This window comes from Drosophila sechellia, chromosome 3R (assembly GCF_004382195.2).
Source record: "Drosophila sechellia strain sech25 chromosome 3R, ASM438219v1, whole genome shotgun sequence".
NCBI lineage: Eukaryota > Metazoa > Arthropoda > Insecta > Diptera > Drosophilidae > Drosophila > Drosophila sechellia.
In genome coordinates, this window is record NC_045952.1 from 1730537 (window position 1) to 1802625 (window position 72089).

Here is a 72089-nt window from a genome sequence, read left to right on the forward strand (position 1 = left end):
GACATTACATTGAGAAATAAATATTTCATAAAAATAATACGTAGTAGAAAATAAAAATTTATAAAATAAATGAAAATTTGAAACTGTTTATTGCAAAGGCAGGACGTCATATTACATATCTAAGGGCACGAAGTGCGGACACAAGCACTCAACAATCATTCCATATTTTGTCAAATTTGCAATGCATGAGCATGCGTGTGCACACCAAAGACACTAGAATAACTAGAATAATAATATTGTAGTGTCTTTGGCCAAACCAATGTATGGCCGTTACGCATCTTGTTATTTTAGTGTCTTTGGTCATTCCCTACAGCCCTGTGTGGCAAAATATATTTAAATAAAACTGAAATACTAATTTAAATATTAACTCAATGGAAAAGCTCATTGCCTAACATAGCTTGCCACACTATCACTATCATAAAATGTAAACTATTCGGCATAAGTATTTTGACAAAATTGCCTGTTTATTTTCAATCTCGCTTGCACGCAGACAATCAATTTTTTTGGCATCATTTAGCAAATAGTATCGTGCTTTTGAGCACTTGTATATTAACATATTTTAAAATGTTACGTTGTTGGATATTGAACGGAATTAAAATACAAAAAAATAATTAATGGCCATGGGTAAAAGGGCTGAGTTAAAGTAAAAAAAAACATTAATTAGTTAATTCATGAAATTGGCAAAGGAACATCAACAGGCAAGCCAAAATTGTTCTGGAGAAGTGTTTTATGGACAGATGGAAGCTCTTTCGAGTATAACTCTTTAAAACCAGAATTTTTTGTAAGACTGCCAACTGAGAAAAGTTAAATAATACGACGTGACTTGGTCCCTATCTCCGGTGAACCAAAGGCAATATCTGACAATATCTAAATATTATTAAGAACATCTGATCAAAAAACAAAACTGCTGCAGCTTCACTAAAATTTTTTTTTTGGTATTAAAGGCTTGTCAAAATACTAATGCCGATACAAAAAATCATTAAATCAATTCATCAAAAATAGTCAAGCGATTTTAAAGTTTCACAGAAAAAAAGTTGAGTGCTTATTTTGTCAAAATGCTTATGCTAACTACTGTAGTGTATATACTGCGAGCTACTGGTATGTGACAGATACTTGTCGTGACTAACTGTGACAAACAGATGGTTGAAGACGATGTGGATCACGGTTTCTTTCGAGCGTATTTGGTCTCGCACAAAATGGAAATGGCCACTGGAAAGCAAAAACGCTTGAAACAAACAACCACCCAAAATACCAAAATGAAATACATTTGGACTTGGAATATACTGAAATATTTATTTATTTGACATTTGTAAGCATGGTACTCATGCCCTTTTGCCGGACGACATGCAGATTCCAGAGACAAATATGCATTGTTTCCTAGCCCACCCTAATGCACACAAACCGTACAAAGATTTAACGCCAACACTTCTTTACAATCTAATAGTCGAGTTCCCCAACTATCAGATACCTATTACTCAGCTAGTATGTATGCGATCGCGAAATGTCATCATTTTTCAGGGATATCGCTTCAAAAGTAATCATCATGAGAGAATGCTATAGTCGAGTTTTCCGACTATCAGATACCCGTTACGCAGGTGGGGTAAATGCTATCACTATGCCATATTCTCGCTCTGCCTATAGCTTCTGACCTTGCTTCTCGCTCGCACTCTGCCGTCAGCCTAACTATAGAAAGTGTTCCTGCCTGCGAAACCGTTTTTTTTACATGAAGAATGTGTTCCATGCTTAAAACAAGGTTTAAAAGTAAACGATAATTATATAATTATTATTATTATTTAAAATATAGAATAACGTTAACATGGTCGGTTTCGGCTTGTTTCATATTTGTTCCTACTCTTTGTGCTCTCTTTTGATATGAGACATATCTGCTTATAGGTAAACAATTCGGGTAAATAATGAGTAGCGACTGCCGACCTTTCGATAGTTCTGATGTTGTCTTAGTAGGGGAAACCAAAATAGGGCCGAGGTCAACGTTGCCAATCGCTAAACTAATTTGGTTTTTGTTTGCACATTCACGACTATTATTCAATTACCCAATTTGTTTGTAAAGGTATACAAGCTCGAATTAGCATTACAAATTTATTGGTACGATTGGCCACCATAAAGCACGTTTTTTCATTTGCCTGACTAGATTAGTCTACCAAAGTTGAACGTGCAAGGCGAAAATGCTTATAGATCTGAGTTGGTCACTTGTCCTAAGTGCTATTAGTACGAAAACTAAAATACGTTTTAAATTTAATTCTAATCTTTAAACATTTTACTCAGTTGGGACATATTTAAACGAGAGTACTATCTGTATATTTTGGAATGATAAATTCGAGTTCCATCTTCTTCATAAATCGGATTATATAAGCTTTGTGGGAATAAATATTAAAAGCTTTGATGATAACAGAGGTCATTATATTGTTGATAAGAGATTGAAGGAAAAAGATATTCAAAACAAAAATTTGTTTCTGGATGACCTTGTGATAAAAATAATTATATCTATTGAAGTCACCCACTGTGAGGTAAATTTTATACTTACAAAAAGTATTTAGTGTATTTATTTATTCGAAATTTCCGTTTAACCAGACGTTTGTAGTTTTCGACAAAGATATCGATCGGTTTGTAAATGCGTTTACTAAGGCGTCAGTATATTCAATATGGAGGTCTTTACACAATAAATTTGTTTTTGCTCATATAGCTTACGAGTTGCCGGAGTCCCATCACCACTTCTTCGAAGGTATGTACAATGATTGAGTGTCAAGCAACCATTCTAAATAGTTTTAATGTTGAATTACCGATAGAAATAATGATGACGTGGTTGGTTTGCGAATATAAAAATATATTTTTTAAGGCGTTGGGTATACAAGGGTATACTACAAGGAGTAATGGTTATAAAAATTCGATTAAAAAAAAAAACAATGCTACAACACTTATCCATGCACATATGAATCTTTCTTACACTTAAATGTATAGATGATTGAGGGTCCAACTCAGAATGGTCAAGCTTTATTGAAAAATAATTATGTAAATTAATTTCCGTTTAATTAAAAACTGAGAAACTTTAAATCGTTGTGGTTTTATTCAACTCTAAATTGTGACTGAACAGAAAAAATCTTATGGTACCGTAAGCTAGCTGTGGGTGTTAGGCAGCGACGCGGCAAAGCTCTGCATTACAGTGTATTACAATGTTGCAGTTCTTCAGTTGGGTCGGCGGATGTTTAGTTTATTGAACTGAGCAATATTGCAATATTTTGTTATTCATTATTTTAGGCAATTCTTGTTAAATGTTGTTTTGTATTATTAGCTGTGTTAACTTGTATGCTTCTATGGTTACACGCTATAGCTTTTTATGCCGTTAGTCGATGCTCACAGAGTAAAGACGAAAGCTTTATTAGATTTTTATGTATATCACAATTGATATTCTTCGGTTGTTTTGATCCCCTTGGTTGAAATGCACAGAGTAGAGATGCGTTCGTGAAGACAAGTTTGTCGCTGTTATGGTAACTCGCACAGGGGCGTTGGATGGTGAATCCAATTGAAGATCTTGTATGATTATGTTGGAAAGATAACTGTCTTCCTTTGGCTTCTTGGTCTTCTTGGTCTTTGGTCTTCTAGAGTCATAGACGCAGCGCCAGTTGGCCCATGTTGCCACGCCCACCCTATCGCCCACAAACAGCCCAAAACTGCCACGCCCACCCTATCGCCCACAAACCGCCCAAAACTGCCACGCCCACACGTTTGAAAAATGTTAAAGTTTTCCTTAGTTTTTTTGTTTGTCTTGCCAATTTTTATCGGTATACCAAAAACACTACGGCCACGCCCCTCCTATCACCTTCTTAAAAAATTGTTAAACTTTTTCCCCCAATATCTATTGATAAAAAATGAGGTTATTTCGCGTTCGCATTCCCACTAGCTGAGTAAAGGGTATCTGATAGTCGGGGAACTTGACTATTGCATTCTCTCTTTTTTTATATATGAATTGGAGGAAAATTGACAATATACGGGAGCGAACTTAAGGTAAAGTGGTACGAGATTACAAAAATTTGATAAGCTATGGTAAAGGTTTTAACGTAGCCTAGGTATCTTAAGTAGTAATAATTCTAAAGATAAAAAAACGAAAGCAAGAAAATACGAAGAAATATATTGGTTCTAGTTAAGTTACACACAAGTAATTGATAGCCAAGTGTGAATCATGAAGATCCGGAATCTGGTAATGTCAAAATGGTTGAATTGTAGCATGATTTCTATATGTTAGGATTATTGTTATTGCTGTTTAGCACTTAAGCCTAAATAGAATGCTACAGTAATTGTGTGCTCTCTTGTACTGTACTTGATAAATAATAACTCAAAAACATTATCAAATTACGGACTTTACAGATACCTTTTAGCAGTTTATGACAGCCAGATATATAAATCATTGACCAAGGTTCATAGCTTGTAAACTAGCATTCTTTAAGACATTAAATCCAGCAAACTAGTCTGCAGGTTTCGGAGTTTCACACAAGATTCCGATAGTTGCGATTTTTCTTATTACTTTAGCGATGGTGGCCAAAGGAGAAGATGTCAAGGAGACAATCGATTTGGTTTAGCGTGATCATTTAGTCCCACCACTATATAGAACTTTTCTTAAATTCATTTTTAAGAAATGCTTATCAAATGCCAACCATGTGTTGGTGGTGGTATTGCAACAATATAGGTTATCAATTATTTGTCATGATGTCCACTGTGAACTTTCTTATATGTTTATCTCTTCACTCTCTCTTACTCGTGGAGTTTTTATTCATTATTATTGTTATTATTATTACTTTCTTCACTGCTGATATTGCTAGATATTTCTAATTTTCAGCGGTTTCATTTTTCAATACAATTTCTTAGCTTATGGTGTTGTTATTTTTAATTGTAATTGTAACTTTTCAATTATTTTTTTTGCTTTTACGTGTGCTAGTTGTTCTCAAGTCCCGAAGCCGCCAGATGTTACTTCATTGGTTATGTGTAAGCTAGCCAACTTTGGAGACGCAATAAAACTCAACGGCAACTCAGCGGACAAAAACAATATCCAAGTTGCATCGCCTGTAGGAAGTGGTAGTCCTGGTGCCGTCATCTAGGGTTGGGCTTTCCGTATAAAATGCGACGTGACCCCGACGTGATTTTAGCATAAACAATAAATAGTGAAAAACATGCAAAGCTGCTTTAATCTTTTACATTAATTATAAAGCCGATATTGTTCAGTTTGTTGTTGAACAACAATATTTGTCTGCAATATGCAAAACAGACTAAAGGCAGTGAGCAATAAAATAAATTCCGCTGTTGACGCTTGGGCGTATATAGCCAAATGACGGAAGCTGCCGCTAATTATAATCTTGCCGCTTAAGAAGAATTTCAGGCCCTATTTCGGTCGATGGAGCCAGTACAGCATCATGCCTGAAGGACACTGCGTCGGAAACCATTCGCTCACTGGCATTTTCGAATGGAAACTATGCTATAGCATTGGATTTATTACAACATTTACTTGCTAATCCCTAATTTATTTGAATCTGGAGCTAACGGCAGTTAGCATTTAGGCAGATCAGCAACCATTCACATTTTGGAGCCAATTTCCGTCGTAAAACAGGGCTTCAACATGTCATCGACACTGAATTTTGTTAATCATCATCACTTCTAGGAAACTTTTTTTTTGTTAGGTTTACCTGTTGATCTTCTCCTAATAAAATACTAAACTTAAATGGTCCCAAGTGTAAAGTGATGACCTTTTGACGTGTTAACCAAATATACGCGACTAACTCTAAGTTGGTGCTCTTTGGGCAGAATTACACATTTTGATGATCTTAGAGTGTCGTTTTGGACTTTAAACTTTAATTATTCTATTCTATCAATTATAAAAAAAAAAAATGATCAAAGGAATTTGATGATTCTCCCAACCAAAACCTGGTTCGCTGGTCCGTCCGATTCTTGAATATGTATGTTGTTATTTATGGTCTTAAAGACTTCACATTTAATTATATAGACTTATTACGCAATTTATTATTTAGATTTAGGAACATCTGCTCGTGGCAACAACTTCACTCGACTCCCTTTCACTCTACACTTCTCCCTTTCTATCGATAGCTTGCTCTTGTCTAGGGTTGCATTTTAATCAGGGCTGCAATGTAAAAGTATCGAAAGATCTAATCTAACCAATTCCCACAATCGGCCCACCTGACAGGACATTCGCCTCGAATAGTCCAGGCCATGGTTTCATATACTCTGCAACTGTAATTGTTTTTATATGACCTTCATTGTCTCCTATCTTTTCAACCTCATATCTCCCATGATCTGAGATCACCACCTTATATGGGCCTAAATATTTACCTTTCAGCTTTAGCCTCACTCTGTAATGAGTCCATTTTATGGCTACCAAATCATTAATATTAAACTGCTTCTGTTGCTTTCTTTTTAAATCAAATACTTTTTTATTTTCTTCCTGTAATCCCTAATGTTTTTACGAGCTTCTTGCCGCAAATTTTCACGCTCTTCTTCTAACTCTCTAATCATGAATTCGCTTACTAAATCCTTTAGATCCTTATTATCAGAAACATATCTACTCCAGTCATTAACTTAAAAGGTTCTATTCTCGTGCTTCTTGGCTCTGTATTATTTATTATTTGGTGAACTTGTCCTAAGTTCTTATACCATAATCCTGGATTGTCATCACTTAACTTAGACAACATTGGAACTACAAGCTTGTGCATCCGTTCCACCCGACCAGGGACTACTATGAGTTCTTTATTTGGGTCCTTAAATAGAACCTGATTTTGAATATAAAAATCTTCATATAAATCTTTTGCGACCAATTCTCTAACCCCTCCTATCCACTCATCTTGCAGCTGGGCCTCTCTCAATCGATGGATCAAAGTAGCATCGAAACCTATATTCTGATCTGGAACCACATGAAATTCTACTTGCATTGGAATATCATCTATTAGAACGGATATAATAATGCTTCCAAATGTTACATGTTACAAATACGACTTTCTCCAATTCCCGTCAGACTCTTTCGTTTACCAGATATTTCTCCTGCTACTAGTCTGCGCATTAAGCAAAAATCAGCGCCCGTGTCAACCAAACCTTTAAATATAATCTGTGTCTCAACAACGCTCTTCAATTCAAGACCTGAAAGAGTAAATTCACTGCCTACTTGTTCCTCTTGAACTACATTAGCATTTGTTTCTTTCTTGACATCTGTTTTTGCTGTACATTGTGCTGCTCGGTGTCCTGCCTGACCACAATTAAAGCAAACAAAATCAGTTTTTTTGCAGCCGCATTTGAAACATTTCCTGGATGTTCCTTTGACCTGACCTTTGCCTTGATCTTTCTTTTGCTCCTAACGTTCCTCAGCTGATTGATTGGATTTGCCAGATCTAGCTTTATGATATATCTCGATTTGATGTTTCAGCTCCTGTATATTTCTAGCTTGGTATAACATAATCTTATTCCCTTACGAATCTGGAATACCTTTTATGTAATAGTCAATTAAACTTGGCTTATCAATATTAACTGGCTTTTCGATTTCCTTTAGAGCATACAAATATTCAAATAATAATTCGTCTTTTCTCCTCTGACGCTGGTCCAATGTTATATGAACCTTAGCTGATGACACTATGATTGAAAACTCTTCTCTCAACTTAGCCTTCAAAACAGTCCAACTACGAATATTCGCCTCACTACGCACAAACAGTTTAGCCGCTCCTGTAAGCATCTGTTTCGAATAGATAAAAAGTTGCAAATCACTCTACTGGACAGTAGTTGAACAACTTTCAAATTCATCGATCCATTGTTCTACATCATGACTTCCTGTTCCAGAGAAACTAGATACGCTGCCTTCTACATCTTTGAGAGTGAACCATGACCTGCCATTGTATACTTTTTGATCTTCAGCTAAATTTCGCTCTGTAACCACTCTGTAACCATCTGCTATGCGAAGTGCCAAGATCTCGTCAAGATGCATTTTGAAACGGTTAGAAAAAGGCACCTCTAAACATTATCCAATCGGGCTAAAACTTTACAACTTTAAGTTTTACAACAAAACGAATAATTTGAGACCATCAGACCTTTAATTTTAGAATTTCTTTTCCTCCATACAAATTATAAGCCGACACGCAACCTTAATGTGTATTCTGATGTTTCCTAGCCCACCTTAACGCCGACAAACCATAAAATAATTTCACGCCCACACTTCTTAACAATCTGATAGTCGAGTTCACCGGCAAATCTTCGTTTCTGCACCCTATGCCTAGCGCGTTGCATATTAACACATGGCGAAACCAGTAATTTTTCATAGTCATTGCCAATTACTTCTGTGTCCTTTACACTCGAACACAAACTTATGCAGAGCAGCACTGTTCTCTTTCTTGCTTGAGCGTAAGCTAGCACTTATAAAATTATTTAAAACACACCATTATAGTAAAAAAAAAATTCAACTGTATTTCTTTGTTTGTTTTACACATACAACTTTTGTTTTATGTCATCGATCTTGTTCACATTTGCTAAATCCCGTTCACATTTGTCCAAACCCGTTCACATTTGCTCAATCCCGGACGAAATTATATATCGTCGTCGCATATTTGTCGCTGTGTAGCCACACGGGCAGAAGGCACAACTTATTTCTTTCATGCGCCGGCAATAACTCCTTAGCCACCGTCGTTCAGCACTTCGCTGTCGTAGAGTTGCTCCTCTCGTTAATCGTCGTCTTTGCGAAATCGCCACCTCGCTAATAATCTTCATCTGCAGTCGTTGCTCTTCTTGTTATCGTCGTCGTCGTTGTCTAGGGATCAGCTGCTTCATACTAGTGGGATTTTGGTAAACAGCCAATAGCCGAGTCGCTCTAGACATGTCCGTCTGTCTGACTATCCGTCTGTCCATCTATCCATATGAACGTCGAGATCTCTGGAACTATAAAAGCTAGAAGGTTGAGATTCATTTTAGAGATATAAACATAGACATGACCTAGAGACATAGATGTGTTTAAATTTTTTACATTTTAATTTGTCTTGTAAATTTCTATCGATTTGCAAAAAAAAAAAAACTTTTTACCGCGACCATTCTGTTGGGTCATGCAGCCGCCAAAACTGTGCAGTAGACTAATTTCATACTTGTTAATATTTAAGCCAAATTAGCAGTAGCATGCCCATAGTGCAAACCGCTGCTCTCGCGCGCATTTATCTGGACGGCGCTCATTCCTTTGTTGTTGTTAGCTACCTACGCTAAGCTTGGGCGCTGCATTTCGGCTGCCTGCCCACCAATTGCCTTTTCGTCGCGTTTCGGAAAAGACCAACCTTACCATTGTCGCTATCGTAGATTATCGCTATTTCGCAAAATAAAACTGTCGTAATAAAACAAACTTTTTCGGTTTTTTATTATTCTCAACAGCTATTGAAAAAGCTCAATAGCTCAACATTTGGTGACCCCGACGTGATCGTGTTAAGTTGCATGCAGTAATTAATGCACTTATCGCGTTTATAAATAAATATATATACATTAAAGCGCAATCGGTTGGACAAGTGAGTGGAGATTTCGGTGTGTTTAAGCGAGCTAGCATTGCGTACATACAAACATTGCTACACATATCGTTGCGTGCATTGACCCCGCTTGCATTTTCGGCATCTATTTTGTGCTCATCTTCCCGCTGAACCGAATCAAAGGCGATTTGTTGCGATGCCCGCTGAAGGTGAAAAAAACAGGGTGACCTTTTTGAAGCGCAAAGCCAATGCGCTGTTCAGCAGGTTGCAGAGGCTACAAACGTCGCTGTCTAATGAGACGCTAAGCGGATACGACGAATCCACTCTTACGGTGAGGCTGGAGCAGATTGATGAGCTGCAAAGTGCCTTCAATGTTCTGCATACAGAACTGGAGGAATTGGACTTCAACGAAATTGGCAGTGAAATGAGCGAGTCTTTCTATGAATTCATCGTTGAAGTCAAGGCTAGTTTGCGCGCGGAAATAGCCAAACGCAATGTGCATTTCGCGCCGCACTCAACGCTTGCGGAAGGTATTGTGCCCCACCAGTGTAGTGGTCCTCAAACGCAGCCGCGTCCGAGGCCGTTGCCGCCTGTGCAGCTGCCAACGTTTGGCGGCGGCTACGCAAACTGGGCGGATTTTTACTCCGTGTTCACGAGCATAATCGACAGCCATCCGGACCTCTCCAACGTTGAGAAATTCCAACATCTGCTGTTGGTGCAGCGCGCGCATTTATGGGAGGACCTGCAGTCCCTAAAAACGCTGGGAAGAGTTTCCTCGTCTAGTCCCATATCATCGCTCTCGCCGTTCCTGGATCAATTTGGACTTCTTAGAGTTGGCGGTCGCCTCCGGAATTCGTCGTTGGACTTTGATGGCCGCCACCCGAATAACTGCCACATCTCGGCAGTTATTAACTCCAGATTTTTAGTTCCCATTTCAGAGAACCCTGCCGATCTAGATGTCCTCACTCCGGCGCATTTTCTCAATGGTGGTCCGCCTTCGTCGTTTAACGAGCCAGATATAACGGGCCTAAACTATAATCGGCTTGACTCTTGGCAGCGCATCTCCTTTCTTCAGCATATATTTTGGTCGCGATGGAAGGAAGAGTACTTGACGTTGCTCCAGCAGCGTTCCAAGTGGCGCACCCCAAAGCCTGGCGCAGCCGTGGACAACGTCGTTCTTGTTAAGGACGAGAATCTACCCCCAATGAGATGGCCTTTGGCGAGAGTCATGCAGTTGATTCCTGGCAGAGACGGCGTCGCTCGAGTTGCAGAATTGAGGACCGCGTCTAGAGTAATAAGACGGGCAGTGAACAAGCTGTGTCTGCTCCCCCTTCAGGACTCTGTTGGAACACAAGCTTCCAACGGGGGGAGGATGTTGGGTCATGCAGCCGCCAAAACTGTGCAGTAGACTAATTTCATACTTGTTAATATTTAAGCCAAATTATCAGTAGCATGCCCATAGTGCAAACCGCTGCTCTCGCGCGCATTTATCTGGACGGCGCTCATTCCTTTGTTGTTGTTAGCTACCTACGCTAAGCTTGGGCGCTGCATTTCGGCTGCCTGCCCACCAATTGCCTTTTCGTCGCGTTTCGGAAAAGACCAACCTTACCATTGTCGCTATCGTAGATTATCGCTATTTCGCAAAATAAAACTGTCGTAATAAAACAAACTTTTTCGGTTTTTTATTATTCTCAACAGCTATTGAAAAAGCTCAATAGCTCAACACATTCTAATGCCCTAAAACCGCCACGCAACATTTTTAAAAAATTGCTGGATATTTTTTCATAATTTTATTAACTGTTAAAATGTGTATCGCTTTGTTTAAAATTTTTTCTCATTTTATTCTCCAGTATCGTATCTATCGATTTACCAGAAAAATAATTAAATTTTGAGTTCACATTTAGACTAGCTTAGTAACGGGTATCTGATAGTCGGGGATCTCGACTATAGCATTCTCTCTTTTTTCAGTTAGATTCCATGTAAGTATTATATTTGGTTCAACGTATTGGGTAATTTCCTTTGGGGGAGTCGGCATAGAACTTCAAATTGGATTCTTACGCTTAATAATATTTTTATGCATTCATTATTAACATATTTTTGTCTTGATTCTAAATTCTATTCTCATTTTCAAAATAAGTTTGTTGCTCTGAACAGTCTAAATGATATTGTTGTTTTTTTTTAATTTCGCATTAAAAAGCCCAGGACGTGAACGTTTCATGCTCATTTCTATGTCTTCTATGAATTCAATAAATTGCAAAAGTTTATAAACGAGTACTATTCCGGTATTTTCTTAGTTAGTAAGCTTCTGAAGTACTACATTCACAAAACTTATGCCATCATTTAGAATATGAAGTTGAATTACATTTTCTGCAATTAGATCTATTTATTTTGTTAAATCTTACCATATCATTTTCCTTAGGTGCCCCAAAAAGAAATTTAAAAGTCAAATAAACCACGTTCTGCCTGTTTTGCTGATGAACAGTTAAACCATTTAATTCTTTCAGTAGTTTATTTTATTAGTATTTCATTCTGGCCGAGTCTAAGGTTTTGATACCAATACCAATGATTTCCGTTAAATTAGTTGTGTTTTGTAGTATTTGGTTTCCCTATTTTGGTTAGTGGTTTTGTAATGGTATTTGTAACGATTCATAAGGCTAGGGTGGTGTTATGAGATATGCCAGGACGCACGCGTGAAGGTCAAGCAGCTCCTGGTCGGTTATGTAGGGTGGTAGTCTTGTCCTGAAATCTCAGCCTAATTTTATTCTACTGATTATCAATGTGATTGGGTGATACGACAATTAAGAAATGGGCGGCAAATCGCCATCCACGACACAGACAACGGACAGAAAGATTATTTTACTCTACAAGCTTCCGGCCGATCCTCAGGTGTGGCCTTGGCCATTCTTTACCAAAAATCACAAACAGTTGTTATCCTGAATGGTCCCTTTTGGTCGCAAACCGCGGCTCACAGGGAATACATCCTAGTCATAGGCAAACAAGTTAGGTTTTTAAAACATTATGAAAAAGGTATATTAGTTGTCAATAATAATATTTTCTATTCCCCTTAAAATAAATACTTAACTTAGATGAGATAATTCTAGAGCGAAGAGACAATTTTGGCACCTCAAGAATTAATTAAAATATACATACATTTCTTTCGGACATAGATCATCATATGTGCGTGTGAACAGCCGGCAGCCAAAGAGAAACAAAAAAATAAGCGGTCTTAATCCATAAATTGCAAACACCAATTTTAGAGAAAAATGCTGCCATTGAAAATCAATTCCACCATTTCGATCTGCTAGAGACGAGACCTTGGCCTTGAAAAAAATACTTTGGGCCGACTCCGGAAACAAATCAGTTCGATCGCCGTGTTCCCTTCCCGAACCGCTTGGAAACTTAGAACGCGAGTCTACATTACATTAAGGTTACGTTTAAGAGATAGCTGACCTGAATTTCACCTGCCACTCGTTTACCCTTAATTCTGAATCCAGCGCCTCGATGATAATTCGAATAATTTTATGGTTGTATGTGTAAAGGATTATCTATCTATCTATCTATTATCTATCTATCTTGCTTAATGGTATTCCTTCGCATATTCAGCTGAATTGATTGTACGGATTTTTTCATTTATTGTATTATATGGTTTTGCGACGTCAGTACTCTCTTTCGCACTTGCCCTTAGCGTTTTGCCGTTCGCTCTGCAATTAAGTCACTCATTATCGTTCGCTTTTCGTTACCTATACATTTCTCATCGATGCAGAATCTCGTTCGCTAAGCCCAATTAAACATATCGTTCAAAATTGATACATAAGCCTCGACTTTTCATTGCGTTAAATTAGCTAATTAATGAATGAAGATGCATAAAGAATATATAGTGCTAATCATACAAAGCTGTTAAAATTTTGTCCACAAAGAAGAAGCTTGGTAGAGGCATTCAAGAGTGCTCTACTATAATTAATGCATTTAGATATACTCTTTTGGATTTGTTAAGGAAAATAAGAACCCTATTGTTCTTATTTTTATTTCGGGTATAAGCCGAACACTGTGTTGTCTACACACAGTTTATGCAGAATTACTAGCATCTATTTCAGTGTACTATGACGACGCTGGTTCAGGCCCGTACAAATAAACCCAACCCGTCACCACCACAACCGATGCTGCTTAAATACCAAAATTCCAGACAAGATCATTCATTATTCCCATTATTATTAGTTTCTTATTGCCATTGCGTTAAGCACTATATTAAGAACACGGAGTCCACGAGAAGTATCATTTAAAATAGAATAAGCAGAATAAGCTCTTGAATGATATCAATGTTTATATATTTTCTCGTATTTTAGTGCAAATTGATTTGGTAAATCCAGTTTTATCTTTACTTAAAATACCATAGTTATTAAAAAGTTCGTTAGTAATTTTCCATCATTTTGTGAAATGGATCTGGCACAATAAATTTCGCATCTATTTGTTAATTCAGGGTATTTGACATAAATAATTAAGAGTTCTTTATGTGGTACAATTTTGATTACGGAGATATCAAAAAATCGATATCGACAGATATCGACAAAACGAGGAGCAGTTCGCTCTACTGGCGGAAGATGCTGATGACGAATGCATAAGCAGTTACAACCGCAGTCGGCATTATGAAGAGATGGAGTCAGTGAGGACACCGACTGGATTGACATACCAATCCTGAAAGAATTCTGTTGAAAGATACGCTTCCAACGGGGCGAGTATGTTGGGTTACGAAGCCGCCACCAGATTCCTAAATTTAAATTATTGCCTTCGCTAAAATGTACACGTCGCATCGAAGCAAAATCTCGTTGGCCAAACCCAATAAAAACATATCGTTCGAAATCGCTGCATAAACCACCGTCGTCTTTTTGGCTTGTTGCTTTAAATTAGCTAAGCAGAAAGTTTATTAGCTCAACAGTTCCTTGTTTTTAATTGAAATGTGATTGATTTTACAAAATGCAATTTCCCTATAACTATGGCTCTTATCGGTGACCGGGACGCGAGCAGCGAACACGGACTTTTGTCAGAAGATTTCGATTGGTTAAAACTGTCGCCTGATCTTTACGTCATCTTTTGTTTAATTAGATTAGATTGATCAAAGCTTTTATGCTGACAAAGGGGTTCAGAGGTTGAAACATTTGTTTAAAAAATTTAAAAATGTTTATATCTGCTGTCGACGGTAAAGGCTTGTTTAAAACTAGGGTGCCGCGATAGTGAGGAGGATTTCAAGACTTATGTCGCGTAAAAGTTAATGTCATATTGATTTGAATAACTCCCACTCCCACGGAAATCTATCTTCTTGTAGTCTTACACAAATGTATAAATAATATGTTTATTTTGTAAATTGTGTATAAGTATAAGAAATCGATAGAAATTTACAAGACTAATAAAACTATAAAAAAATATAACAATTATTCAAAAATGTGGGCGTCGCAAAAAGTTTTTATGCAAATTGATAAAAATTTACAAGAGTAATAAAAATATGAAAAATATCAACCAACATTCAAGCATTTATAATTCCGGAGATCTCGACGTTCATACGGACAGACGGACATGGTCAGATCGAATGCTATTGATCCTAATCAAGAATATAATACTTCATATGGTCGGAAACGACCATTAAATTAAATTCTGGCATCGCCTCACAGGAATTGCTTTCAAGGGCGTTTGTCAACCGTCGAAAAGATTTAAATTATGTCTTTCTTATTTCCAAATTCTCCAATCGCGTCACACATTTTCAATTGGATGGGAAAGGTTACTTATATGTTTTAGGTCTTTGTCCTGTTGGAATCACATTGACGCATCACGTTGCTAAAAATTAAAAAAACATATAGATATCGATCAGTGATGGTTTTCACCTAATGGGGTAATTCAACTTCATAATATGAAAATTTTTCCCACATCACAATTGATGAACTACCGCCAAATTTATATTTGTATATTACGATTAATAATATTTATTCCTAGTTTTTTGATACAATATTAATAAATTGATCTAATAATCAGACGCCTATAGCACTTAGCTGCCATAGAAAAAGTCGGAAAATTTTTAGAATATAATAGAAAAGAATATGAGTTTCGTTATTTTTATTTTTATTTTTTATTATTAATAATTTCGTGTTTAATTATTTTAGATCAACCAAACATTCTATTTGTTGTTAGAGATCATTCCTCCGCCAGTAGTTTTGATATAAAAACAAACAAATTTGTTGGACGCAAAGAAGAAAAACCTTCTCAGATGATACTGGTCGACAGATATTTGGCTTCGGAACAGCGATTTCAATTTGGAATATCGCTGTTCGCGGACAAACTTAATAACATGCAGGGTCGAGAAGTCATCATTGCTGGATTCGATTATCCACCTTATACAGTGATAAAACATGTAAGTGTAATAGGTAAGCTGATTAATCTTTTCAAATTTTCATTATATTCGCAATCCTTTGTATCACTATATTCATTTTGTAATAGATAATCATAAAAGTTCAGGGAACTTTTCAGGGAACGATTTACCTAATCGCGGTTATTGAAAATATAAAATAAAAAAGATAAAATCGATTGCGCATGTGAGATTGGGCGTGTCCAAATGTATTTGCAAAATTTATAGGAAAGAGGCAGCCCCTGCCCCAGATTTCCCGTGCGTCACAGAACTTGAAGTGGTCGAGGCAGTCAAGCGCATTAACCCAACCCAACAAAGCCCCTGGACTAGATGGTATTCCTGGAGCTGTTATTAAAGCAGTGGCGCTGGGTAGACCTGGCATCTTCAGGGCCACCTTCCAGCAATGCCTTCTGGACGGAATCTTCCCAACAAGGTAGAAAAGCTAGGAGCTAGACCTGTTGCCGAATGGCAAGGGACCACCACATGCTGAAAACAGCTACCGCCCTCTATGCCTACTGGATATAGTTGGAAAACTGTTCGAACGTATCCTTTATACACGAATAGAGGCAATCACCGAGAGCATCAACGGCCTAGGAAGCCATCAATATGGCTTCCGGAAAGGAAAGAGCACACTGGACGCTCTTTCGGCCGTTACTAACATCGCCAAGACCGCTATTTCTGGTGATAGATGGTTAGGGGGTAGGAAGGAATACAGCGCAATAGTCACTCTGGACGTAAAGAACGCTTTCAACACCGCCAGATGGCCCGAAATTCTCGCAGCCATGAACCGCATGGGGATCCCGGAGTACCTGAGGATAGTCGTTGGCAGCTACTTTAGGGACCGGGTCCTATGGTTCGATACGGAAGATGTCTCAAAAAGATACCGAGTTTCGGCAGGTGTTCCCCAAGGATCGGTACTTGGACCAATCCTGTGGAACATCATGTACGATGGGATCTTGGGCATCATCAGGCCCGTAGGTGTAGAGCTGCACTTTTTTGCTGACGATGTGGCAATCACAGCAGTCTCAAAATCAATCGCAGGGTTGGAAGATAAATGTAACTCTACGATTGGTGCTGCCATCCTCTGGCTCGAGAAAGCCGGGCTAATAATAGCGGCTCACAAGACCGAAGCAGTCCTACTAAGCAGCAGGAAAAAGGTGGCACCGTCAATGGCACACAGGTGACCTCCCAAGAGTCCCTAAAGTACCTGGGGGTAATGATAGACCACAGACTATGGTTCAAGGATCACGCGAGATACGCCAGCAGCAGTCACAGCCTCTTCATTATATAGGCTTATGCCCAACGTTCGCTGCTATACGCTGCACCAATCTGGAGCAATGCCACTTGCAGTGGCTCATACTTGAAAGGAGCTCGTTCGGTGCTACGGTCAATGGCTCTCAGGCTCATTAGAGGATTTTGGACCGTATCCGAAGGCGCGGCGCTAGCGCTGGTAGGCCTGCCGCCAATTGATCTGGAGATCAAGGCTCTTAGCCTAATGCGGGGCATGGGAGCTGGGACGCATCCTTATCATTAATATAATGAAGCGTGTCCGATCAGACGAGTCCAAACAGGTGTCCTGGGTGACGGCGGGCGAAGAATTCTACCTCAGCGTTCCCGGCTCGTCGTAAAAGGCGACTAAAGGGTGGAAGGAGGAGCCCTAAGGGACTACACTGAAGGGAGGGAGTGCTACCTGGCCTCACATCCTGCTTACCGAAGTCGTACCTTGACTGGCAGTCCCGGTGAGTGAGCATGGGCTGAAGAGCACGCGGAGGTTTTTGTTTTAGTACGTATGCCTACGTAGGGCCAATAGGGCTTATGAATCGTGCATGCCACCTACGGACGGTAGGTGGTATCCTAACGTGAGTCGAATAATAAAAAAAAAAATAGCAACAGCCATACACAAAATTATAGAATTATCTTGATGCTGTTCGTTGCATCTTATATTAGCTGTTGTATTCCGAAACAGTCTAAATAGCCAACGGTTGGATCCACTTATCTCTTTGATGAACGAATTGCCTTGGAATTCCATCATTTCGCATTAGTGTGCCTTGCTTGGTTTCAATGGTGATATTTCGCAAGAGTGATCATCCGCGTTTTTCCATGCACAATTATTTTCGCAAAGCCATGTTGTCGAATCCTCTTGTCTGCATTGGTTAATTTCCATTTCAGACATTAGGTGATATGCGTTTATGTCTGTATTGAACGCAAAAAATGTAGAATTCAATTTCGGAATAAGCTTTGTTCCGGTTGTCCACAGTGCTATTGGGATTACTTCAAAGAGATCCGTTTCCTGATTGTTGTATATCGGCAATTTTGCGTCAATGAATAGGAGATCATTGAGATAGCTGTTGCTTGTAGGCTTTCTGCATCTTCAATCCAGTTTCGCACTTGATTTGATAACATAAGGAATTTAATTGACTCCTTATATACCATTAAGTGCTCCTATAGTGCAATAATATTGACTTCTTGGGTCAGTTTTCCCAAATTCCAGTTTGCTTCTTTCGTAGTTGCTCCTACTAATTCTATTGTCAACATATTCCATTGAATGTTTTACGATTTTTATGATCGTATGCATATTTTCCTGTATTCTATTTGCATTTCCGATATCAAAGAACAGTATAATCATTTTCTTTCGGTTGGTACGGTGCCGTATTATTTTGTCTTTTTCTTTGATGTTGTCAATTTTTGTCCGTATTGTCGTGGCGAAGAAATCGCAGTAGTCCTTGAGATCTCCCATTTTTTCGCAAACCAAGCGGGATTTTTCCAGGAAGTCCTCTGATTGCTTTATGACATCAAAATAGGCTTACATGTCATAATAAAACAATAATTGCCAACTGGATTTTACCAATTCAATTTTAACAATTTTGTTCACAATAACTGCAGCTTTTGCGTCGATGTCGTAAATTTACCCAAGTTTTTCGTTTTCGAGGAAAATGACCCGGTGTTAATATGTCCTCACCATCGTTTTCGCTCCTTACAGTGACTAATGGACGCGAGTCTAGCACTGCTTCGATTTGACATAGCAGCGATGCAAATTCTTTATATGTAAAGCTGTTTTCACCAATAACTCGTTTAAGGTGATGCTTTACTGATTTTACACCGGCTTCCCATAAACCTCCCATGTGGGGCTTCCCGGGGGTGCCATTTGATGCCTTCTTTTTCTAGCGTATGTGCTAACTCATTATTGTTTTTAATGGCAGCTACAAATTCTTTGTCCAATACTCTTGACGCTCCTACGAAGTTTGTTCCATTATCTGAGTATAGGTTCTCACTCTTGCCTCGTCTTGCAAAGAACTGTCGAAGAGCCTCCAGGAATTTCTCTGACGAAAGGTCGCTAACAGCTTCCAGATGTATCGCTTTTGTTGCCATACAAACAAATACACAAATGTATCCCTTATACGTTTTTTGACCTCTTCCCTTTTAGCAGCGAATCTTGAACGGTCCGGCGTAGTCGATTCCAGTATTTTGAATCAGCCGTTACTCGATAAACTGGTAAATTTCCCATCAGTTGAGTGGACATCTCTTGCTTGTATCGTATGCATACAATACATTCCCTTAAATATTTCTTTAAGGAATTTTGTATGCCAAATATCCAGAACTCCCTCTGAATATAAGTTCTCATAATGTTATTTCCGCCATGCAGAGTTTCTTTATGAGCATCATTTGCAATTAACCAAGTCAAATGTGACTTAAATGTGACCAGTAAAATTGGATGTTTTACATTATAGGGTATCATTGCGTTTTGCAATTGTCCACCAACTCGAAGTACGCCATCACTATCCAAAAACGGATTTAGCGCCTGTAACTTACTCTTTGGGTCTAATGGTCTTTTGTTTTTGAGTAGTCTGACTTCGTGTCCAAAATCCAGCTGTTGTTGTATCTTTACCACGGCAATCTTTGCTAGCTTTAATTCCTCCACCGTAAGATGTGACGGCTGCTGAGATTTTCCTCTCAGCTTTGTTATGAAGCGTAATACATACGCCATTACTCTAAGAAGTTGTCGATCGATGAATACTTCGATAAAATATGGTTTTGAAGATATTCGGATTCTATCAATGTGGATACCACAACAATTTCCGATTCCTTTTGAGTTGGCCAGTGTTGTGCATGTATAGCTAGCCAATTAGGCCCTCTCCACCAAATTTCACAGATTTTAGGAGCTTGCGGTGATATCCCTCTTGAAGCCACGTCTGCTGGATTATCTTCCGATTTAACCTTATTCCATTTGACATTGGGAATTAGTTTGTATCCAAGCAATAGTAATTTGAAAATCACTCCATGCATGCGTAGTGATTTTGTTGCTCCATATAGCCTGCACCTTCGCTAATAACTTTGCTAATCAATGCGCAGCACATAATTCAAAATTTGGAATTGTTTTCCTGTTTTTTATAGGATTTACTTTGCTTTTTGCTGCTAGCAAAGTAACTCTGTCGCCTACTTTTGTATACACAGCCGCTGCATATGCTTTCTCTGATGCATCGCAGAATCCATGTAGCACCATAATACCTTTGGAGCATCCAGTCCAGCGTGAAATGCTAATTTCTTCTAAACATGATAGACCTTTAGCATATTCCATCCACTAGTTAGCTAAGTTGGATTCCAATTCAACGTCCCAAGTCATCGGTAATTTCCACAGTTCCTGAATAAAACATTTGGGTTGAATCGTTACAGGTGCCAACCATCCTACTGGGACAGTTGGACGAAAATTCTGGACAGCTGTGATAACACTAACCGCTTTGTTATGCGTGTTAGCATTGGGTTTTCTGCCGAAAACGTAAACGTATCCTTCTTCGGATCCCATTGAAGTCCTAAGGTTTTGATCGATTCATTCTCCTCAATGCAGATTTTCTCCGTAGCATCGCCGTCCTGAATGTCGGCTAAAATACGTTCGTCATTTGCAACCCATTTTCGCAGATGCATGGCGGTCTTCTCCATCACTTGTCTCAATTTCCTTTGAAGTTCATAGCACTCGTTGACTGTGTCTGCACCAGTTATGAGGTCATCCATATAAAAGTCGTCTCTAATTGTTTCTGCTAAGACGCTATCCTCTTGGCAACAGCGATCTGCCAACTCTTCAACTCAACGTAGAAATCGGACTGCTAAGAAAGGTGCTGCCGATGTGCCATAAGTTACGGTTGTTAACTTAAACTCACTGATCGGCAATTTTTTTGATCATCTCTCCATAGGATATATTGGTATTCTTGGTCTTTCTCAGCAACCTTTATTTGGAGATACATTTTTTCAATGTCAGCTACCATAACATATTGCCACTTGCGCCATTTAATTAGAATATCGAATATATCCTTTTGAATCAATATCAAACTTTTTGCTGGGAAGGGCTCTATGGAGTGTTGGTAAAACCAATGCTTCCGTTGATGTTTTATAGCTGCTTGGAATTTTTGGTTTGATCGTCAGGTGGACGCTATTTTTGGATAATTGAGTAGTCTGGAAGATACCTTCGACCTCTATAGTACTCCTTATTCTGGGAATCCTTAATATTTGTGCTGCTTCCTTTGAAATCAGAGTCTTCTGGGATCCACAGTCAATAAGCGCCCTCAACTCGTTGCAACCTCCAGCTTTGTTTTTCACTAAAACAACAGTTGTAGCCAATAGTGTGTCTTGGCCTTGCTTGAGGCTATTGCTGTTGATACTGCGTTTTGTGTCTTCATAAAGAAGGCTGTTGTGTCCTTTGGAGCATCGATTGCATGTAATTTCCTTTCTGCAGTCGATAGCATTATGCTTTCCAAAGCATCTAAAGCACATGTTGTTCTTTTCTTTTTTCACTCGATTGTGCTCTGAATTAGAGACACTTTATCATATCGTGGCCATCCTTAGAGCAAAAGGCACACGATCTTACTTGCACTTTTCTTGTAGCAAGCTGAGCGGTATTTTTGGTAATGGCATTTACTGAGTTGTATTGTTGCTCAAAAAACAGCAGTACGTCTTGCAAGGACTGTATAGCTCTTGCCTTTTTTACATGCTGTTCATACAGCTGTAAGGCTTCTGGCGAAAATTTCCGAAGTAGAATTTCTGCTAAAATTACGTCAGCAGAGCTTTCTATTTTTCCTTTTTCCTTTATGATGATTATGCTCTCAGTCGCAGTATCCAAAAACTTCCTTAAGTTTTTCTCATCATGGGGCAGCAAGCACTCCAGTTCCATTAATATTTTTCTGCTATTCTCATAGCGTTTGCAGATAAGCTCGCTGCTGTATAGCTAGCCGCTGATCCCGTTATGAAATGGCTAACCACATTTGAGCTTCTCCTTTTAAGCAGGCTCTTAAATATCCCAGCTTCCTTGTGTTGCTGAGATCCTTTCTGCTGTCTATTAGCTCAGAGAACAGCTCGTAAAATGTTGGCCATTCCTTCGCATTTCCGTTGAACGTTGGAAGGTCCAACGGGAGTTGGAGTTCTTTTGGGAGTTCTGGCACGTCGTACTTGGAATTTTTGAACTGTTCTAACTTCATTTGAAGTACCATCTCTAGTGCGGCCACTTCAGATTGCATAATGTCGGCCTCATCTTGATCAAAGGCAGTTCTATCATACTTGTTTTCAAGCAGTTTCAGTGTGTCCGTCACGTTGGACCAATGACTTTTCATCATAGCCAGCTGCTTGACTAGTTCAATTTCACTTGAACTATCTAGGGTTTCGTAGGTTAAGGTCATCTGTTGCCTCACCCTGTCCGCTCTTCTATCCACCAGTTGAACCAGATTATCAACTGGACTGGAGCTCCAAGCTCTTCAAGTGTTTCTACCTTTAATAGTGACTTCTTGTAGGCCCTGATAGCATCCATAGTTTTCAAAAATATTTTATAAATCGGACTACCAATACATTTATTGCTGATATAGATGCCTTTTCCTTGATGGCTTGCAGTATTTTCTTCTGCAGCTCTCCTTGCTCTTGCATCAATTTCACAGATCTTTCCGACAACATGTTGGGAAAACAATCACTGTGACTTTTTTGTGCTTTCTGCTTGTTTTCTTTGGCGTGATCCGTTGGAGGATTTTTGATTGGTCGCCCAGTTGACCTAGCTTTGCCTCGACTCACAGCTGATTGATCAGCCAAGAAAAGCAATAACACAATGTTTCACCTTATAGTCCTAGTACTTTAAGGCGTGGTCTTTTATTCTGTGTTTCTTACCACTGGTGGGGGAAACAACAGAATCACTCGAATAACCTTGCTCTTTTTACTTCGAAGCGCTGGTTTTTTCTTCTGTGTTTCTTACCACTGGTGGGGAAAACAACAGAACTTCTCGAAGGACCAAAATGTTTCATACCACTGGTGGGGGAAACAACAGAATCCGGCTCGAAGGACCAAAATGTATACACTTTACACTTGTGTGTATTGAGTTCAATTCGGGTGTTTGAATCTAACTGACTCGCTGCTGCGAGTGCACCGCCCTTTATTCATTCTTACATAGGTTCTTATCATCTAATTATGTAATGCAGCGCTTGTAAGACGCCGCAGTCTGCGTTGGTAAATGCAGTTAAGTTTTATTCTTAAATATATGTTTGAGGCCTCCCGCGTGGTCATGTCACTTGACACTCCGGCAATAGGCCGCTGCAATCGTACTTATCTGTAGTTTCCACTTATGCTGTCCCGTGACATGTTTATTGCAGCCCATAAATAGACCATATGTATAGTTTGCCTACTTATGTCTAAACACATATTTAGACAACTATCAATTGCAATTTGATTAATTTGCTACGCAAGCCTCTAACATTTTGATAGGAGATAGTACGATTTGTTGTTAGTTTTTTGAAGAGGAAGAAGATGAAGAGGCGGATGGTGCAGTGGTCTGTCCACGTGAGGGAAGTTTAATTCCCCCGGGCACCGTTTTCTTATTTTTGATCTTAGCTTCAAACTCTTTTACCACCATACTATCCGGCCAAAAATCACCCGAACATATGGTCGAAAAGAGCTCGTTTGGGACAGTTATCTTGAAAGATGATATGTCCACTTTTATATTATCGGCTTTTGTTTTGTCTTAAATATAAGACAATACATCCGATTTATTTTATAAGTTTTTATTTTTCACTGCGTATTACTTTTATGGAATACTTTTTTCTCAATGTAATGACTTCTTTTTGGAAAATTTATGTTTTAAACTATTATTAAGTTTATTATTATTAAGTTTTTTGACTTTATAATAATGTATGTAAATGATCCATTTTTATTATTTAACATTCAAATTAGATTCAGTTGAATTATTTCGTTATATACCAATTTGATATTTTTGAAAAGTGCGCAATTTTGTGTGGAAAGAAAAGCGCGCCAACTTTATGGGTTTCTTTCAATTTCCCTTATTCCGTTTTCCTAAAAGAAGTCATTACATTGAGAAAAAAGTATTCCATAAAAGTAATACGCAGTGGAAAATGGAAACTTATAAAATAAATCAAAATATAAAAAAAATAAAGTAGCAGAGCTACTCGATTTTTTGAAATTTTCGCTGTATAACCGAGTTTATATTCAATTAAAGTCGTTTTGATGCAATAGTAAAGGAGTGAAAAATAAACTTGAAGGTCATGTGAATTTTTTATTATTATTTTTATTCATCATATTGCTACGAAATTGACCAAAACTCCATATATGTAAATTTGTTTCTAGGTTCAGAATTGATACGGCCAAAAATTCGTCTACAAGTACTCACACATATACACGTTCTCGTCTCTTGTTTTTACTCACACAAGCAAGCAAATTCTATTTTTAGATTTCTTACGCTCTCAGCGTAAGCGAGTGGACAGAGGGCAATTTTGGCCGTCGCCGATAAAGTGGATGCATAGTGCAAAAGCAATGTATGGCTAAACTCTGTAGCACCTCAGCTGTGCAGCAATATCTTTTGTATCTAGCCCCCTTTCTATCTCTTGTACTCTACACCTACACCTTCGGCTTAGCGAACTGCTGTTCGCAATAAAAATATTCTACCATTTCCTTTCCTTATCATGTACATATCGTATTAATTCAAAATCTCGTTCGCTACAATCTATCTTTTGAAATTGCTAAATAAACATTGTTTTTTGCTTTTGCTTTATAACAGCGTACTGTATCCTCTGATCGCCTCCTGTGAATTGCGCACCACAGCCCGGCTTGTGAACTGTACTCAGACTTCCCTTATTATAACTTTGGGCACACGTATCTGGCCACTATCCGCTGTAAAACCGCCATTCGTAGTGTCTCGGTGGGTACCCTGCTCATTGGTACGATCTCGGTTCATTTTGAGAACCTACATGACCGCGGCAATGGGCCCACGAAATCTGCACACATGGTAGCCCACTGTTCCTGTGCAACCGTCAGCATTTTCCCGGCAACCTGCATTGGCTAGGCTTGTACTTCTTACAGCTCTCGCAGTTCCGCATGTAATTCCTTACATCCCGGTGCATTCCCGGCCAGTGGTAACGGTCTGAAACCCTAGCAACCGACTCACGACTTACCAGGTGTCCTGCCGTGGGTATGTCGTGGTTATAGGCCATGACGCGCTGCCTCTCCCCGATCGATGCACACAGTTTTCATGATACTACATTCGTTTCCTGGTCGGTGTGGATTGTGTCGGCTTAACCGGCCGGCCTATTCCACATAGTGTGGGAATTTTTGCGGCTCAAGCTTCACCTTTGTTCGCATCTCCTCCATCCTCCTGCTGCTTGCCCGTGTGACCGTTTTCCTTCATCGTGCCGCTCGTCTCCCGTAGAGGTTGTCTTCAGCTGGCCCTTCCTATAAGAAATTACGAACTCGTACTGTTCCAGCACCCTTTCGATTCTTTCAGTCGGGCTCTCGATGCTGTTCATTAATTTTAGAGCCAAGTGATCCGCTATCGCTTGGATCGTAACCCTTCAGGTACGATCTCAATTTCATGACAGTCCACACTATTGCTAAACATCCTTTTTCCGTTGCAGAGTATGCACGGCCTCGAATGCACCAGGTATCAATGTCGCAAAATCAAAAAAAAAAAAACGAAACGACTGTACTGTCGCAGCTCCTTCATGTTTCCTGGGGCTTCAGCTGCGCTATTGCCGCTACCTTTTCTGGATCCGTTTCAATACCATGATCTGTCACACGGTGAACCTACCTGCATCTTAGGGTTTTTTGTGATTTTGAGCACCGCCACCATCGATGTCCGTTTCACCCTTTCTAAATCGGCTAACTCCGCCCTCAGGAAGTCGTCAACCTCCTCTCCGAGAAGTCCCCCGCCCTCTACACGATTGCTACTATTTGTTTTTCGCGTGGCCTGCTTCGCCCCGCTGGGCCAACCGGTATTGTTGAGCTCACTCCGGTCCACTCCAACCTTGGTATCACTTTCGTTAGAAAGTACAGTAGTCAGTACTAGAGCGTCGATTATGTTGTGTAGAATTAGCAGTTGCATCCATACAGTCCTCTCCCCGAGTGCTATATCCAATTCAATCTGACAACTTCATATCGCCCATCTGCCATCCGCACTTCTTTTCTCCTGGGTGCGACCTCTGCCTCTGCTCCACCCCATCAGGGCATACAAAACATGCTAAGGGATGGGGTGCTTTTTTCCTTTATCCTCTCCAGCGTTATGTGATATCCCTTATGTGATATCCCTAAGGGTCGCATCAGGGTCTGCATGTCTACCATGTAGTCTTTAAAGTATTCTCCATGTCGCTACTTCCACTGCCTGACCTGGTCCGCCAGCTTTGTCATGAAGGCTCTGGGCAGGAAGAATTCCTGAAATCTTATACCCCGCGTCGGCTCGAATGGGCTTAGGATGTTATAGGGGCAAGGTGTATCGCCCGCTGGGTCAAGCCAACGCTCTACCAGGGACGACCTTGAAGAATCATGACTTCTTAATAGAATTCGAAATGGTTGTGCCAGGACTTCAATAACGGTAGCTGCTAATGGAGCTTTATCGATATATTCAGCCTTGTTACTTTTTACCTCTGTTTCTTCCTGCCGTCGACTAAGTTATCTATAATTATTTCGTATAACATTTAATAGATTGAGTTAGTAAGCACTGTGCTTAATCTTAAATATAACTCGTGCTTTTTTGTGAGTTAAAGTCTCAGCTAAAAGTTTGAGATTATAGAAGCATCGTTGACAGGTATTTGTCCACTCCTAAGATCGATCTTCACTTGTATGGCTCATCCTTCCTTCTGTGTCCTGCGCGTTTCTCACCGCCCGATACTTTCACAGTCCCTTTATAGACGGCGGGAATCCCGTTATTTCCCCAAGGTTCAACTAATTTCCCGTTAGTTCATGGTGCGTCCTCTTTGTGCGTGTCCAAAATCCGCACCGTTGCCGTTGAACCTCCGTGCCCTTGTCCGGCTGGAGTTCGAGTTCCGCGGTATGGTTAGTTTACGGTCTTTCCGCTTTACCAGGGTCCATTTCCCGTTCGATTTGGTCGCCCTTGACTCTTCTTGCACTTCAGCCGTCTTCGCTGTTGCTAGACCGCTCTCCTGCACCCGGATTTGTGGGGAGTTTTAAGACTCCTCACACAACTCAAATTCCAGACTACGCAGATCACATATTGCACATTGTCAAGTAAAGGATACTAAGTCTTCACAGCAAAAGATATATTCTAAAGCAACCGAGGATACCCTTTGCGTCCCGGAACATATAATTATGGATACTGTAGCGTTGAACTCCGATTTCCTTTGGTGGGACCGAGTGGCTGCCAGTGTAAATGTACATTAGTACATTGTAGTAGTTCCTTTCAGGAAAGCCTTGTCTTTATTTAAGCTATTATTTATGTACAAGGTATATGTTTTTGTGTTTTTCCACTAAGGCGGTCCATTTGGAAGCCCCTCTGATCTTACAACTGAGAAATTTCTAGCGGCTCTTGCTCGTTTCGAAGCGATAAGAGGTTGTCCTCAGCGAGTCCATTCGGATAATGTCCAGACCTTTGTGGGGGCAGCAAGTTTACTTTCTAAGGACTTCATACAAGCCAATAAACTCTTTGTGACTGATGCATATTGACATCAGTGACTCGTGTGGACAACCTGAGCTCCACATATGGGGGGTCTGTGGGAAGCGGAAGTGAAAAGTTTCAAAAACCTTTTCTATCCATGTATGTCCGCCCGCAAGTACACGTTTGAGGAGCTGGCGACACTTCTCGCTAAGATCGAGGCTTGCCCCTCTCCACGATGTCCAAAGATCCCTCATATTAACTGGCTCTTACAGCACGCCATATCCTTATGGGAGGGCCGTTGCTATCACGGGTGAGCCCGAGATAAAGAGCGTAGCCAAGTCGAGTCTGCCCAGAAAGCGCAGAGGAACCCGAGGTATTAAAGAGGTTCCATAAACTGAGCGCTGAAAAGCACCTTCGCCTTATTAACAAGAACGTCTCGAACTGCCTCGTCCATCAGAGCCAAGAGGTACGCAAGAAGTGTGCAGAGATCTACCACACCCTTCTACATATGCATAAGGAACTCCGCTCTGACAGTGGACACCTCCGACACGAAGAGGGCTCTAGCCCGCCGTTCTCGTACGATTACCATCCCACGGTTTCCGTTGCGACCTCCAGTTGCCAACGATCTCATCCGTCCGGAGGTCCCCGGCTAGTCCGAGGTTCGAGGCGGCAACATGATCGAGCAGCGTTCCGACCGCCCACCATCCGGTTGGGAGAGGACCAGGTTTGCTCGATGACTATCCGGCCCGGAACAAACCTTTTCACACCTAAGGATCCGGACACCCATTTGAGCGCTGAGCGACGCCACAAGGGCCAAATTTGACGATATTCGTCTCGCGGACGACCGCTTCCACCGGCCGGAAACATTCTCCCTCGTGTTGGTGTCAGACGTATATGCGAAGCTGATCCGACCGGGGTTCCTACAAATCGTGATGGGTTGCCCGTTGCCCAGAACACGGTACTCGGATGTACCGGTTTTAGAGCATGCCTGGAGTGCTTACAGCGATCCGGCTGACCATGCGTCAACTGATTCCTTTGCCTTCGAATGAGTGGGGGGGGTGTTCACGCCTTCTCGCCGATGTCTTCTTCTTCATGGGACTTCTTTACAACAACAACGGTAGCCGCCAACCATACAACTCCGCCACAACAACCAGCGGACCAAGGACCCAGTCCAGCGGCCTGGACTTATCCGCCCCCTCTATTTCAATAGTTAAGTTTAAAAATAAACAAGCAAGAGATTTTGGTACTGCTAATGATAAATATATTGAAGTGAATCATGATCAGAAGTTCGATGAGTCATTTGTATCCGTAACATCTGATAATGTGCAGACAGGTCGAGGTGGTAGGCGTAGGCGGAATCCAGGTGAAGGTGAGTTGAAATTCTTAATTCGGACTCACACATCCAAAAAGAAACAACAAATGTTTCAGGTCCAATCAGACAGGCAGGGGAAAAACATAAATGTAGTACAGGTTGAAGCCAAGACTAAGCCAACAAGCGTATTTACGTCTTCAGACCTGGATTTAAAGTACATTATGTTCGGAAAAGTTAATTTCAAGCCATTAGTGGATACTGGCGCAGATCTTTGTTTGCTACATCGTAGAATTTATTTGAAGACATTTATTTAAAGGAAAGGAAAGTAGATGGGGCCCGAAAAATGTTTGACTGTGTTCAAGTTACGGGGTGTGGACTGTCACCCGCTCTCCGCTCCCTCTTACGCTCCCCACTCCCTCTCACGCTCTCCCGCTCTTCACCACAGAGTCTCCGAGGAGTCTCCGCTGCGCTTGGGAGAACCCAACTCATTAGAATAAGCTTTAGTGTAAAACTAACCACGAAGAATAAACATACGCCGGTCGCGCCCGCGCATTTACAAAGTCAAGTGTTCGCTTTTCTCCGAGTGGTCTATTTTCAGCAAACTAGGAAATTTCCAGGACCAGCAACCCCATCACCCTAAAATTTTGGTCCTTCGAGCCGGATATCCTAGATTTTTCAAGTTTGTCCATCAGCGACCAACTTATAAGATAAGTACGAAACTTCCATCCCCTTTAATTGCCGGTCTGCAGCAAAAGGTTCGAAAATCCAATTTCGTTCAATTTGCTGAGATTTATTGTCAAATCAAACGGATTTATCCGACAAAAGGCAATTAAAGGAAAGTACTTATCCATTCTCACGGGCGCCGCCATATTACCCACCGTTCTAAATTTCTAAGTCCCAATTTTCCGAATATATTTAAATATTCATTCAGTCCGAAAAGTGCAAAATTCCAAATGTGAAGAAAGTGAAATTAATTTGTGCCAAGTTCAGTGAAAATTCCTAAAGTCCAACACTGTGCCAAAAGTGGCAAAAAATTCTATTCTCGTTTCACTGTGTCCAACGCAAGCCAAATTCTTTTCGCAAATTTCGCACATTTTTTTGCTTCAACTCCGCAGTCCGCTTAACACAATTCGCTTTGCTATACTTTCAAATACAATAAACAACACATACCCTCTGGCCATTCCAAGTAAAATATTAATTAAATATTTACCCGCCATTTACCCATATACATTGCATGCATTACATCTCCATATAAATACATATACGCATACATCTCCATATACATACATATAAGCATACATCTCCATATACATTACACATATTAGCGGCATACATTGCGCAGATTATCTGCATTCCCTTTAACCAAAGTGTACCAAAGTTTACATTGCCTGTTTCCCAAGTGCCGACGCGGAAAAGGCGTATAACCAAAGTTTACCTAAGTTTTGATTGTTTCCCGTCGGCAAGTCCATACCACAAATAAAATTTATTCCAAGTGCCGACGCGGAAAAGGCGTTTTATTTTCCATCAATAAATACAAATACAACAATAAATACATTTTAAATTAAATTAAACATTTTTAATATTTATTAAATTATTTTTTAAATTTTTTTTGAAAATTTTCAAAAAAAATAATCATCCATAAATACATAATACGGCCAAATACAAGTCGTTCACCCGACAAATATTTCCTTTTCGTATTGCTTGGATATTAGTTTGTGGTTGTTTTAGAAGTATTTACAACGCGGAGAAAAGACCTCAATTCCAGTCATTCCATTTTCTCCGTTTCCAGTTGTAAATTAAAGAATAAAATTTTCTTCCTTCTAATAAACATTTTATATCACCGTGTTCCAATTTCCAAGGGTTCCAACCATAAATAAGGTGGACCCAATTACCGTAAATCACAGGTCATTTATACAATTCGCTGTTCACTCCAAGTCACCTGTCCGATCAGTCTAAACTACGACGTTTCCACTTCGTGAATTTTACACCACTTAAATTATTAAGTACAGTCTGAGGAATCTGTCTACTTTTTCAAAAGTTTGACCGGGCTCCAAAACCGCTTCCCTTCCATTTCGTATTTCTTCGATTATGCCCATCGGGGACGATAAGAAGAAATTGTCCGCTGACAAACCCAGGTCTATTTTTTCACCACAAGGGCCCAAGAGTCCAAGAATCCCAAGCATTTCGGTGAGAACGCCTTCGCAGATTTCCGACGACTGTGCTACTCCATCCAAAGCCACAGTACAGCGCATAGCTAAAAATATGGCTGCTTCAGATCTAGCGCTAGCCAAATTCATTTCGGTTTCTGACCGCTTAAGCGAATTTGAGGCTCAGATCAACACTCCGGAATTCGCAGCTCCAACTGTCACGATGCTTGGCGTCCGTCGCGACCAAGTCCGAACCCTATGGGACAAGGTTGAAAAGGAATACGATCTCTGCTCAGAGTGCCTTGTGTCAGCAGGCGAAGCGGCAGCAAGCAACATGCCTATTCTCAGGGCTAAATACAATTATTGCTATTCAGTCTATGAAAGGTGTGTTGCCCAGCTCGTTGATAAAATCGAGCAGGGCACTTCTCAGTCCATCCCAACCGCGAACGCTGCGCCCCAGGCCTACATTTCCTCTGGCTGTCGGTTGCCTCCATGCGATACAGAAGTTTTCGCAGGCGACTATCTTCGCTGGCCGACTTTCCGGGATCTTTTCACAGCCATTTATATCAATAATCCACGGCTGACTCCGGATGAAAAGTTATTCCATTTAAATGCCAAAACAAGTGGCGACGCGCACGCCATAGTTTCGATTTCGCCTCTCACCAACGAGGGTTTCCGCTCTGCGTGGGAAAACCTGATAGAGCGTTTCGAAAATAAACGATTGTTGGTAAACAGTCAATTGAAAATACTGTTTAATGTGCAGTCGATACCACAGGAATCTGGGGCGGCCTTGAAGGTACTGCAAAGTACTGTTCAAGGTTGCTTGACTGCCTTAGAACTGTCTGGCATCAACACTGAGAACTGGGACTGCCTGCTGGTATATCTGTGCTCATCCAAGCTCCCGAAGATAACTCTCTCCTTATGGGAGCAGTCGCTACATAAGAAAGCCGACATCCCGACATGGGGAGAGCTGAACACCTTCCTTACAGAACGTCATCGAACCTTAGAGGCCATCGATGATGTGAGACCGTCCGTACCGAGTCAGTCGCATTCCAAAGCGATAAACTCAAATGGGCCCTCTAGAAAATTAAATTCCTATGAGACGAAAGTGGCTCCAAAATTGAAAAGTTGCGACTTGTGCAACAAGGAGAACCATCCTGTCCGTGTATGTCCGCGTTTTCTCCAAATGTCGGTTGACGACCGGTCAGCCTACATTAAACGGAAGCAGTTATGCTTAAACTGCTTCGCAAAGGGACATCAGCTTCGTGAGTGCAAAAGCACTCACAATTGTTTTACTTGCCGTGGCCGGCATCACACGTTGTTGCACCGAAACAACCTCTGTTCCAGCAATTCCAGCCCTTCAAATCCTGCAAGGCCAATTTCCGCTAATCAGGCCAATTTCGTTCCAAATGAGCAAGCCGGTGTTCAGAATTATTTCGCCACAGGCTCAAGAGCTATCCTTCTTGGCACTGCCATAATCAATATTTCCCATCTTGGCACTAACTTTAAGGCACGCGCCCTGATTGACTCCGGATCAGAGGCGACATTCATAACCGAGCGACTGTTCAATCTAATTAGATTGCCATTCCAGGTGGTTCAAGCCCAAGTCTCGGGCTTAAACCAAACAGTAGCTGCTCAGTCCAAGAAGCTCTGCAGTTTCACCATCCGATCTCCGACTAGGCCCGCGTTGCAGTTGGAGACGACGGCCTATGTCCTCCCTCAACTAGCCGGAAATCTGCCTTCCTACCCAATTCCGCAAAATTTCCTTCGGGATCTTCCCGATTTTCCATTGGCGGATCCAAATTTCTATGAGAGCGCACAAATAGATGTACTTATCGGAGCCGACATCCTGCCTTCGGTGCTTCTGAGTGGAGCAAAAACCAACATCTGTGGCTCTCTCTTGGGGCAAGAGACCATTTTCGGCTGGGTACTAACTGGGCCAGTGTCAGCCTCAGCCCAAAGCAGAATTTCCTCTTTTTCGACGCAGATCTCCCACGCGTATGATAATTCACTGGACAAACTCCTCACAAAATTTTGGGAGGTGGAGGATATACCAACAAAGTTGGTAAAAGAATCCGATTCCATGTGCGAGAAGAATTACCTCCAAACGACCACGAGAAACGAGTGCGGCAAATATGTCGTTACTCTGCCCTTTCGCGACCCAGAACATATCGGTTCCGGGAAATGAGCAGCGTCTAAAAAGAGTTGAGGCCTTAAAAGCGAGATACGATTCGGTGATCCAGGAATATCTCGACTTAAAGCACATGCGACAAGTTCTTCCTGCCCATGATTGCAACGCCTATTATATGCCACATCACGCCGTCTTAAAACCGGAGAGCGTAACTACTAAACTCCGTGTAGTATTCAATGCCTCCAGCCCTTCATCGAATGGTGCCAGTTTAAATGATATCCTTCATGCTGGCCCTGTCTTACAGTCCGACTTGACCATTCAAATTCTGAAGTGGCGCTATTTCCGATACGTGTTCAACGCCGATATCGAAAAAATGTATCGGCAGATCTGGGTAGATCCGAAACACACTCCATTCCAGCGAATACTTTTCCGTAACCATAGAGGGGAAATCAGAGATTTCGAATTGAAAACAGTAACCTTTGGAGTCAATTGCGCGCCTTTCCTGGCCATCCGAGTACTGCAGCAGCTAGCAGCTGACGTAGAACTCAGCCATCCAAAAGCTAGCAATGTCATTCGAAATTTCATGTATGTGGATGATGTTCTAGCCGGAGCGGACTCCACGGAAGAAGCTCAGCTCATGGTGCAAGAGCTCCGAGACGCTCTGAATTCCGCCGGATTTCCATTGAGGAAATGGACCTCCAACCAAAAGGAAGTTTTAGCGGCCATTCAGAGCAACCATCTCTTAAATACTGATTTTCTCGAGATCGATGCAGAAAGTACTGCCAAAACCCTCGGCATTCGCTGGAAAGCAACCTCCGACGAATTCTTCTTCGTCCCGCCAGAGTTGGCTATCGAAACGTCCTTTACAAAACGCCAAGTCCTGTCCCAAATTGCCAAATTGTTCGACCCTGCAGGCTGGTTAGCGCCGTTTATCGTTCGAGCTAAAATTTTCATGCAGGAGATTTGGCTGCAGGAGCTTGGGTGGGACGAAAACATTCCAAATGAGCTTTTTCAGGGATGGCTTAATTTTCTCCAAAGTTATTCAGTTTTAGAGCAGATACGCATTCCACGCTGGCTATCGTTTCGTCCAGATTTCAAGGTCGAACATCATGGCTTTTGCGATGCATCGCAAAAGGCTTATGGGGCGGCAATATATGTCCGCGTAGAAGTGGGCAGCACCATTATGGTGCAACTCCTAACCGCGAAAACCCGGGTAGCACCAGTCAAAACGGTTTCGCTCCCAAGACTGGAGCTGTGCGGAGCGTTATTGCTTTCCGAAATGGCTGCAGCCATCATTCCGCAGATGCCTACGATTAACTCCGAACTTTACTGTTGGACGGACTCCACGATAGTGCTTGCATGGTTAAGCAAGCCAGCGTGCCAGTGGACTACATTTGTAGCCAATAGGGTGACGAAGATCGCCCAGGCCACAAAAACAGAGAATTGGTCTCATGTTCAATCTGAGCATAATCCAGCAGACCTGGCAAGTAGAGGAGTTTGCCTCCAAGATCTAGCCGATAGCCAGTTATGGTGGCACGGACCGACTTGGTTGCAAAATCCACGCAACCAATGGCCAACTCAGGTCGACAACGCTCCGGTGACCGACCTGGAAAAGCGTGCTCTAAAAGTCAATCTTGCAAAAGCTCCTTCTGAAGAGTTGTTGTCACGTTTCTCCAAGCTAGAGAAAGCTCTACGAGTCCTTGCTTATGTTCATCGCTTCATTCAGAGGTGCAGGAAGCAGACATCTTCATCTGATGTGCATTTGCTGGCCACTGAAATCGCCGCCGCCGAGCGGTTCCTAATTTCGAACACTCAGCGCAGAGAATTCCCTGTGGAATATCACTGTCTAAGTGAAAAGCGTCCAGTGCCAAGTTCAAGTGCCATCCTAAGCATGAACCCGTTTCTTGATCCGCAAGGACTGATCAGGGCATGCGGCCGTGTGGCGGCTTCCGAAAGCCTTCAATACAATGAACGCCATCCAGTGATTCTTCCGTACAACTGCCTGCTTTCTCGCCTCCTTGCGAATTTCACTCATCGCATAACTCTCCATGGTGGTAACCAGTTAATGGTGCGCCTCATCCGGTCGAAATACTGGATTCCGAGAATTAAGAACCTGATGAAAGCAGTAGTTAATTCGTGCAAAGTATGTGTGATCCACAAAAAGCGGCTGCAAAGCCAACTGATGGGTGTCCTGCCCAAAGAAAGAGCATCGTTCTCCCGACCATTCACGTATACGGGCATGGATTACGCCGGTCCGTTCGATATAAAGAACTATACGGGAAGAGCATGTCTTATTACAAAGGGGTATGTGTTAGTTTTTGTTTGTTTCTCCACCAAGGCCATCCACTTAGAGCCTACATCTGACTTAACGACCGAAAAGTTTCTTGCCGCTTTCTCTCGTTTTGTATCCAGAAGAGGGTGTCCACGTCAAGTCCAATCAGACAATGGCAAAACCTTTGTTGGCGCTGCCACCCTGCTTTCCCGCGATTTCCTTCAAGCCGTAAAAGAGTCGGTGACGAATGCCTATATTCATCAAGAGATGCAATGGCAATTTATTCCTCCGGGGGCACCCCATATGGGAGGCCTTTGGGAAGCAGGCGTAAAAAGTTTCAAGACGCTATTTTACAAATGCACTGCCACACGAAAATACACGTTCGAAGAGCTCTCCACGCTCTTGGCAAAAATAGAAGCGTGCCTTAACTCCAGGCCGCTCTCTCCCATGTCTGAGGATCCGACAGATTTGCTGGCTCTGACGCCAGGTCATTTCCTTGTCGGGGGACCCCTTATGTCCACGGTGGAACCCGAAGTAAAGGGGGAAACGAAATCCATTCTTAATCGGTGGCAGCATTTGAAAGCTCTTCATCAGCAGTTCCGTGTGCGATGGAAAGAAGAGTACCTCAAAGAACTCCACAAGCGCTCCAAATGGCAGGCCCCGTCCAAAAATCTCCGCATCGATGACATGGTCGTCATCAAGGACGACAACTTGCCCTCTAATGAATGGCGGCTCGGCAGAATTGAGTCTGTTTTCCCAGGAGCCGACGGCAACGTCCGTGTAGTAAATATCCGTACTGCGCGTGGAGTTGTTAAACGTCCAGTAGCAAAAGTGGTGCTTTTGCCGACGGAGTCTTCCGAATCTCGACAATAATAGGCGCTCCTATCGTCCTTAGTTGTAGTTCACTAGCACTAATCATACATTATTTTTCATTTCGTTTTCGATCTCCGTTCGACATTCGACTACGCGCAGCATGGCCCCTCGTCAACAAAACGCACGCAGTGCTCGTGCCGTGGAGAGCAGACGTACCCGAGGTATTCAATCCTACCGATGCCGAGTCTGCCGCGGTATCCATCCTCTTCGGAAGTGCGCGAGGTTCCTAAAGCTCAGCGCTGAAAAGCGTTTGCGAGCAGTCCTCATTAACAAATACTGCGCCAATTGCCTCGCTCACGAGCATTCCACGGGAGACTGCCGAAGCGGTGATCGTTGCAAGAAGTGCGACCGATCCCACCACACGCTGCTCCACATGCACGAGCAGGTTAGCTCGTTGTCGCGGTCGCGAGCGCGCTCACGTCTCCAACCGGTGCCAACCCGGCAAGCAGCTTCGGCCTCGTCCCAACGTTCCCGCCGGCACAATCCGCCAACTCAGCGTAGGAGTTCATCGCCACGACGCCCGGAATCGACCACGCCAGGCCCATCGCTCTCGTCGTTGCTGCAACGCCACCTTCGAGACCGCAGCACTGATCGATCCGTGCAGCCCCATGAGCTGCATCGACGTTTCGTTGGCGTCAGCCTTTACGCTTCCGATGACCAATGTTGGCGACGAGAAGGTCTGCACGACGACGATCCGCTCCAGGATCGACGCGAATACTAAGCTGGAGGTCGTGCTCAAGATCGAGCCCAGGGTGCGGATCCGCACACCTGTCCGGGCATTGAGCGACACCATAGTATCCAAGTACCGGGACATCATGCTGGCTGATGACCAGTTCCATCGGCCGGCTACCGTCTCCATGGTCTTAGGAGCAGATGTTTATCCTAAGGTTATCCAATCCGGATTCCTGACCTTCGACGAGGGAATGCCGGTCGCTCAAAAAACTGTGTTTGGGTGGATCGTGTCCGGTGCCTGCAGCCTGCCGTAGGATGGCTATGTTGCAACCCCAGTGATTGCAAGGGGGGCGGAATGTTCAAGTTACGGGGTGTGGACTGTCACCCGCTCTCCGCTCCCTCTTACGCTCCCCACTCCCTCTCACGCTCTCCCGCTCTTCACCACAGAGTCTCCGAGGAGTCTCCGCTGCGCTTGGGAGAACCCAACTCATTAGAATAAGCTTTAGTGTAAAACTAACCACGAAGAATATACATACGCCGGTCGCGCCCGCGCATTTACAAAGTCAAGTGTTCGCTTTTCTCCGAGTGGTCTATTTTCAGCAAACTAGGAAATTTCCAGGACCAGCAACCCCATCACCCTAACAGACTGGAATCTGAGAAAGTCAAATCGTAACTTTTGGAAGCCTGATAATTTCAGTTCAAGTAGATAGATCTCAAAGTAGAATTTCACGTCATAGCCGAAAAAGACATGAAATTCGATGCGATTTTAGGCCGAACTCTTTTAGTAATGGTAGTCATGAAAATCACGAAGAAGAGTACTGAATTTATACCAATATCAGACATGCAGGTGGTGATAGGGCTCAAAAAGCAGGTACAGGATGGAGAGCAGGAATAGAAGGTGATAGAAAAGTACAAGCCGAAAAGAAATTGTCTGGTCGAGATGAAAATCGTACTTACAGACGAAACACCAGTGTTTCAGCATGCTCGACGCATTGCTTACCCTGACCAGATGGTAGTAGACGAGCGGGTTTAGGAGTGACTTAACCAAAACTAAATTAAGCCCGGTACTTCAAAGTACGCTTCACCTATCCTACTTGTGGCGAATAAGAATGGAAAGGAACATATGTGCTGTGACTTTTAAAAGTTTAATGAGAAAATTGTGAGGGACAACAAAACAACAACAAAATGATTCAGATGGACATCGTGTTGAGAAACTACAAGGAGGGACAATTTTTCCAACATAAAACATAACTCCCAAAAGTATAAAATAGATTATCTATCAGGAACAAAAATGAGACATGTAGCCACTCACAGTCGAGTGACATGTCTTGATTGGCCAGAAATCGTAATGCATAAGATAAAGGAAGGTTAGTCGGTAGATGATTTGATCGAGGCAGTCAGAAGTTTAGTTAGAACAAAGGGGCACAAGGATTACTGCAGAAGAGAAGATATCGTCGTTTTATCTCAAATGGAAACTGAAATCATGAATATTGCTTATATTGTCATTTATCAGCGAAGAATACACAAGATTTGGTGGAGATATCATATTTGGGGTCAAAGTTGAAAAATACGGCGCTGGAAATTGTGTTGGATGCATTTTAGTAATCTCGAAAGCATCTAGACAGTAGTGTTATCTCAATCCAATTAATAGAGGAGACAAACCACTCGTCATTTTTCGTATAGATTTCGTTGGACCGATGGAGATCACCAAAAAGAAGTATAATCACATAATAGTCATCGTGGACGCATTCTCGAAATACGGTCGGTTTTATCCGACGTGAAGTGGAGAAGGTACTTAAATGAGAGACAGGCTGTAAATTTTGGTAACCAATTCAGCATTTATTGAAGGTATATTGCGAAAAACATCAGATACAGCATGATACCGGTCAGGTAGAAAGAATGCACGAAGTGTAGTGCCGATGTTGTTGAAGGTGAGCCTAGAGAACCCTGGAAATTGTCTGAGTGGTTCGAAGAGCGTAAGCAGATTCTTCAGTAGGCTAATAGGAATAATATAAAAAATTTGCAGTTAGAGTACAGGAGAAATTTCAGTCTGAAGAGAAAGGACGAAAAGCACAACAAGGTTAACGATCTAGTTGCGATCAGACGTACTTATGATTCATAAATTAAACCGACACTATGGAGAAGTGAGTTAGTAAAGCAGATTATTATTACATAGTTGTTGAAAAGTCGGTGTTTTTTTGACTATCACCAATTAGAATATTATACCTGTTACTCGTAGAGTAACAAACGCATTTTTTTTGATCCATGTTGTCACGCCCACAAACCGCCCAAAACTGCCACGGCCACATTTTTCAAAAATGTTTTAATATTTTTAACTTTTAAACTTTTGCCAGGAACATTTGAAAACTTTAACTGCTTGACTCCAAATGTTTTATAAAATTAATCTGTTGATCCATTTTTAGAACATGAGTACTAATGCACAAGACATGGGCGTGAGCGGGGACTCCGATTTCAAAAATGTTTACATTGATGGAACTGAAACTCGTATTATTTTAAATTTCTGTGAAAAATTCAATTGTACAATCCAAATTGATTCATGTAAGTACTAACTATATTAATTTTAAATTAATTAATTAATTCCCTTTTCAATTAAATTCCCCTAATTATTAAAAAGTAGGCATCAACCTAAGGTGTTGCATGTTGTGTCTATGTTTCTATCATTTCTATGTTTGCGGGGCAGAATGGCTAGTAATGATACTGGTGCACATAGACAAAATATATCTATGGTATTTGGCGTTGCCTTCAGCGAATTAAGCAGGAACTAGGGCTGAATGCGCTATTTTAGAATCTCATTTCGAACTGACGATATCAGAGTCCCGAGAATGTCAAAACACATCTCCCCCATAAATTACTTTAAATTTCTTCATAATTCAGTTCTTCGAGCTCATTAAAAATTGTTCCAGATGTTTGTTGCAGCACATCGGTCAGTATAAACGGACTCGTCAAAACAAATTGAAAGGGAATCCGCTAATCGTCCCACTCTATTATAAATTGCAGTCGCCTTGAGATTTAAAAATGTTATCCTGTTGGCATCAGCGATAACTTTAAATAAAAAGACGTTTAGTATGAAGTGATTTCGAACGACTGTTTTATTGGTTTAAGCTGCTGGCGGCTGCGACACCCGTCATACTTCAGACAACATCATGAACATGAATATTAAAAAATTTTGAGTTCATCTATTTATTCGTGACACAGTGCCGACTTTATTTCCGTATCTGTGATAGCCTGACATGATCTCTATGTACTGGCGGGAACGGGAAAACTTTCGGCTTGTTGAATTTTATGATATGTATGTATTGAGTTATCAATAATTTGACTGCTATTGTCTGCCGAGCGCAAATGTGGTCCCAAAAAGATGAAATAAAAGTAAAGATATCCGACTGGATTAAATCAAAAACCTCTGGGATGACCCTTTTTCAACTGCATAATTGTATCTTAAGCAGTTTTAATGATTTGTTTTTTTTTATGTTTTGCTTATTTATTGAAACTTCCCTTTTACTTAAGAGTTTTCAAAGTTTTCAAATCTTTTTCTAAACTAACTAAATATCATTTTATGACATGATTCGTGCTGTGTGGCCTAACAAATTTAACGCTGGGCTGGTTGGTCGTTCCGGTGTAGTCTTGCAAGAGGATTTGGATGTGAGGCTAGTTTTTCATTGCATTTTACTTTCTTCTCTGCTCTTGTCTCAATGACAAGTTTTATTTGTAAGTCTCTGTGTATATTCTCGTTCCGAAGATACCACGGAGCTCCAGTAATGATTCTCAGAATCCTAGACTGTGCTCGCTGTACTATGTCGATGTTGCTTCTCGATGCGTTGCCCCTTAGCTCGGAGCCATAGGTCCATATGGGTTTTAAAACGGAGTTATATAAGAGGAATTCGTACTCCAAGCTTAGGGGAGAGCGAACGTTTATAAGCCAGTGTAGATCCCTTGCTTATAGTGTGAGGTGCGTCGTCTTGGCCTCTTTGTGTTTCTGCCAGGTGAGCCGCTTGTCCAGATGAATAACTAAGTATGTTACGTTATCGGCTTGTGGGATGCGCGTGTGAGTCATTACCAAGGGCGGACAGCTTTGTTTGTTTAGGGTAAATGTTACCTGTTTGCACTTTTCTTCATTTACTCGTATGCTCCAATCTGCAAGCCAATGTTCTACACAAGTTAGATGGCGAGCTAGTTGTATCGTAGTTTTTACTGGGCTTCTGGATCGACTTAGTATTGCAGTGTCACCAGCGAATTTGGATATCGTTAGCTGGTAGTTTGTTGGGATGTCCGCCGTGTATAGGGTGTATAGAATTGGGCCCAGAACACTTCCTTGAGGCACTCCAACTTCTATAGTACAATCGCTTGAAGTGCTTGAACTGCATCTGACCGCGAACACTCTTTTATATAGGTAAGACTTTAGAAGCTTATGTATGTTTTGAGGCAGCAGTTTGATTATTTTAAACATAAGTCCATGCAGCCATACTCTATCGAATGCTTGTCAAACGTCTAAGAAGAGAGCTGTGCAATATTCACGGTGTTCAAAGGCAGTACGAGTTTCTGTTGTCATGCGGTTAACCTGTTCAATTCTCCATGTTTTCCCCGAAAACCAAATTGGTAAGCTTATTGGCCTGTGTGATGATGGCTGTGTTTTGTCTTTCCCAGGCTTAGGGATCATAATAATAATTGATTTCTTTTACTTTTGAGGGAAGTATCCAATTTTAGTAATTGCGGTGAAGAGCAAGCAGATTCGTAGAACTGCACACATTGGGAGCTCGATGATCATTTTCGGGGTTAGCCAGGCGATTTTCCAGTCTTTAGTTGCTCTTTAATGACTTTCGTTCTGCTTGGCCGAAATTCTACAGGATCTTGTGGTGCCAGATGCAGATGCAGTTAAAGGCGAGAGAGTAAATGGATTTGGTTAAAATACTTTTTAAGATGATCAACGAAGACTCTTGCTCTGTCCGTGTCACTGCGAGACCAGTTTCCGCTAGAGTTACGGAGAGGTACAACCGTTTCTGTTGGTGCCTGTAGGTTCCTGTGGTCTTTCCACAACGAGTTCTTTGTGCCTGTGGGAGTGAGATTCTCGATGTACTCGATGTTCTCGATCAATGTCTTGCTCGTTGTCCAGGGGGCTAGAAATGCCGGTATGGGAAAAAACATATTTTTTGTACCTCGCCCAGTTGGTCCTATTGCTTTAAGCCTACACGGTCGCTCGATGTGTTGTAGCAGGTACAAAAGATGAAGGAGCACCGGACAGTGATCAGATGAGACTTCTGGAAGTGCCTCAGCTGTGATCATTGATTGGGATATGCTTTTTGTGATGGCAAAGTCAATCAAATCTGGAAGCTTCATGAGATCTACTGGCCCGTATGTAGGCGCTCCCCGGGACACAGAGTTAAGTTTGTCTTGCGGTTTGATGATTGCGTTGTACAGCTGTTTTCCTTTAGGGTTCGCTATCCGAGATCCCCAGTACATGTGCTTGGCATTCCAATCGCCAGCTGCAACAAACCTTTTACCAAACGAGTTAAAAAGTGTTGTGAATTTTTCCTCAGAGATTGTTAAGCGAGGTGGGCAATAGACAGCAGCCAGAGTGAGAGCACCGTTATGGCATTGGAGGTTTATAGAGGTACTTTGTAAGCAGTCTTCTTGAAAATTACCAAGAAAGTGGTGCTTAATTCGCATTCGTCTTAGTATCCTAGTGCCTCCATGGGCCTTGCAATCCGGGTGATTCGTTAAGTTAAATGTATATCCTGGTATTTGAAAGTTGTACTTTTCGGTAAGGTGAGTCTCTGAAAATAGCATAACGTCAATGTTTCTGTCGGATAAGAACTGAGCAAGTTCTAGCTTTTGCCGCGAAACGACATTAGCGTTCCAGGTAGCTATTATTAAGGAAGTCATAATCCTGTTTTAGAAGAAACGAGCATTTGAATAAGGATGTTTTGGTTCCTCATAAGGTTTTGCATAGTTCCTTGCATGAAGATCATGAAGTCTTTCATGCTTTGCTGCATCGAAAGAATAATCGCTTCAACGCCAATTGGCTGCTGTTGCATGTTCTGTGTGTTTATTTGCTTACTTGTGTTTATTTGGTGAATTTTATGCTGGACGCTGGAGATGACTGCTGTCGGTTCTTGGATCCCTGATTTTAGTACACTGGAAATGAAGAATTTTGCTTTGTTCTGTGGCTGGATGTTAGTTGTAGTCGGTTCCATTACTTTGTGAGCTGTTGGTGTGATACGATCTCGAGCTGAATCCACTCATTTGTTTAAGCGACTCTTGAGTTCCTTGTAAACAATGCATCCTCGCCAGTTGGCTGTGTGTTTTTCACCACAGTTGCTGCTTAGGACAGTTTACAGTACTGTGGGCATCGCTGCAAACGACGCAGATGGATTTTAGGGTGCAGTACGCTTTGGTGTGGCCATATTCTTGGCAGTTGGTGCACTGCACAGGTTGCCTGCCCTTATGTGGCTCATCTACGGTTATTCTTCGGTGCAGTAAATACTGTAGCTTATATATAGGATGTACTTCCTTTTTGTTGTTTTTCTGACTCGATGGCTCCAGTTCGACTTTAAAGAGTTTCTGCGGCTCTTTGTTCCTGTTGAGAATGTTGATCACCGTTTTGGCATTAAAGTTCTTCTCCTTTAGTGCCGCGATAATTTCGGATGAGGTCACTGATGACTCTATTCCTTTCATGACAACCTGCAATCCCTTGGCACATTTTAGCTGCTAGGTATAGTAACTCTTCCCCGCTTCGTCCAGGTACTTGGTCCTTGATCGGTGGGAAGACTCATCCTGAGTCTGCACTTTCGTTTCTTGTATGTTGCCCTTAGTAAGAGGTATAACATGGAACTTGTTTTCTCCGATAATTGCAACTAGTTTGTTAACCAGCGCACTTGAGGTCTTCTCACGTGGCGGCTTTATCTTATTTATGAATTGTTTAGCACTCAAATTGTAGGTAGATAAAAAAGAGCAAGAGAGAAGGCTATAGCCGACTTCCCTAACTTTCAGATATCCGTTATTCAGCTAGAGTGAATGCGCACGCGAATATTATGGAATAAAATGAGAAACAATTTTAAAACTTTTTCAAAAATTGCGACCGGTTTGGCATAGCAGTTTTGGGCGGTTTTAGGGCGTTCGATAGTGGGCGTGGCAAAAGGTTTCTTGACAAATCGATACAAATTTACAAGACTAATAAAATAAATACAAAATATCCCACAAAATTTCAAAAATGTGGGCGTTGCGGTTTTTGGCGGTTTTAGGGTTATAGAGTGGCCGATTGCATATCGATAGAAATTTAAGAGACTAATAAAAATAAGAAAAAATAAAAAATATTTTTTAAAGGGAGGCGTGGCAATTTTGCGTGGTTTGTGTGCCTTAGAGTGGGCGTGGTCCATTTCGGCGAATCAATTTAAACTGAGTTTGGGGTTTAAATTTCTTACCGAGACAAAACATTGGACTGAACAGATCTTGTCCGTCCCGCCGCCATTCTGAGTCTGAGATTAAGGTGTCAATGGAACAAATCTTACTATGAGTTACACATTTAATTTTATTGTCTTTAAACGTGAAAAAGTTCTTGCCCTCTTTTGCCCACTCTAACGCAAACAAACCGCCCAAAATTGAAACGACCACGCTTTTGAAATTGTTTTGGATGTTTTATCATAATTTTATTAGTCGTGAAAATTTCAATCAAAAAAAAATTTGCCACGCCCCCTTAAACGCGCCAAAATCGCTCAAAACATTATTGAAAAATGGTTGGATATATTTTCATAATTTTATTAGTCGCTTTGACTTCTATCGATTTAACAAAAAACTTGTTGCCACGCCCACTCGAACGCCCTAAGACCGTCCAAAACTGCCACGCCCACATTTTCATAATTTTATGAGTCGCTTAATATTCTATCGATTTGCCAAAAAACTTCTTTCGATTCATTTTCACTATTTTATGACAAGTAATAATGGCAAAAAACGGTTGTAGTTTAGAAATAAAACAGTTGTCGGGTCTCGCAGCCGCCAGTAACTGAAACCAATAAAACAGTCGTTCGAAATCGCTTCAGTTTAAACGTGTTTTAATTTCTCAAAAATAACTAATAAATAACCTTATTCGCTTAACATTTGGTGACCCCGACGTGATTTTTGCATAAACCATACATCGCGCAAATCATACAATGCTATTTAAAGTCTTCGGTATTCAGAAAAAATAAATTAATTAATAAATATTAACAGTAACTCCGTTGGTTACGGAGGAGAGCATATAAAAAAGAAATTATATTTTTCGCGTACATAGCCAAGTAACGGAAGCTTCCGCTAATTCTTCTTTGCGTCCATCTTCCCGCCAAATTGTAAGTCTCTGTTCTACGAATCGTTCGAATGGAACGATTAGCGGATTCTTTGTCAAGTTCTGCGGTAATTTCGTTTAATGAGTTCGTTCTTGGTGTGAGGCTGGAGCTAATCCGTGAGCTTTAACAAATATTCGGAAAAAATTCTCAACGAGCTCGAAGAACTGGATTTTGAGTAAATGGAAAGTAATTTGAGTGAGAAATAAAATGACATTTTCGTGACTCTTAAATCATCGGTTCGGGGGAAATTTCAAAGCGTTAATCGCAACTAAACTACCCTTTAATCAGCACCGTTCACTCCGACATAGGGCACCGACGCTGCCCCCACTTTAGCTTCCAAAATTCGCTGGAGGCTGAATTTCTATTCTATGCTTACAACGTTAATAGATAGCCATCCTGACCTCAGAAACATAGAAAAGGTGCAGCATTTACGATCATGTCTGAGGAACTCTGCCCTAGAAACCATTTGCTATGCTCTATCATTGGTTTTTCGTTCAAAAAAGATTTGAATATCGTCGTTTAGTATTCCAGGCAGTCAGGTGGGATGTAATAGAACATCTGATTTGCGTAGGACCGCCCTTCTTGCCATAAGCCTCAACCTCAGCAATGATTCTTGGCACTCAATTTATCACTGCAAAAGTTTTAAGAACCTGAACCCACCGATTGCGAGAAGAAACTGGCTCTTTGTTTAAATTGCCTCAAGGCTGGGCATCAAGTGAGGCAGTGCGACTCCAGCAATTGCCGTGTGTGCGGATCTAAGCACCACATTCATCTTAGAAACTTGGCCTCGCCTTCACAACATTAAAGATGACAGGCTGAAGAAATGTTTGCCTCTTACTCGCATCATGGCGAAGAGCCCTTTGAATTGCCTGGAACGTCTGCTGATCTTCTTGCACGGGATCTTGGTAAAGATTTTGTCATCTTTTGCTATTGTGTGTGCAGTTTGGTTGCCGGTGCAAATACAGTGCTTGTAAAATTGTTCACTAGTGTCCGTGCATTTTACATTGCCCGGTTCAAAATTCAGTGCTTGAATTATTAACCCGTCTCGCACGCCACCGTTTCCGGTTTCTTCTTTGCCTATCGCCAAATTCGTGTCGTTTTAGCTGTGCAAAAAAATTGACTTTGTGCGTCAACACACCCACATCATTGCTATTATGTGTGCTGTTTGGTTCTTCTCTTCTTCTGGTTCTCTATTTCGACGACCGAATGTGCCTGACCTGAAGCTACCAACCTTTAGTTTAAATTATACTAATACACAGATTTTATGTCGATGTTTTCCACTGTCATCGATAAAAACCCAATACTGGCTGACATGGAGAAGTTTCAACACCTCAAGTCTTGCCTAAGAGGTCCAGCTTTGGATGCCGTTGGTGCTTTAGAGGTTGGTGCAAATTACCCGGCCGTCCCGGGATTTGTTGGATAAGCGCTACAACAATAACCGGCTTAGTCTGACGAGTCTCACATTTCGGCGATCATGAACCTATCAAAGGTAGAAGGTTCATATTCTGTAAAGCTGCGTGAACGGTCCGACCAAATTAATCTGCGTTTACGGGCCCTTCAGAACATGGACACCCCTGTGGAAGTATCCGAGTGTATTCTCATTCACTGTCTTCTTCAAAAGGCCGACCGTGAAGCCCATCTATTATGGGAGGATGCTGCTCCCACTGAAAGGTTTCCAAAATTCAATGAATTTTGGCCGATAGACTTCCCATTCTCCAAGTAACTCGTTTTGGATGGATTGTCACTGGTGATGGCTCCAACCCTAACAAGGCTTCATCATTGACCATTCAATCAAATGCGCCTGAAATGTCTGATGAGGGCATCCGACTGGAGGAACTGGTGCGCAAATTTTGGGAGACAGAAACCGTCTTGAATTCCTCTCTAAGCGCTCAAAGGAAGAACTCGACTGCAAGGCCCACTTCAAGTCTATATTTTCTAGGTTTCCATCTGGAGAATAATCAGTTCGACTTCCTATCGACAAGCCTATCGCTGTTTTTTAAATCTGGAAAACAAACTTGTCATCATCGCCAGTTCAAAGAGAAGTATTCAGCCTTTATTCACGAGTACTTATCGTTAAATCATATGTCCCTGGTACCATTTACCAAAACTACTTCTGGATACTCTTTAAACGAAATACTAATGACACGCCCCACTTTGCAGCCCAAACTGTTTCACACTTCGTTACAGTTTCGAACCTTCCCTATTGCTTTAACTGGTGACATCTGCAAGATGTACCGATGTGTACCGATGTCAAGGAACCGGACAGCTACTTACAATTCATTTTGTGGCGTGACACACACCAGGAAAAAGTACAAGAATTTAAGCTTGATACCGTCACCTACGGAACAAAGCCAGCTTCATTTCTATCTGTCAGAGGCATGCAGCAGCTGGCAGAAGACGAAAAAACGTCGTTTCCAAATGGCGTTAAAATTCTTCTACAAGACTTTTATGTCGATGACCCCATCACAGAAGTTAACTCAACCGAAGAGATCATGCGACAGACCATAGGATTACTGGATAAAGGGCATTTTAAATTAAGAAAATTGTGCTCAAGTGATCTTGGTACTTTGAAGCAGATTCCTGATTCAGAAAAGGATTCTTTTCTCAAATTTGATGACGGCAGCGACATTACAAAAACTCTTGGTATCGCCTGGTATTCAATTTTGGATATTCTGCTATTCTCTACATCGCCCATGAGAGCAGTTGGTCGTATCTGTCCCGTCATAACAAAGGTTAAAATCCTGCTGCAAAAAATCTGGAGAGAAAAACTTGACTGGAACGAAAGTTTACCTTCGGCGATTCATTCCGCTTCCGTACCCAATAGCGTGGTCGAAATCCATAGATTCAGTGATGCCATTGACGCATATGGAGGATGCATTTACATAGTCTCCATGTCTCAAAGTCACCGAGTAGCCCACCTTTTCCGCGCTAAATCTCGTGTGGCCCCATTGAAGACCCTCACGGTTCCCGAATTGGAATTATGCGCGGCAGTATTACTGGCTCAACTAATGCGGAAAGTCATGCAGCTTGGCTTATTTTCATGCCCTGTTTATTGCTGGTCAGACTCTGCTGTGGTGCTGTCCTGTATTCGAGAAGAGTCTTCACGCTTTCAAACTTTTATTTCTAATCGCATCTCTTTAATCCAGGATCTGTCAAACGCCATAGAACGACATTATATTCCTACATATTCAAAAGGACAAATCGCACTGGCCAGAATCTTGTCTCTCTCCAAAGGTTCTCCCTAAGCTAAGGAAGAAGGCCCTCATCACTATCAAGACCCCTGCCGACATCGACATCCCAACCAGTTATAAAATTGTCAACTCTTGGCAAAAATTGAAGCATGTTTTTGGATACATGTTCAAGTTTTGTTATCGTATCGACAGTCGATAAGTAAAATCATCGAGCATCGAGCAATTGTCGGCGCTCGGAATGAGCTGAAGGATCTTAAGCATTTGTTCCTGAACACATCACATCAAACTGCAGTACATGAATTCTGTTTGACTGATAGCATTGAATGGCGATTCATCCCTCCTCGATCGCCGCATTTTGGAGGCCTCTGGAAGGCGGCTGTCAAAACAGCATAGCATCATTTTTAACGAGCTGTTGGCCCTGCCGTTTTGCCCGCTGATGACCTGCGTACGCTCATTTGATACATTGCTGCAATAATTAATTCTAGACCTTTCCTCTTTCAGAACACCCTGACGACCTTGAAGTACTAACGCCAGCGCACTTCTTAGGCACGGCCCCCTCGCCTTGTTTGCTGATCAACAAAATTTGAGCCCATTCCTTTTGGATCATTGGTAACTCCGTTTATTCCATGCCGCTTCTGATGATGATAGCAGCTCCCCCTCTTACTCTGCCGGATGGGTGGTTGGCTTGGATGAGGTCGTACCCGCTGATGCTTAACTGGGATCTGTGGCCGAAGTGGGTTTCCGAGGCGAGGTCGACATTGTTTGTCTTGACGTGATTCCCCACTTCGGCCCTACTCCTTTGCAGGTGCCATCATGCCTTCAAGGCGGGCAACCATTTCCATTTCCATTTCCTCTATTTGGCTGGGTTTTGGGGGGGTTTTGTTATGAGCGTATGCGACTCCTTGTTTGCGATGAGTGCATTATTGTAGCTTATCCCGTTGGTAACAGTTGGGAATAGGATGGGAGAAGGTATTTTGTTGATCACCACAGACCTGCCTTTGGGTGCAGCTTCTGCCTTAACCTTTTTTGTATACTAGGAATCCTCTATATGTCTGGGGGTCATTGGCGTGGCAGTGAAGGCAGTATACTTCCTCATCCTCCTTTTTTGAACACTCTTTTGAGTCATGAAGGCAGTGAAGCAGTATCGCTGGGTATGGCCAAAACCTTGACATCTGAAGCATTGCGGCTGAGTGGTGGAATCCCTTAAGGGAATTGCGGTGATTTTTGTTCTGGGCCACCAGCTAATCACGTGGTGCTGAGCAAGACCTTCGCTAACTTGCACAAGAAATGCTTCTATGAGAGCACTATGCAAGTTGTACTGATTACACGCACGGTTTATTGTGTACTGGCAGAGGTCTAGCCTTTGGGCTAGGCAGACACGTTTAATTTAACCGACTGAATTTTACTTAATTGTAATTACATTTTGGAAAATCGTTGATTTGTGATGTGTCAAATGCGTATACGTTGGTGACCTAAATTTGGAGCATACATGAACTGAACTACGTAAAGACGATTACTTCTGCCACAGTCGATTTTGTCGATTGAGGAATTCTAAAGCATTTCCTGGGTATAGAAAAGGAACGCGATGGTGGTGGTGGAACTAGGCTGTTACCACCGGACACAGATTTTCAAGTATAAAGCAATAAGGACAGTTGACAACTGGTCAAGAAAATGGTGTATCAGTCATTGGTTGGTTTACTGATGTATCTAGGGATGACAACCCGACATGATATAAATTCCGTAACAAACGGAGAGTCGACGCTCTAGTCCATAAGTCAGTGCCAAACAAATATTGCGTTACTTTAAAGCCCCTTCAGAGCTACAGTTGCACTACCACAAGGAAGATATAATGGGACAAGAAAGAATTCATTGCCATCAGAGGCTGAACAAATCAATGGAATTGTGACGCCAATAGACTATCTCTCGTCTCACAGGATACTCAGTTCTACTCGCCAAACGACATAATGCTAAATGTCTGGCTAAGCAGAAGAGACCGGGAACAGAATCCAGGTCGACACCTGCATCGGACGACAGTAACGACAAATCTACTGACGAGCTCTCTCGAAAGCAGCTTGAAGAATACCGTTCATTTTCTCTAGAATCTAGACATAATGGAAATTGATATGCCCTTATAGAGATCATATGCTGAAGAAGAAGCACAAGTAGAACGCTGACAATTAATTTCAGGATCGACACGGTCTGCAAGAAGCCTGGATGGGTATCTGATAGTTAAGGAACTTGACTATAGCGTTCTCTCTTGGTAGCTATTTATTTTTATATCCAAATAAAATATTTTAGAAACCTGTAATGTTTTCTTTTGTGATAAAGAGCTGGATGTTAGTTTTAGTTTTAAGACTTAAAAGCAGATAGCTTGCCGGGATAACAGCTGTCGGGTCACACAGCCGCCAGCTGCATCGCCAAAAACAATAAAATCTTATCGTTCGAAATCGCTACAAAAAATGGTCTTGTCATTGCTCGAAAATAATTAATAAAAAGCCTTTTAGCTCAACAACAGCTATAAATCGTTAAATTTCCCACGCCCATAACTTTGAACCCATAAGAGTAGAGACTCGTGTTCCGTCTGTGATAAGGTATTTTCAAATGTTTCGCATGCTTTCTGACAGTATATTTTAGGTGTGAAAGTTTTTAAGCCACTTTCATCAATTCAAAACAACTCTCCCTCACCATGTGATTCGATCATTTATAATTAGAACATAGTTTTATCTGCAAAGGTATATATAACTTTCTAGCTTTGTATTTCACGCTTGTTGAAATATGTAGCCAAAAATTGTGTATTGATCTTTTGTTATAAAGAACCTTCTTTATTATTTTCGTAGCTGCCGCAAGTGATTGGGGCAAAGTTTATCCAAATATGTCAGGAGATGGTGCTCTTGGTATGCTTATTAATCGAAAAGCAGATATATGCATTGGAGCTATGTACTCGTGGTACGAAGATTACACATACTTAGACCTTTCCATGTATCTTGTACGTTCTGGAATAACGTGTCTTGTACCAGCGCCATTGCGACTGACTAGTTGGTACCTTCCCTTAGAGCCTTTCAAAGAAACTTTATGGGCTGCAATTCTATTATGTCTATGTGCGGAAGCTACAGGATTGGTTTTAGCATTTAAAAGTGAGCAGGCGCTGTATGTACTGCCTAGCTACCGTGAGGGCTGGTGGACTTGTATAAGCTTTGGTGTATGTACCACCTTTAAACTTTTCATATCGCAATCAGGAAACAGCAAGGCATATTCACTGACAGTTCGTGTACTACTATTTGCCTGCTTCCTTAATGATTTAATAATAACCAGCATATATGGTGGCGGCCTTGCAAGTATATTGACAATTCCTAGTCTGGACGAGGCAGCCGACACAGTCCCCCGCTTGCGATTTCACCGATTACAGTGGGCGGCCAACTCTGAGGCATGGGTCTCGGCCATACGCGCTTCTGATGAGGTAAGTGTGTTAATGAAGAACACTATCACCTTAGTAACATACGATTCTTTCTATGAAAGGCATTGGTGAAAGATATATTGTACAATTTCCACATATATAGCGACGATGAGTTGCTACGCTTAGCACAGGACCAGCATGTGCGCATTGGATTTACTGTGGAGCGTCTGCCATTCGGTAACAACAACAATTAATTAAAGGAACCAATTTTATATTTTTGTTGTTCTGTAGGTCACTTTGCTATCGGAAACTATTTGGGGTCTCAAGCGATTGACCAGTTAGTTATAATGAAGGACGATATTTATTTTCAATATACGGTGGCTTTTGTTCCCAGACTTTGGCCCCTCCTCGATAAATTAAATACTCTAATATATAGCTGGCATTCGTCTGGTTTCGATAAATATTGGGAATATCGAGTTGTTGCCGATAACTTAAATCTGAAGATACAACAACAAGTTCAAGAAACAATGACAGGAAGTAAAGATATTGGTCCGGTCCCGCTCGGAATGTCAAACTTTGCAGGATTTATAATTGTCTGGATATTAGGATCAGCTATAGCTACATTAACTTTTTTGTTAGAGCTAGCACTAACTTATATTTTAAAGGAGATGATTTAAATTTTTGAGCTAATAGTTTTTAATTCTAATTCACCCATATTTCTAAAACAATTCGATCACTCCTAGTATTATTTGTATATTATTTATATTAAATGGAGTCCGCACATATGTGGTCTGACACATTTGTTTAGTGCGCGGTTTAAAAAATGAAATAGGTAACCTGGTAATAAGTATGCGCCAGCACGACAAGTAACTTCAGAGAACTTAATAAATTAGAGGATTTTATGATATGGTTACCTGCGTCTTTACCCTCCCTACGTAGACAATGGAATGGAAAAGTATTATTATCCCCTATACAATTCCCAAAAGATTCTTAACACGTAGAACGAATACAACATAAGTGCTCTATTTCAACAGCTTCTCATTCAGTTCAGTTTTAAATATTTAAATCCAACAAAATATTCACTATTAATAAATATCATATTAAATGTACCATAATACTTAAAATGAAATATTTACCCTAAAAGCCCAAATTGACAAGTGGGCAACCATTAGAGAAACGGTTTAATATAAAATGTTTTCATTGCTTACCCACGACCTTTTTCTTTCCATATGATGTGTCCATGTTATGTGTTCCTCAAGGTACTAAGGCATAAGTCGGTGAGGTTTCGGCTGTTGTTATGCGTACTATTATCGAAATTCAAGCGTCGGGGTCACCATTTAAGCATCCTTGTTTTGTACCATCTAATATTTTTTATTTTATTTTCCAAAATGTCGTACGATTCTTATACGTGTAGCAAACTGAAATGTGCTTTCTGATTGTGCTCCTAACTTGAATTGTCTTGAAAGTCACGAGAACTTCTTTAAAGTTTGTAGTGGCGACTTAAGCTGTTATGTAAGAGCAATCTGAAAGCTCCTGATAGACAAACTTCAGGAAGCTTGAGCTTAGCTTTGGGATGCATCAGCGCCACCACACAAATCCCAATGTTCGACTGGAGAGAAATTACGAACAGAACTCAACATAATAATAAAGGAATTTATACACCGGGAAAAATCATGGAAGCTAAATAGACAAAAGTAAATATTGTGAGGAGTCTTAAAACTCCCCACAAATCTCGTGTAGGGGAGTGGCCTAGCAACAGCCGCGATGCAAAGCGGAGAGACCGTGAATTAACGGTACCCCGTTAGGTCTTGGACTCAAGCGGGCCAAGGGCACAGGGGTCGAACGGTAACGGTGCAGATGTCGGACAGGCACAAAGAAGACGCACCGTGAAGTAACAGTACCGCTCTGGACCTTGGACTCGAGTTGACCAAGGGCACAGAGGTCGACCGGTAACGGTGCGTGCACAAAGAGGACGCACCGTGAACTAACGGTACAACTGTTGGACCTTGTACCCGAGCGGGCCGTGCCCAAAAGGGGAAATAACGGGATCCCCGCGGCCTATAAAGGGACGGCGCAAGTGCAGCTCGTGGCAGTCAGTCTCAACACGCGAGGAGTACGTACGCGAGGATAGACGAGAAAGTACCGGCGCGAGTCGCGCGGTCAGCGCGCAGTCGGAACGGGGTCTGAAGGCGGAGGAGTATGTGGACGCCGAAAATGAATATACGCACTTAATTCTTTAAATAATCTCACAATCCCTTTAATCGACTTTTCTCTTCAAGCGCACGCCACCGAATGTCGCGTCTCGCCTATTCCTCTTTGCTTATGCTCTCTGCAGTGTGTATGCGTTTTTGAGTGAGCTAGGTATACATTCTTATCTCTTAATGCTAGCTTATAAGTAAGAGCGAGATAACAATAATATTCTTATTCCTAACGGGAATATGATCTGCCACTATGGGCTTCATACCTAAAACTATGCTACTACATGGTACAGTGGGCCTTATGAGTGTTCATCCTACCACAACTCGGCCGTCCTGACTAGCTGATCCCCTGATCATGGTTTACATTGATTGCTTAGTTGTATGATGAATTCTTTTACTTAATTTATACATATGTACATACTAAATTAATCTGTTATTATATTATTATTATTGTTTAATTGTGTCTTCGTTTATTTTTCTTGTTGCCTATCCAATGCTTAATATTTTGGATGCTCCAGACACCTTGGTATGGGTTACGAGATATCTGAAAACCTTCTACGTCTTTTAACAAGAATCTGTCGTTTCTTAATACTTTAGATATCACATATGGGCCTTTACACTTTGGAATCAATTTTCTAGAGATGCCTGCTGTACTGTCGAAATTTTTTACCATCACATAATCTCCTTTTTTGTATTCTGATGGCTGTCTGGCGGTCTTGTCATAATGTGTTTTATTATACGCTTGAGCCTTATTTTGATTATTTTCAACTTCATTTCTAATTTTTGCCAAATCCCTATTTTCTTCAGTATTTTCTAATTCCTCTAGTTTTTCTTTTAATTCGTCTACTATTTTTCCTCTTTGCTCTAAACCAAAAAGAACTCTGCTTGGAGTTTGTTTGATGCTGCGGTGCTGTGTATTATTTAAGACGTGCTCAACTTTATCTATTACTGTGTCCCAATATATGCCTTTCTCTGGTTGTACCAGTTTCGCTATCATTGGACCTAGGCTTCTATTGACTCTTTCAACCTGTCCGTTTGCTTGGGGTGAACCAGTCGCAATCTTCATATGCTTAACATCGAACTCTAACATAAAGTCATCAAATTCCTTGGATGTAAAACAACTTCCCCTATCTGAAATGATGCATTTAGGCTTGCTGTATGCTCTAAAATAGTCCTTCAGGGCTGTAATGACTTCCTTTGTATTAGTGGTCTTTGTGGCGTATAAACGTACGAACTTCGTGAAACCATCGATGACCACAAAAATATGTTTTTTGGATCTGCCTGAGTCGACTGGGCCGTAATGATCGATATGTATTAGTTCAAACGGTTTGCTGCCCTTCGGAATGCAGTGTAGAAATCCTTCCTTGCCTGTCTTAGGGGAGAACGCAACACATTTTAAACAATTTTCTATATGGCTCAAACATTTGTCTTTGGCATTGGGAAACCAATAAGATTTAGAAATAACATTTAACATTTTGTCTCTACCTATGTGTCCGATCTCATTGTGATATTTATATAGAATATGATCTTCCATGTCTGTGGGAACATAAAATAAAAGTCTGCCGTCGTTACATTTTCTATAAATTATTCCGTTTCTCATTTCGAACAACTTATGTTCATTTTTTTCCAGTAGTTTCTTGATTTCTTGAACTTTTTGATCCTTGCCTTGGCAGATTAGTAAATTGTCTTCAAACGTATTTGATTCCACTATCAAAATATTCGTGCACCTACTAAGAGCATCAACATGCTGCATCCTTTTACCTTCTCTATGTATGAGCTCATAATCGTAGTTCTGGAGCTCTAACGCCCATCTAGCTATTCGCGGATTAAGTTCAATCTTGTTAAGCGTCAAAGTAAGAGAATTACAATCAGTTATAATTTTAAAGCGTTTTCCGTACAAGTATATTCTAAACCTTCGCAGTGCGTGAATAATTGCCATTGTTTCCAATTCGAAACTGTGATATTTTGCCTCAGCGACTGTTGTTCGCTTTGAAAAATAAAATATTGGGTGTAAGTTTCCATCCTCTTTTTTTTGACATAACACCGCACCGAAACCAAGAGCGCTTGCATCACAGTGCAGTTCTATTTCGTCTTTGAAATTATAAATTGCTAAGACCGGTGCCTGCACCAGCTTTTCCTTAAGAGTTGAGAAACAGCTCATTTCCTTTTCTCCAAATTTGAATTTTTCATTTTTTCTCAAAAGGTCATATAAAGGTTTCGCTAATGTTGAAAAATCTTTAATAAATCTACGGAAGTATGAACATAAGCCCAGAAAACTTTGAACGGCTTGTATTTTGTCTGGAACTGGAAAATGCTGTATGGCCTCTATTCCTTTGTCATCCGTCCTAATGCCTTCACCATTTATAATGAATCCTAAATATTTAATATTTGTCTGAAGGAACTCACATTTATCCATTCGTAATTCCAATTTATTTTGAGCTAATCTGATAAACACTTCCTTTAAGGTTTCTAAATGTTCCTCCGAGTTCTTGCTGGCAATCATGATGTCGTCCATGTATCCAATTACTTTGTTATCCCTTATAAGATCCTCGAAAATTTTGTTTACAAACCTTTGGAACACTGCCGATGCAGTTTTTAGGCCCATTGGCATTCTGAGAAATTCGAATTGCCTTAACGGTGTAACAAATGAGGTGTATTTAATTGATTCCTTATTAACGAATACGTGAAAATAACCGTTTTTTAAATCAAGCTTCGAAAAAACTTTTTTGTTGACTAGCTTGTCTAAAAGGTCATCGATAAGCGGTATCGGATAATTGTCTTTAATTAAAACTTTGTTCAGCTTTCTAAAGTCTATACATAGCCGTATGTCTCCTGTTTTCTTTTTGACTAAAACAATTGGTGAAGCATATTCTGATTTACTAGGTTGAATAATTCCCTCTTTTAAATAGTCATCTAATAGTTTTTGTAATTTTTCTTTTTCTGAGTAGGCAAGTCTTCTTGGGGCGCAGCTAAATGGTTTTGACGTTTCTAAACAAAGTTTTATTTCGCATTTGACTAAATGCTCGGTAGGCTTATTAACGCTCAAGTAGTTGCGTTTAATAATCTCCTTTAACTGACTGTTTAAGGCTTGGTTATTGTTTTCGCCGCATATGAAGTTCATTTGCTCATCCTCTAAGTGATCAATGCTACAAATTTCTCTAACAGCTTCTTCATAACTGGGCACAACCGCAGCATAAAGTCCGGAATCCGTCGTAAAGTTGGCTAAAGGCATAACTGTTTCGATGGCCGTTTTGCTACCTGCCTCGTTAACAGCTTGACTAACTATACTACTCGCTTCGTTGCCTGTTTTATTAACTGTCTTATTAACTGTTTCATTATCCATTTGACTAACTGTTTCATCAACCTCTTCGTTAACTGGCTCACTAACTGTTTTGCTAACTGTCTCACTAACTGTTTCACTAACTGTTTCACTAACTGTTTCGCTAACTGTTTCACTAACTGTTTCACTAACTGTTTCACTAACTGTTTCGCTAACTGTTTCACTAACTGTTTCACTAACTGTTTCACTAACAATATAACTGACTGTTTTACTATTTGCTTTTCTATATCTTTTACTATCGACTGGGTTGACCGTTATCCTTCCCAAGGCGTCTGGATCCAGTTTAAACTGGAACGCTTCCATGAAATTTCGTCCAAGAACTACATTATGACTCATAGACTCGTCTGGGACCACGTACAAATAAAAATAACATTTAATTTTTCCTTTTATAATGTAACATAAGATTTTTCCATGTATTGTCAGTTGGCTTTTATTCAGCCCGAAATAGGTTTCTGAAGCGGATTCTAAATTAATTTCCTTGGATACATTGCTTAATTTTGTAAACGATATTGGACTCCCTGTGTCTATGAGGCATTCTGTAATTAATGGGATTTTATATCTATTCTGAAAAAAAATCTTGACAAGTCTTACATAATTGTTGATATTGGCGCTCTTGCGCTCCGGGCATTGTCCGACGAAGTGTCCAAATGCCCCACAGGCATAGCAGGATCCGGGCTCCCTCTTTGGCTTGAGACACTCCCTGGCGAAGTGTCCTTTGGAGTTGCAATTGGCACAACGTAAGTCCTTATTGGCTGCACCTCCTCCAGTAAGGCGCTTTGATGAACTGCTTCCTGTTTTTTGCTTCGGCAGACGGACTTCCGAGAAAGCCCGCAGAATTTGCATCGGCTCGGAGAAACACTGTATGCGCGCCTGGTTGCGCAACGCTGGTGCTGGGATTCCTTCAATTATGTTTTCCAGGAGCTCCTCTAGATCGATGTTGATGTCGTTGGCCAGCATCACCTTGTCCTCGAAGTAAACAGCAAATTTCTCATCCGGATGCCATTCGCGTTTTTGAAATGCGTTCCTCAGTTCCCCTTTTCACATCTTGACCTCGAATGTCAAAATTAACTGTTCGCACAGCTGGTCGGTCGCTTCTAGGATGCGTGTGGCGCTTGCGTGCAGCCAGCGCTGTGCGTTTCCTTTTAGTTTGGCAATTAGCAGCATGTGCATGCATCCGTCGTCCAAATTGTAAATCTTTCCGATGTTCTGAAACTGCGTGACCCAATTGCGCGCACATAAGCTGCCGTCAAACTCCATCGTTACCTCTTTTGCCAAGGCAAGCGATGTTGCAGGAGATTCCAGAAGCTTGTTTACATTTCGACTCTGGTGCTAAACAACGCTACCAGCGGTTTCTTTTCCAACACTGGTATGTCCCATATCGATGCTGTCGACGGCGATAGTCACCTTGGTGCTGTTAACATTGGCGTCGGTGCTGTTAGCGCATATGTTAACATTGCCGTGGTTTCCGTTGCTGTTGTTCTCGATGACGTCATTGATCTGGCGAGCATGAGCAGACTTGCTCTTGTTCGCGTCGTCGATATCCGCTTGGATCCTCTGCAGCACAGCCATGTTTGCCTCTATCTCGTCCCGAAGCTTTTTTAGAGTGGCTCTCTCTGTATCCACCAACGATAGCTGATCCAGGTCGAGGTTCTCCGTAGATTCTGACTGCAATGACTGCTCGTCGAACGGGATCGTGCATGTGTCTCCACCCTGTGGCTCTCTCTGCTTTGGCCAGGCTGCAGCTCCATCCAATTCCTCCACCTCTTCTGGTGCTGATCCGTTATTTGGCGGTGAATCGCCACGCGTTTCTGGGGAAATGGCCTGCAGACGCACTATTAGTTCCGCTTTTGTGCCGGAAGTCTGGCGTCCCAGAGCTTCCAACCACTTCTTTAGTTGGAGCACTGAGAATTCATTCCATTTGATGTCAGGCATAGTGGGTAATGACTACTTCTGATGTTGTGGACGCCGAAAATGAATATACGCACTTAATTCTTTAAATAATCTCACAATCCCTTTAATCGACTTTTCTCTTCAAGCGCACGCAACCGAATGTCGCGTCTCGCCTATTCCTCTTTGCTTATGCTCTCTGCAGTGTGTATGCGTTTTTGAGTGAGCTAGGTATACATTCTTATCTCTTAATGCTAGCTTATAAGTAAGAGCGAGATAACAATAATATTCTTATTCCTAACGGGGATATGATCTGCCACTATGGGCTTCATACCTAAAACTATGCTACTACATGGTACAGTGGGCCTTATGAGTGTTCATCCTACCACAAGTAGGAGACAGTTAATGAGACAAAGAGATCGCGTGCGGAAGGAGGCCGAGCGTCGGAGTGTTAATAGAAGGATCTCGGAAATGTGAACGCGCGGTCAAACGAGAAGAAAAGGCGCAGTGAAAGCATCGGGCGGCATGAAACCCGAAGGACTCAGAAGGTCGAATCACCACAAGCAAGTGGAGATCCTGGGAGTGTAGGAGAAGGATCTGACGTGTCGTAAGGATCAGTGGAGTCAGTGGCCAGCAAAGGTGGTCCCAGGAAGAGCGTTGCCTCGCCCAAGGACGATACACCCTGCACCATAGCATCCTAAATCCGTTCCGGCCGGCAAAAGGACCTTCAGAAGGAAAGGCAAGAACCCGACGTGTCCATAAGGGTCAGTGGAGTCAGTGGTCGGTATAGGTGGTCCCAGGACGAGCGTTGCCTCGCCCCAGGACGATACACCCTACCCCATAACATCCTAAACCCAGAACGACCGGCGGGTGGTCTTCCAGAGACGACTGCGACGTAGCGGGTTCGAGAAGGACAGTGGAGGCAGTGGTCGGTACAGGTGGTTCCAGGACGAGCGTTGCCTCACCCCAGGACGATACACCGTGCCCCATATTATCCGAGTCCCGGCCGGGCCGACTTGTCGTCCACGTCAAGGAGCCAGCAGTACCACGGAGGCAAGGCGTTGCAAGAGAAGCGCCGCAGGAATAGTGAGATCTCCAAAGATATAATATAAGAAACAGCTAAATTAACGGCTATATTCAGAACCTATTGCGTTTCCTTGGTCGGGCAATCACACAAATCATTAATTTGGTAGGACGAACACACAAACTCTCTAAGCTAGCCGCTGCAACCAGTAGCGAGCGAAATAAAAAAAATCAGTTCGTTACAATATATAAAAAAATTTAGAATCTTATACCGAGAATGACAATGGCTGATGGTCAGTAAAGATAGTTATATCTTTCACCGCATATAAATAGTGTCGCATTTTGGCCATCGCCCAAACGATGGCTAATAATTCCCTTTAATTTGTGGCGGAGTTAATTTCCCTATCTTTTAATGTTCTCGAGATCATTGTAAAAGGACGGATCTCTTGTGAAAGCACTACTCCAATAACGTAGCCTGAAGCATCCGTCGTTACATGTAATGGCTTCTTGTAATCCGGGTATCTGAGCATATCATCTTCGGATGCCAAAATTTTGCGCAGTTTTTCGAAAAAAATTTTTTGTGTCGCGACCTATGTCTGTTTACACTTTTACCATTTTCGCCCTTTAAGATGACCAAAGTAGGCCTTGCTATGGTTGCAAAGTCCTTAATAAAGCATCTGTAATAGCTCGCGAGATCTAGGAATGATCTAACCTCAAATAATGTTTTTGGTTAGGGGAACTCTTTTATGGCCCTGACCATTTCTGGGTCGATAGTGGTGCCATCTCTGGTGACTATAAAGTCAAGAAAGTTTACACTTTTCTTTTAAAAAACTTGATTTTTTACTGAGACTTTCATATTTGCATGGCTTATGGTTTTTAAAACCCAATCCACGTGCTTGATATGAGCATTCTCATTTTCTGAGAAGACAAAGCAAGTCTTGCCGATTTATTCTCTGAGAATGTCATCAATGGCTCTCTGGAAGATGCTGGCAGCATTTCTAAAGCCAAAGGGAAGCCTCTTGAAATCGTACTTCCCTCCGCTTACGGAGAAGGAAGTTTTTTCGCGGTCATTTTCCGCTAAGACGATCTGGTGATATCCGGACTTGAGGTTCAGTGTCGTAAAGATTTTTTTCCTTGCCCAAGTTGCCCAGAATCATGGAGATATCTAAAATCGGGTATTTGTCCGGTATAGTCCTTTCCGGCCTCACCGGTTCCTTTTTTATCAACCACCCTTATTGGGTAGTTACAAGGAGACACCGACTTCTGAATGATACCATTTTTAAGCAGGTCTTGGATCTCGTTGTTGACGAAATCTGCTGCCCCCATGGGGTATGGATATTATTGGGCGTAAATGGAATCTTCGCTAGTCGTTCTAATCGTGGCCACTACCGATGTGTTGTAGGGCAGGGCCTGGTTGGGATCTGTGAAGGCGTTTTTTTGTCTTTTGATCATCCCCAGAAATGCCTTCTTCACCAAAGGTGGTGCATCTGCGCACTCCACGTTAGTGAAGTTCATTATGGAGTGAAATCTTCTCAACCTCGTTACCCCATTTGAGTTGGGCGGAAGCGAACCAAAGTGATGCGCCGGTCTGTGTTAACAGATCGGCCCGATTATCCCGTCCAATATTGTCAAATTTGGTAGAATAAAAAAAGTCGCTTTCAAATTAAAAATCGAGACGAAGCTTTTTTTGTAACAGTGAATTGAGTGAATTTCGAAAGGAAAGTAAACCGGGCGGGTACCCATTAGCTCTTTGCATTTACATTTTGTCTGATGACGTGTAACAGGGCTTTTCCGCTTAAAAATTTGCATACTCGGCAATGGCATCATCGTCTATTTTCGATTCCACTTTGGAGGCGGCGGCGGCATATGCTTCTGCGTAATGAAGTAAATTTTTTGTTGTTTCCTCACGGCGCCTGTGCGATGAGAGGTGGCTGGTCTTCTGTTCTGGTAGGCATTTACCTGGGTCGGCTGCAGCAATTTAGAAATTGAGGGATCGAAATCCATAGGCTCTGTTGTTTTTGTAATTTTTGACATTTTGCGGGTCGGCGTGAGCCTGTGCCTTATGCTGCATATTGAAATACGGGTTTTTGGTATTATTACTTTCGGCTTTGCCGCGAAAAGCACGTCAGTAACAGCACGTCAGAACAGCTTTGAGCTGTTCTGGATGTATCGCCATTGCAAGGGGGATTCGCGGTTACAAGCTTGATTTTCTCTATCGGACTCTGAGTCTGTGGAGTATGGTTTATTATTTCTATACTGTGAGAATCTGGGCTGCATGAGCAGTCTAATTCGCTTAGGTATGCAAAAGCTGCCAGTTGACCAAAGACAAACAAACAATAAATAAAGACAAAGGCTGCATCATCGAATGTCGCGCTTGAATCGAATGGAAACATAAAACAACAATAATAAATGAAAAGCGAACGTATGCGCTGTTATAAATAATAATTATATGATTTTTGATTTTATTCACATTGATTTCTGTTGAAAATGTATTTTTTGTTTAAAATAATTTCTGTTGGAAATTATTTTTTTCACTGTAACATTGGAGTTGATTAAAAATTTTGTTTATTATTATTGTTTAGCTATTGAGCTTTTTCAATAGCTGTTGCGAATAATAAAAAACCGAAGAAAGTTTGTTTTTATTACGACAGTTTTTATTTTGCGAATTGTTATTCTTTTACGATAGCGATAATTGAATGCGTAAGTTTGGTCTTTTCCGAAACACGAAGAATTGGCAACTGGCGGGACAGACAGCCGAGAATGCTGCGCCCAAGCTTAACGTAGGTAGATAACAAACAACAAGGAATGAGCGCCGAACAGATAAATGCGTGCGAGAACAGCGGTTTGCACTATGGGCATCGCAACTGCTACCACTGACTAATTCGGCTTAAATATTAACAAGTATGAGATTAGTCTACTGCACAGTTTTGGCGGCTGCATGACCCAACATCCTCCCCCCGTTGGAAGCTTGGCTTCCAACAGAGTCCTCAAGGGGAAGCAGACACAGCTTGTTCACTGCCCGCCTTATTACTCCAGACGCGGTCCTCAATTCTGCAACTCGAGCGACGCCGTCTCTGCCAGGAATCAACTCTCGCCAAAGGCCATCTCATTGGGGGTAGATTCTCGTCCTTAACAAGAACGACGTTGCCCACGGCTACGCCAGGCTTTGGGGTGCGCCACTTGGAGCGCTGCAGAAGGGAATCCAGATCAACATCAATGCTGTTTCCCTTGCTGGCTGAAGAAGGAAGCGTGAAGCTATTAAGGCGCTACCGCAAGGGCGCGCGCAGCCTCCAGACACGACCCAGCCCAGACGAGTTTTTTGAAGCAGGGGCAGTCCTGGCAACAACTTTATCTGACCCACGCACAGCAGCTCATAAAACAGGCTAGCTCCTATTAACAGGTCAACACGCTGAGCTTTATGAAATTCCGGGTCGGCGAGCTGCAGGTTTTCTGGAATCTTCCAGTCCCCAATGTCCACATTAGAACTTGGCTGGCGATCCGTGATATTGGGAGCGATAACTGCTGTTATGCTCGTTGAGAAGTCCGAAGTGACAGACCGAATCGCAATTCCTACAGAGAATCCATCAGTCGCGAAATTGGAATCCCCGATTCCAGTGACGGAGCCGGACGACCTCGACCTCTTAAGTTGCAGTTGATTTGCAAACCGAGAGGTGACCAAGTGCAGTTGAGAGCCAGAATCTAACAAGGCCCTGGAGGGAACGAACAGTCCCGACCGATTCTGCACTAGAACGGTTGCAGTGGCTAGTAGCACAGGGTCACTACCGAGATCCTGGGCAATTAGAGTAGAAGAAGTCGAAAGCGGGGCAGAAGGCTCAGTGTGGGAGCTTGAAGACACCGGAACATGTGACTGCGAGGAAGGCGGATCATCTAGATGGAGCAGCGTATGCTGCCTGATTCCACAGGTGCGGCAGCGGCTCGAGCTGCATTGCCGTAGCTGATGACCTGTCTTTAGGCAATTTAGGCAAAGTGCTAGTCTCTTTGCCTCGCGCAGCCGATCTACTGGCGCTAAGTCTCTAAATTGCGGGCAATAATATATGGCAAAGCATGCAACCAAGAGAAATTTGGGTGGTAGCAACTAGTGTCGAACGATCTCTGCCTACCTGAACGCCTGGCGCAATCCACGGCCTCCAAAGTCCTACATCGCTGCTCCAGGAATGCAGCCATCGATTCCCACGACGGAATAAGGTTGGAAAAGACCGGATCCTCCAGGCGCTCCTCCCACTTAGCTTGGCTCGCCGCATCCAGCTTTTGCAGCAGCACTTGCACTATGATGCAGCCAGCGATTTGCTCAGTGGTGCCCAAACCCTTCAACGCACGAATGTGAGCGTTAAATTTGTCCGACAATTCCCGAAGCGATGCCACTGAACCATTCCGTACTACCTTTAAACCCAGAATCTCGGTGATGTGCGCCTGAAAAACGAGACGCCGATTATCAAACCTTTTTTGAAGCAACTCTAAAGCCGCTTCGTAATTGCTGTTTGAAATCTCCAATGATCGGATAGTTTCCAGCGCTGAATCCCTCAAACATGACCGCAGATGTTGAAATTTCTCAATGTTGGAGAGGACCGGATGGCTGTCGATTATTTTTTTTTTTAAATTTCGCACGGGTCCCACGGCCACACCTCCCGCCCAACCGACCGAGGGGCGCTGCCGTGTATCGTACGGCTCGATTCGCGAGAAGATATAGACGCGATATAAAAAATAGAATAGGAACGAGGAAATGAATATAATGTGGAATAACTTTGTTAAATATTAGTGTTAGTAGGATCTAATTATGTAATAGAAAAGATAAAATCGATTGCTTTAATAGCGGCAGAGAGTCAAAATTACAGATAATAGGATAAAGTCTATTATAGTCAGAACATAAAACTCTGTAAGGGTCATGCAACTTATAATTAGATCTACAATGATTTAAGATAAGGGGTATATAGTTTCTAGTGACTCTACTTGGAACCGAGAAGTTAAGCCGACTAATCAACTCTCAACATCCGCACGAATAAGCTTACAAATAAAGACTGTTCCAAGCATAGTTTTACGGTTAGCTAGGGAAGGTAAATTAATTAAAAGTAGTCTACTGGAATAAGGAGGTAATATGTGGTTTGCATCCCAATTTAGGCGCCGCAAGGCAAAAAGTAAGAAGTTTTTTTTGACCGATTCAATGCGGTCCGAGTGGACTGCGTATTGTGGACTCCAAACAGGTGATCCGTACTCGAGAATCGGACGGACTAACGAAATAAATAAGGTTTTAGTCAAGTAAGGGTCTTCAAATTCCTTAGACCACATTTTTATAAAACCAAGCACACCCCTGGCCTTATTGACAATAGACGAGATATGGTCAGAAAATTTTAGTTTTGGTTCCAGAAGAACACCAAGATCATCAACTCGTGTTATTCTGTCCAGAGAGCACCCACTTAGAGTGTAAGTCGTGCGTATTGGGTTGGCACGACAAAAGGTCATAACTTCACACTTGGAGCCATTTAAGTCTAATATGTTATCACGGCACCATATTTGAAATTGGTCTAGATCGGATTGTAAGTCCAAATGGCAAGAAGTGTCCTTGTACTGGAGGCATAATTTAACATCGTCTGCGGACATAAGTACACGCGAATGTTTTATTATTAAGGGGAGGTCGTTAATGAATAAGGTAAAAAGCGGACCCAGATGGCTCCCTTATGGGACACCGGATGTGACTCGGAGAATAGAAGATAACGAATTTTTAAAGAGAACTTGTTGTGTCCTGCCATTCAGATAGCTTGAAATCCAATTTAGAAGATCAACAGGGAAACCTATAAGATCAAGTTTTTTTATTAGAAGGTAATGATTAACAGAGTCAAATGCTTTGCTAAAATCAGTGTAGATGACATCTGTTTGAAGAAACCCTCTATTACGAAAGAAGTTAGCTCCAAGAGGTTAGTGGTTGTAGATCTGCGTTTCATAAAACCGTGTTGACACGGTGATATGATTGATCTACAAAGGTGCTGCAAATGAGGAGTGATAACATTTTCGAAAAGTTTTGGCATAGCCGACCATTTAGAGATTCCTCTGTAATTGCTTGCATCCAGTTTGCTACCTTTTTTGTGAAGAGGAATCACAAAGGACTCCTTCCATATATGAGGGAATTGTGAAGATTCCAAAGATAAGGTAAACAGTTTCAGTAGAGGCTTGCACAAGTCTTCCGCACAGAATCTGAGCACACAGCCAAGGATTCCATCGGGACCTGGCGAATAGACCGGTTTAACACGCTGAAGATCGTTAAGCAGTGAGCTTTCGTTTATAGTGGGGCAAAATATTAGATTCGACTTAGATACCCGATAAGAGTATGGCTGTTCGGAATGAGGTAAATTTGAATATGTTGTTTGAAAAAACTTGGCGAATAGATCGGCTATTGCCTGATCCGATGTAACCGTAGTGTTTTCAAAAAATAGCGAGGAAGGGTGAGAACTTGTTTTTCGCTTAGTGCTAACGAAATTATAAAACTTTTTCGGATCCTGTGCAAACTGGAACTTACAACGGCTTAAATAATTTTTGTAGCACTGAGCATTAAGCACGTTAAAGTTTAACCGAGCGCTTAATTATTTACAAGGGATGGTGAGAACCGGTATTTTTAAATTTCATATAGAGTCTGGACTTTACATTTCTTAGGTGTGTCAACTCTTTATTAAACCAAGGAGTTTTAGAGATTGACGGATAGTACATCGGAACACAAGAGTTAAAAAATGATTTAATTGCGGTATAATACATATTAATCGCATCCGCCATTAAGTTGCAGGAGTAAAGATCGGACCAATTAAAGCCAGCTATAAAATTGTTTAGACTCCGAAAGTTTGCCTTGCGAAAACAGGGAATTCGTTTTGTTGACTTCTCTAAATTTACTTTTAATACCGTACCTAAGTCGATTTCCACCTCGAAAGTAGGATGATATTGATCTTCAGGTTGAGTAAGAGGTACTACCCTGGACAGAAACACACATTCAGGACTTGTTACAAAACATAGATCCAAAAGTCGACCAAGAGAATTTGGAATATAATTAACTTGCGACAGCGATAAGTCGAGCAAGCCGTCAATAAAGTCATGTTGTGCTAAAGGGAGAAGGATATTCGATTGTTTTTCTGGGGACCACATTGTGCCAGGTATATTAAAATCACCTAGAACTACCAATTGGTCCCTGTCAGAAAGTTTATTCAAGATGGACTGGATAGCGGACAGATGATTCTGATATTCTGGGAATTCAGAAGATGGCGGAATATAGGAGCACGTAATATAAACTGATCTGTCGGAAAAAGACAGCTTTACACATACGAATTCCGAGTTACGGGAATTGTCCAAAAGTAACTCCTCCGACGCGAGGGTAGATCTAACCGCAATTAAGACTCCACCTCCCCGTCTGGAGGGACGGTCAAACCTATATATAGTGTACATACCTGGGAAGACTTCGGAGTTAAGTATCTCCGGCTTTAACCAAGTCTCTGTGAGCACTATAATATGGGATGCAAATGAAAGACTATCACAATACAATTTGATTAATTTGCTACGCAAGCCTCTAACATTTTGATAGGAGATAGTAAGTTTTGTAGTTAGTTTTTTGAAGAGGAAGAAGATGAAGAGGCGGATGGTGCAGTGGTCTGGCCACGTGAGGGAAGTTTAATTCCCACGGGCACCTTTTTCTTATTTTTGATCTTAGCTTCAAACTCTTTTACCACCATACTATCCGGCCAAAAATCACCCGAACATATGGTCGAAAAGAGCTCGTTTGGGACAGTTATCTTGAAAGATGATATGTCCCTAGCGTAAGAGAAGTTAAATTTTTCCACTTTTATATTATCGGCTTTTGTTTTGTCTTGTATATAAGACAATACATCCGACGATGTTTGATCAGGGGAAAGCCGAGAAACAAAAATTTGTTTCTTTAGTGGAACCACCGCGAGGGGTTTTGGTGCTGCAGATTGTATTACTGAAGCGCCAACTTGTGCCGGTAGTCCGGACTCAATGTTCCCTTGTGGTGGTAAACTAATCGAGACAGGTGGAATCACTGGTTGAGAAACCAGTGCAGACAATTCGGAATTTTTAGCAATCACAGGGTGGGGTCCATCCACAGCTGATTGATCGGATTGCTTCGAATCTTTTTTAGCTGCCGATCTTAGCAGCATATGTGGATTTGCTGCGATTGACAGCTGATCAGTTGTGGAGTCCTGTTGATCATTTGCCCGTGGTTGCGGGGCCTTAGGCAGCCTACCACCAGCAGCTTTTTTGCGCTTTGGAGATTCATCTAATAGCTTAAGGCCATTAAACTGTGAATTAAGCACGGAAAGAAGATCATCGGCTCGACGAAAACTATCTCTAGCTACGCCAAAACTGTTGATCAGTTCTTTCAAGTCACTTTTAGTTTGGCGCATAAACGATTTCATGTCGTGGATACTGTTAAGCGACTATTTGTAGGGATGTCGGCTGTATAGATGAGGTATAAGGTTGGCCCAAGAACGCTGCCTTGGGGGACTCCAGCCTCAATTGTATGATCAGTGGAAGTGGCAGTGTTGCACCGCACTGTAAACTTTCTGTCATAGAGGTAAGACTTTAGAAGTTTGTGTGTGCTTTCGGGTAGGGATGTTTTAATTTTAAACATTAGGCCGTCGAGCCAGACTCTATCGAATGCTTGGGATACGTCTAAAAATACTGCTGTGCAGTATTCGCGATATTCAAATGCAGTTCTTATTTCCGTTGTAATACGATTCACCTGTTCAATGGTTCCATGGTTCCGAACATGTCCGGTTCGATCATGTTCTGTTCTGTTCGAACATGTTCGGTTCGAACATGTTCTGTTCGAACATGTTCGGTTCGAGTATATTCGGTTCGAACATGTTCGCTTCAAACATGTTTTGTTCGAACATAATCTGTTCGAACATGTTCTGTTCGAACATGTTCGGTTCGAACATGTTCTGTTCGAACGTGTTCTGTTCGAACATGTTCTGTTCGAACATGTTCTGTTCGAACATGTCCGGTTCGATCATGTTCTGTTCGAAGATGTTCGGTTTGAACATGTTCGGTTCGAACATGTTCTGTTCGAACATGTCCGGTTTGATCATGTTCTGTTCGAACATGTTCGGTTCGAACATGTTCGGTTCGAAAATGTTCGGTTCGAACATGTTCTCTTCGAACATGTTCTGTTCGAACATGTTCTCTTCGAACGTTTTCTGTTCGAACGTGTTCTGTTCGAACGTGTTCTGTTCGAACATGTTCGGTTTGAACATGTTCTCTTCGAACATGTTCTGTTCGAACATGTTCTGTTCGAACATGTTCTGTTCGATCTTGTTTTGTTCGAACATGTTCTGTTGGATCTTGTTCTGTTCGAACATGTTCTGTTCGAACATGTTCTGTTCGAACATGTTCGGTTCGAACATGTTCTGTTCGAACATGTTCTGTTCAAACATATTTTGTTCGAACATAATCTGTTCGAACATGTTTTGTTCGAACATAATCTGTTCGAACATGTTCTGTTCGAACATGTTCTGTTCGAACGTGTTCTGTTCGAACATGTTCTGAACATGATCTGTTCGAACATGTTCTGTTCGAACATGTCCGGTTCGATCATGTTCTGTTCGAACATGTTCGGTTCGAACATGTTCTGTTCGAACGTGTTCTGTTCGAACATGTTCTGTTCGAACGTGTTCTGTTCGAACATGTTCTGTTCGAACATGTTCTGTTCGAACATGTTCTCTTCGAACATGTTCTCTTCGAACGTGTTCTGTTCGAACGTGTTCTGTTCGAACATGTTCTGTTCCAACATGATCTGTTCAAACATGTTCTGTTCGAACATGTTCTGTTCGAACATGTCCGGTTCGATCATGTTCTGTTCGAACATGTTCGATTCGAACATGTTCGGTTCGAAAATGTTCTGTTCGAACATGTTCTGTTCGAAAATGTTCTGTTCGAACATGTTCTCTTCGAACATGTTCTCTTCGAACATGTTCTGTTCGAACATGTTCTGTTCGAACATGTTCTGTTCGAACATGTTCTGTTCGAACATGTTCTGTTCGAACATGTTCTGTTCGAACAGGTTCTGTTCGAACATGTTCTCTTCGAACGTGTTCTGTTCGAACGTGTTCTGTTCGAACATGTTCTGTTCGAACATGTCCGGTTCAATAATGTCCGGTTCGATCATGTTCTGTTCGAACATGTTCGGTTCGAACATGTTCTGTTCGAACGTGTTCGTTTCGAACATGTTCTGTTCGAACATGTTCTGTTCGAACATGTCCGGTTCGATCATGTTCTGTTCGAACATGTTCTGTTCGAACATGTTCGGTTCGAACATGTTCTGTTCGAACATGTTCTGTTCAAACATGTTCGGTTCGAACATGTTTTGTTCGAACATGATCTGTTCGAACATGTTTTGTTCGAACATGTTCTGTTCGAACATGTCCGGTTCGATCATGTTCTGTTCGAACATGTTCGGTTCGAACATGTTCGGTTCGAACATGTTCGGTTCGAAAATGTTCGGTTCGAACATGTTCGGTTCGAAAATGTTCTGTTCGAACATGTTCTGTTCGAAAATGTTCTGTTCAAACATGTTCTCTTCGAACATGTTCGGTTCGAACATGTTCTCTTCGAACATGTTCGGTTCGAACATGTTTTGTTCGAACATGTCCGGTTCGATAATGTCCGGTTCGATCATGTTCTGTTCGAACATGTTCAGTTCAAACATGTTCGATTCGAACATGTTCGGTTCGAAAATGTTCGGTTCGAACATGTTCGGTTCGAACATGTTCTGTTCGAACACGTTCGGTTCGAACATGTTCGGTTCAAACATGTTCGTTTCGAACATGTTCTGTTCGAACATGTTTTGTTCGAACATGTCCGGAGAGAACATGTTCGAACAGAAGATTTTCGAACAGAACATGTTCGAACAGAACATGTTCGAACATAACACGTTCGAACAGAACATGTTCGAACCGAACATGTTCGAACAGAACATGTTCGAAACGAACATGTTTGAACCGAACATGTTTAAACCGAACATGTTCGGTTCGAACATGTTCTGTTCGAATGTGTTCTGTTCGAACATGTTCTGTTCGAACATGTTCTGTTCGAAAATGTTCGGTTTGAACATGTTCTCTTCGAACATGTTCTGTTCGAACATGTTCTGTTCGAAAATCTTCTGTTCGAACATGTTCTCTTCGAACGTGTTCTGTTCGAACGTTTGAACATGTTCTATTCGAACATGTTCGGTTCAAACATGTTCTGTTCGAACATGTTCGGTTCGAACTTGTTCTGTTCGAACGTGTTCTGTTCGAACATGTTCTGTTCGAACATGTTCGGTTCGAACATGTTCTGTTCGAACATGTTCGGTTCGAACATGTTCTGTTCGAACATGTTCTGTTCGAACATGATCTGTTCGAACATGTTTTGTTCGAACATGATCTGTTCGAACATGATCTGTTCGAACATGTTCTGTTCCAACATGTTCTGTTCGAACATGTTCTGTTCGAACATGTTCTGTTCGAACATGTCCGGTTCGATCATGTTCTGTTCGAAGACGTTCGGTTCGAACATGTT

At 41.7% G+C, this 72089-nt stretch overlaps 2 protein-coding genes across 3 annotated transcripts; one reads left to right on the forward strand and one right to left on the reverse strand.

Annotated features, from left to right (window-relative positions):
- The first annotated feature begins 1282 nt into the window (after window positions 1-1282).
- Window positions 1283-53182, forward strand: LOC6620526. 2 transcript variants are annotated; one of them, XM_002044693.2, is made up of 8 exons: window positions 1283-2226; window positions 2284-2525; window positions 2590-2740; window positions 15647-15894; window positions 39579-39714; window positions 51517-52136; window positions 52196-52310; window positions 52365-53182. In XM_002044693.2, exons 1-8 carry the CDS (start codon window positions 2184-2186, stop codon window positions 52748-52750), a joined length of 1941 nt encoding a protein of 646 aa, XP_002044729.2. In that variant the 5' UTR covers window positions 1283-2183; the 3' UTR covers window positions 52751-53182. The 2 variants fall into 2 exon arrangements, with proteins under 2 accessions (XP_002044729.2, XP_032579094.1); XM_032723203.1 differs by lacking the exons at window positions 15647-15894; window positions 39579-39714; window positions 51517-52136; window positions 52196-52310; window positions 52365-53182 and adding an exon at window positions 4949-5181 and having other exon boundaries at window positions 1291-2226; window positions 2590-2621; window positions 2702-2740.
- A 4772-nt stretch (window positions 53183-57954) lies between these two features.
- On the reverse strand, window positions 57955-58643 carry LOC116801497 (cold shock protein 1-like). Its single transcript, XM_032721523.1, has 2 exons — window positions 58203-58643; window positions 57955-58147 (listed from the first exon to the last, which is right to left on the reverse strand). Exons 1-2 carry the CDS (start codon window positions 58566-58568, stop codon window positions 58136-58138), a joined length of 378 nt encoding a protein of 125 aa, XP_032577414.1. The 5' UTR covers window positions 58569-58643; the 3' UTR covers window positions 57955-58135.
- Window positions 58644-72089: the final 13446 nt, after the last annotated feature.

What these genes read in the sequence shown, in the direction of transcription:
- LOC6620526 (XM_002044693.2), top strand. Translation starts at nt 2,184, where the DNA reads ATGCTTATAGATCTGAGTTGGTCACTTGTCCTAAGTGCTATTA. An exon ending in ACTTGTCCTAAGTGCTATTA is followed by an intron (nt 2,227 to 2,283) that starts GTACGAAAACTA and finishes CATTTTACTCAG; the next exon opens with TTGGGACATATTTAAACGAG. An exon ending in CCATCACCACTTCTTCGAAG is followed by an intron (nt 2,741 to 15,646) that starts GTATGTACAATG and finishes TAATTATTTTAG; the next exon opens with ATCAACCAAACATTCTATTT.
- LOC116801497 (XM_032721523.1), bottom strand. Translation starts at nt 58,568, where the DNA reads ATGCTGGCCAACGACATCAACATCGATCTAGAGGAGCTCCTGGAAAAC.